The 58202-nt window shown below is 44.7% G+C and overlaps 1 pseudogene; it reads right to left on the minus strand.

The window, feature by feature from the left end:
- Positions 1-22026: 22026 nt before the first annotated feature.
- On the minus strand, positions 22027-22887 carry LOC111828424 (annotated as a pseudogene).
- Positions 22888-58202: the final 35315 nt, after the last annotated feature.

Genomic DNA, 58202 nt, shown 5'->3' on the forward strand with positions numbered 1-58202 from the left:
AGGGCATGTGTGGGAGGCACCAATCAATGTGTCTCATCGATGTTTCTCTCTCTCTCTCTCTCTCTCTCCCCCTCACTCCCTCCTTTCCACTCTCTAAAAATCAATGGAAAAAATATCCTTGGGTGAAGATTAACAAACATACAAACAAACAAACAAAAAAGAGCTGTTTCACAGAGGAAATGTACTAATTTATGCAAATACAATGATTAAAGCAGCAAAGATCAAAAAATTTCTATCCTAAACCTCTTAGGCAGGGGAAGGAGTACCTAAGCCTTCTGTGATGATTTTGTCTCTGGGTCAGATAGGTGCCTCTGTGACCTGGTACTTGCTAATGTGGTGGAATTGGAGAAGGAGACATCCCTTTGGCCAAGACGAAAAGCAGCAGAGTGGTTACACAGCGTCTGTGCACCAGGTTTCCACTTTCAGAGCTAGTCTCACTAGACACAGCACAGAAGACTTGGTTGAAGTTTAGGCAGCATCTTAGTGATAAAATGGTGAGGGCATAACCAACAGAAGGCAGGAGGAAGAAGTGGGGAAGAAGGGGGGAGAAAGGAGAGGACAAGCCCCCATTAGGCACCATCCTCATCTTAAAAACGAGGCAAGTACTGAAAGAAAAACTAGAGATTCAAGTATATCATTTGTTATCTATAATAATAAAAGTGTAATATGCTAATTAGACCGGACATCCTTCTGAATGACCTTCCGGGACGAAGCCAGGGCTGTGAGGGAAGCCCAGGTCCCAGGTGCCAGAGGGAAGCTGGTGCTGGCAGCTGGGGGACGGAAGGCCTACTCTTGCACAAATTTCATGCTTCAGGCCTCTAGTATTATAATAATACTTACGTATTGTATATCATTTATAGTTACAACGATCACCTGGAAGATCTAATGATTATCATCTATCTCTCAAGAGGTAGGAGAAAGAGATTGGATAGTCAAGGATAATAGTAGTGGGAAGCCAAGAAATTGAGAAATAAGCATAACATATAGAAGAGATGGAAGCCAGAGGAACTAAACCCCAAAATATTAGTTTATCTGTTAATGACTAGAACTGAGTGGGGAGGACCGAGGTGAAGACTGTGATTTCATCCGGAGCTTCTCTGCCTGAGTCACTGTCAAGGGCACAGGCTACTTGGTTGAGCAGAAAGCAATGAAAAGATGATGCTGTTGTGGTAGAAAGTTGTAGTCATACTCTTTTTTTTTAAAAGGTAATATTCTCAGTATTGTGTGTTTCATGAGTGTTCAGAAAATTGAGTTCAAGTTGTTTACACTTATTTTGTGCTTTAAGAGCCATAGGAACTACTTAGCAAAATTCTGAAATAGGAATTTTTAGGGGCGAAATGGGAAGGTTTAGGGAATTTTTTTGGGGGGGGGAATTTTTTTAAATTAAGGGGGTCCATGGAAAAAACACAGGGCTACAGAGTTGCAAAAGGGTATATTTCCATAAGACAAGGGAGTTGGGCGAGGCAGCGGAACTGGGAGTAGCCAAAGGTCTATATTTACAAAATAAAAGAGGAAGAAAGCCCAGAGGGAATAGGAGAACAATGGGGGCCTCACATGTCCCAAGTGAGGTTTGACCTTTGAGCTCAGGAGTTACTATAGTGACCAAATCAAAGGGGAATAGTGGCCAATTAGAAGGCATATCAAGGCACAAAAACTGTAGCCTTTATAAAGGGGAGAGGGGCAGGGGGAGAGGGAAGGGGGGGAGGGAAGGAGGGGGAGGGAAGGAGGGGGGAGGAACTCGGTGGGACTCTTTCCCCCTCCCCACGTGGGAGTCTGCTTGTTCTTCGATGAATTTCCACCTTTGCGCTACCATCTTCCGTCCATGGTTTCATTCTTCGACTCCGATGGACAAAGAGCCCATGGAAGCCATCCTGCCCAGTGTGTTCCAGTTCAAAATTCCCGTATCAATTCAAACTACTAAGCAAAGAAATATTTTGGAAGGAGGGCTGAGGGGAAGAGAGAGAAGAAAAGAATTCCAAGGTCACTTCCTTGATGCCATCAGTAGGAAAATAACACCTATCAGCTTGAAATGCCAAGAGCCTTAGCACTGCTCTAAACACTAGTTATGTTTATGGAGGAAAACATCCTATCACCTCGCATACCCAACCGGGTCCTCCCAGCTTTCTCTTGTTACCATTCTGTCTCTCCATACCTTCAGCACTAAGCAATTTAGCATTTTCATTTCTCTTCACTTGCCATCTGTATTACGTTTTTCAGACATGCGATATTATCATATCTGGGTCATTTATTGCTGTTGTAGTTAACAAGGGAGCCAATTTTTTTAAAGCGGAGCATTTGGTCTTAGCAGTAAATCAACGTTCCTCCTTTTGAGTAAGCTCACTGCCTGAGAGGATAAGAGTAAACCCCTGGTCCTGCTGCAGAGTGAGTACAAATAAACGCGGCCCGAGAGTGGATGACTTCTGCTCTGCTCTTTATTTTTCTTTCGGATTTGAGCTTGCATTTTCCTTCCCACTCAAGAGCTGTTGTGGCCCAGCCTGCTCATGTGAATTAAAAGCCTTCCAATGACAAAGGAGCCCTTCTTAGGGTTAGAGAATCTTGTCAAGCTCAGATGCACTTTATAAGGGACATGTCTCCAATCACTGTCAAATCGTCTCCTTTTGAATTGCCGCCCCTCCCCAGCCAACCTTCTCTTTCCAGGATTTCCTCCCAGCACCGCCTGGTTTCACACCATTCCAGGACTGCATTCATCTGCAAAGGTGCTGGCCCAGGGGCTGGGAAGTGAGGGTGAGGAGAGTGTGTGCCTCAGATGTAGGAAGCCAGGCGGTAAACACCTGTTTCTCTCCTCTCGTGCCCAGAAACTGAGCAGCACAGACAGTAAGCCCTCACATTGTTGCTGTGGCATTGAACTGTGGTAGCAAATGACAGTTGTGACTTTATTGAAGAAAGCCAAACAGCCGGCAAGGCCTGGTGGTGTGCTCCTAATTTGTGCAAAGATAGCTTTGTAGTTCGTTCACAATGGGTTCTGGCCAGCAGTGACTGGAGCCAAACCAAAAAAAAAAAAACAACAAAAAAAAAACAACCCCCCCCAAAAAACCCCACAAAACACACACACACACACACACACACACACACAAACGCCCTTCTTTTGAAAATGTGGCTTCCTTCTCCCCATTGAAGTCAATGTCAAAATTTGCTTTTGTGAGAGCCAAAGGGTTGAGCCCAACAGCTTTAAAAAAGGAACACACACACACACAGACACACACACACACACACACACACACACACACACACGCACAAAAGCAGTTTTCCAGGCCCAGCACACTTTCTCATGAATTCTGAACGCCTACTGCCTTCTCCTGGCTGGACAGTGTGCAGAATCAACTTGGAACCTCAGGACATGATTTTTGAAAATTGTCACTAGAAAGATAATCCCTTTATTTCCAAATAAAAATGTAAGAATTCTTTCTATTTGAGAAACCATCCTTGGGTCTATTTGGGACAATGTGACACCTTTCTAAGACTTTCTGAAACAAAAGGGACAGGGTGGGTACACACAGGGCCAGGGAGAGGTGAGAAGATAGTTGGCTCACCTCTTTAATTTCACAGCTTGATGAACTGCTCCTGCCTATCCTGTACTTGCATATTCCTTTAGGAAATCTCTCCTTCCTCACTCTGAGGCCTGTGGCTTGGGAGGGATTGACCCCACCTCCTGCTCTAGGTAGACTCTAGTTGGCTTGAACAGAACAGTTTTCTCACTTACCTACTCATCTCCTCCACTGGTTCCCAGATAAGCCAAGGTTGTGGGTTCAATCCTCCATCATGGCACATGCAAGAATCAACCAATGAATGCATAAATGAGTGGAAAAACAAATCGATATTTCTCTCTCTCTTCCTCTTTCTCCCAAAAATCAATTTAAAAAGGAAGGAAGGAAGGAAGGAAGGAAGGAAGGAAGGAAGGAAGGAAGGAAGGAAGGAAAGAAGGAAGGGAGGAAGGAAGGAAGACAAGGAGCATTGAGACCCTCTGAGAAAGACAAGCATCCTACTCTTCCACAGGTACTACCTGAAAAGATGCTCAAGGTTCCTCTGAAAGTGTGGAGGAGATCTGAGGTCTGGAGTTGCTGCAGCCATGTTGCGACCACAAGTGGAGAGCCTGGAGCTGCCTGTGAGGAAGACGGGATGGGAAGGCAGGACAATATGGTGTCTGAGGGTAAAGTCCCCTGGTCCTTGTTGGGAATGCTAGGTCCAGCCTCACCTGAGGCCAGCATCATTTGTGGACATTTGCACTGTGTAAGCTAAGAAACCCACTTTATTGACTAAGCCAGATCAAATTGGGTTGTCTGTTGCTTATGATAGAATAGTCGCAAATAATATGTTCCTTGTTAAGAACCTTCTATCTCTCCCAATTGTCTATACAAATGAGCTTAAATTTCTTAGCATTTGAAATAGTCCACAAGTAGAACATAGTCAGCCTTTTTATTCTGGTCAAACTTGTCTTATAAGAGTTCCCACTTGTCCCTTCTCTCTGCCATTTTTCTTTAAAGATCACTGCCCTTAAATTTAACATCTTCCTTGATCTTCTCAAACTATACTTCTCTCTTGAACTCTGTTTCCCCTTCCATTTCCAATTATTGTTTGAACTGCTGTATTTTCTTTGCCCTTTTCATAGGCTGTCTATGTTGTTAATCATTTTAATGTATGTTTAGCTTATCTTTGTGAGAGTAGGTTTACAGTTCTCCACTCAATGGCTATCTCTGAGCACTTAGGACTATCCCTTACACATAGTAGGTATTAGAGTATGTGCAGTGTAGTTTAAAATAGTCATTTTTTAAATTTCCATCAGCATGAATGGTAATGTCTAAGTAAAGTTAAAGATTCAAATACTACTAGACACAAGCAATAAAACCAGAGGAGTCTGGCTAAATAATTTTCACTTGAGAACGTAATGGGTTTTTTTGAAAAAAAAAAAAAAAAACAACACAAAACAAAAACATTTATATGATACAAACTGGACTATAACCTAACTCTTAACTCTTTAAATCACCGGGCTCATGGAAACACATGAGGTAAGCTGATTTGACTAGTACTTCTCTATTATGAAAGCCCACTGGAGTTTGCTCAAGTACAGGCAGGTATCAAGTGGCCATATAACATAGCCCTGTCACTCAAGAGCTGCCCCTAGTCTGCTGGGAAGGTGTGCCTGGCAGTCCCCATTCCCAGTTCTATGCAAAGCCTCTGAGCGGGCCATGCAGGAGGCCCCAGACCAGACGCCTGCAGAGCCGCTACGGGGGATGCTGCTCACTTCATCATTCCCTGCACCTCTTCCCACCTATGATCTCTCTGGCTGCATGGAGGCTGTTTACAAAGAGAAGTAAAGGCCCATATTCCGCTTGGCCTCCGCATGGGTTTTATTGGAACTCTTTAAAGCTTTATGACATTCTGGGGCGTATTTCCCTGGCATTCCAGCATGACCCAGAGTACAGTGGAAACAGACGGCCTTTAGCATTTCATAGCCTGCACATTTCATGACATCATTCTGTGAGATGAAGGGAAAGCTATAAGGAAAATCCAATTTGGCCTGCTCTCGCCACAGTTGCCTTAATTAGCCTCCACTTTTAATGTAATGAAAGGAATAAGCCTGAAGATGGCTGGCCAGGAAAATTATGAGCCTTCAGGTACACTTGGTTACTGTAATTTTTCTGCTGGCAGAAAATGTTGTTAAACTATAGATTTGCTCTCCATCTTGAGAACTCAGACTAGAAGAAGAAAGCCACGTACATACATCAATTTTTAAAAAGGCACTAAGGTACGCTATCTGGGAGCATCACCATCTTGGCATCTATCCTTCCCAGAAAGCATAAGCACTTGCTCTCTGTATTGGTCCTCCCCTCTTTTTTGCCGTGAGCCATATAATTTTGTGAAACATAAATACGTAATATTGAGCTGGGTTGGGTCTGCCCTTCACCATAAATCTACATTGTCTTCATTGACATTCCTCAGGAATAATCTTTAGGCAAAGATCTATTTGGAACCTCAGCTAAGCTAAGGCACATTTTCTCCCGAATGTGGGTGTTAGTCTTCCGAGTAAATAGATGCTTCAGAAGCAGCCGAGTCTCCATTTGGTGTATCTGAGTAGGAGTTTGATATTTGCCTGGAGAAATATTGAATTCCTAGAGCACAAAGAGATGATTCAGGAATTTTCTTACAAGTCAGTTAAGCTTTAAATCAATTATTTGCATATTCATGAGCAGATATTTTTCTTTAGTGCACTCTAAGCATAAAGAAAATGAGCATCAAGCATCCAACTCTACCTTTTCTATAGACATATGATACCCAAGAATCAAGTGATCTGTTTTTTTAAAAAAGTAGATTAGACAGGAAGTCCTCAGGGCAACTAACTACCCAGACCTTTAATATCTGTGGAGTTAGAAGAGTCACAGCCCTCCTAGTGTCGGATCTGCTGTGAGCTGTAGATCTGAATCATATGCTGTAAACCACTTGCCGGTTTGGGGGCCTTGCCAGTCATTTGCATCCGCTCCCAAAGCAACTGCATTGCTCTCTTCCTCACGTCAGATGCACAGGAACTCTGGGACTTGTTAAAAGCATTTGTCTAGAAAAAAGGCAACTTCTCTTCTCTTTCACCCCCTGCCCTCATAAAGACCATGAATGCTGCCAATGGAGATGAAGAAAAATGGAAAAGATTTAACAAAGGGGTGGTATTTATGATCATTCTTTCTTGAGTATCCATGTTACTGTGGTTGTGGGGCTTAGGCAAGCCACTCCACCTATCTGGGTCTTATTCTTCCTTCTTTTTTTTTCATTCCTTCATCCCTTTATTTATTCAACAATTATTTATAAACTACCTACTATGTGTTAGGCACTGGTCTGCTAAACAAAACCTCTCACTCACGGAGCTTATGTTCTGAAGGGATAGGACCGAAGAAGATAGACAATAAGCCACAATACCTGGTTGTTTTTAGTTAGTTTGCTGGGACCAATAAAACAAATTTATTATGATTCTACCAAAAAAGACTTTATATTTAATTATTTTAAAGTTGGGCTCTGCCTTTTAATTAAGCTTTATAAAATGTGCTGAAGGGCGTATTCTAGTGTTTTCCTTAGGGCAGCATTCGGGATAAACTGGAGGCAGAAGAGGAAAAGAGGCAGGGCCTCCTCCGCTTACTAACTGCATTCATTGCAGAATTCACTTCGCCTCTTAAACCTCAGTGTGGAAACAGCGCTTTCTCTAATCAACTTCTGGGTTAATCTAAGAACCAGCCTGGATGAGCTCTGGGACAGAGCACTGTGAAATACAAAGGCTGATACTGGGGATGCTGATTAAGGTGCAGTTATGTCAGTGACAAGAAGCAAGTTGTGTGTGTGGAGGAGGGCGGGGGGGGGGAGGGCTCGTTAGTGTAAGGTCATTTCTTCCTGAAAATTTTTTTTTCAGATTTGAAGGGGGTCCAGATGCAGCTTGACATGGCATCATTGACAGTTACGGAACATGTGTTAGACACTTGCCTAAACATAAACCTAAACCATAGATTGTTGACATTGTTCCCTCTGGGCTCATTCATTTCCTTGTGGGGCAATCACCTCCAAAATGGGCATTACCAGATCAATGAATTGGCCAATTAAGCAATTGCCTGCACCTTCACAGAAATTCTTACTCAATTTGGGCTCTAAACGTTGCATTTGCTTTGTGTTTCTTTAATCACCAATATTAATATTTAAAGATATGTAAATGATTTCCCTTAGAGGAAATTGAATAGACTATTGGTAAAATAAAACTGTGCATAGATGATATCTTTTTCTATTCTCAATCTGTTTTGGATTGAAGACAAGAAAAGACCATATTAGCAAAATAAAATTTGGCCTAAATGTGAGAACAGTTGGCTTTAAAAATATATCGTTAAATATTCACAGAATGGCAAGGAGCCAGGAAAGCACTCAGTGGAGTTTTCCATTCCACTCCTGTGTCTTGCTTGCAGAGCGTGTATTTTTTGCCTTAAAGTGCCATGCTCCAAAGCTGAGAGAGGTAGTCTGTCTTTCTTATTTCTATGTAAATAACACAGTTAAATATGAAACAAGCAGGATTTTGATTTGAAGAACAGATAAGTAGGTTAATAAATATTAAGCTAATGGAACTGTTTTTCTTCAGAGACCTTGTCCTTGTTAGGGTTGACAGTCTGGTCCTATTCCCAACGCAGCTGAAAGCTAATTGACTTTGTCATTCCCTGAGCATGGGAGTCAGGCTGGTGAAAAGACCAGGCTCAGATCTCATGCTAGGGACGGAATGAGTCTCTGTTGCTTTTGCTATACTAATAAATATGAGATTTAAAAAATTTCTTTTGACCTAAAAGAGATGTACGTTATGACATAACAATAAAAAGGGATGGTCTACTGATGTGACCAACAAAACGGCTAAATCTCAAAAGAAGACACAAAGGAGCATATACTGTATAATTCCACTTATGTGAAGTTCAAGAATAGACAAGACTAGTCTGTGGAGAGTCCAGAACAGTGGTTGCCTGTGGGAGGGGCGTACTGATTGGAAAAAAGTATGTGAGAGAACTTTCTGGCGTGATGGAACCATCTTTTATCTTGATCTAGGACCTAGATTCTAGGTGGTTGAGAGGTAGACACACATATGTGAAAAGTCGTTGACTATACTTTAAGATTTGTGCATTTTTCGACGTGTAAGTTTTATCTCACTTGTTTTTTAAAAAGAGCATAAGGTTTAGGAGCCACGTGAGCACATATCTGTAACAATAACAATGACTAATGTATTTGTAACACTTGCCATTCTACAAAAGACTTTCATATGCATTTTCTCTTGATTCTCACAAGCATCTTTGAGTAGATGAGGAAGGTGAGGTTCATCAAAGTTAAAATTTACAAGGGTGTCCATTCCCTCCCCATTCCTACCACTCAGGGACACCAGATGACCTCAGTGGGGGCGCTGATGATGGCCTTTGGCCAGGACACACTTCCATGTTGTAAGTCTGTTCCATACATTGCAGAATGTGTGCCATCCCTGGCAAATGCCCTTCCCTAAAGGTCAGTGGGCCGACCAGAAACACCTTTGCACATTTTCAGATGCCCCCAGGAGGACACTACAGACCTCGGTTGAAAGCCCTTGTGCTTACTGCGTACTTGGATAATGAGCTTGAGTGCCAGTAAATCTTAACTCCCAGAGGACCTGGAGCCCTGAGAGGGCACTTTTGTTTGGTCACTGATGCAGAATGAGGTGTTGGTCTGGGTCTCCGGTTGAACCCCTGTTCCTGCATTGGCTTGAGGCCCACTTCACAGGTCACTTTATCCATGACCCCAGCATTGCACATCCATAAATGTGGTGTTGGGGTGGGCTCAAGCTCACAATCTGTTCAATCCTCTAACCATGTTTCTTCCCTCTATTGTTTCACTAGGACCAAGTATATGGAACCCCCTTTGGTTCTGGAACACAGGAAGTTAGCCAGGATCCCTAACTCTGCCCCACCCATTGAGCAGGGGAGCCTCCATTATTGTACAACCTCTAACAGGGCCTTCTGCGCTAGATGAGACTGCTGAGGGTCACATGATAATAAGTGGCCAAGGGCTGGAGCCCAGGTCTCCTCAGATCTTGCTCTCAATCCACTATAACTTGTGTTGGCAAACTATGGCCCATTGTCCAAATCTGGCCCCCTGTCTGCCAGCTCAAGGATGTTTTTTAAACTTTTGATAGTGACATTTAAAGTGGTTACATAAACACCTATACAAAATATCCTTGATTTTGCCTCTTGGCCATAAAGTCTAAAATATTTACCACCTGTCCTTTTACAGAAAACTTTTTGTCGACCCTTGCCTTGCCATTATGCTTTATTCCGGTGTGCATTCAGTACAACTCTGACAGGGCTTATGACAAAAGCTCCCCTGCTGGCAGCAATTGTGATTCCTTTTATACAGTAAGAACTGGACAAGGGGCAGGAAAGAAATCAATCAACTTTATTAAGATATCAGGCAAGCCTATTAGGGAACAAGGAGAGTTAAACGAGGGTGTAGAGATAATCCATCACATACATTGTCCTATCATTTTAAATAAAATGGTTGTATCTGATCCTCTTCTCACCTGTGCCTCTCTTCCCATGACAGCTTGATGACCAAATTCTACACTCACCTGGTTGACATTAAGAAAATCACTCAAGCCCTAATCGGTTTGGCTCAGTGGATAGAGCATCGGCCTGCGGAATGAGGGGTCCCAGGTTCGATTCCGGTTGAAGGCATGTACCTTGGTTGCAGGCACATCCCCGGGGGGTGGGGGGTGGGGAAGAGGCAGCTGAGCAATGTTTCTGACTATCTATCCCTCTCCCTTCCTCTCTGTAAAAAAAATCAATAAAATATTTTTAAAAATCACTCAAGATATAAAACTTTAGCAATCTGCTGAATCAATTCGATTTTTGCCTTAGGGTTTGTAGGGCCACAGATCATTCCTTCATCCATCAACGGACATGAGGATATAGACACAGAGGAAAGAAGACACCCCTCTCCTGAGGAACTTACTGATAAGTAAACAGATGTTTACCCAGCAGTGGAGACAGGAGTAAGAGGAAAGGCATGGAGAACGTGAGGCCTAGTCTAGGTCTTGAAGGATGAGTTCATCTGTCAGGTGAGCAAAGGTCAGGGGAAGGGCATTCTGGGGAAGGGCATTCTAGGCAGAGAAGAGCATGAATATCTATTGTGTAGCACTTAGTGTGTGTGTGTGTGTGTGTGTGTGTGTTTGCTTTACATATAATAAATAAATAAAGGCATGGAAGCAAGATGAAACATGGAGTGTTAGAAATCAATGAGGAACCTGGTACAGCAGACACTAAAGGTGAATGTAATGGCAAGAGATGCTTCTAGAAATAATAAGGAGCCAGACTCTGAAGGCTTTTCAGGCTGTTGTATTAGGTTGGTTCCTCCAGGAAGCTGACAAGGTGAGGTAGATTAGGCATGGCCACAACTCTTTGCTACTTCTCCCCCTGAGAGGTGGAAGCTTATTCCCGACCCCTTGAATCTAGGCTGACCTTAGTGACCTACTTGACCAATAGAATGTGATGGAAGTGACATTCTGGAACTGAGACCAAGTCGCAAGAAGCCTTTTAGCTTGTTGTGCCTGGTTGTCTTGGAACACCTTCTGTCTGGGGTCTCTGAACCACCACATAAGAACTCTGAAAACCTTCAAACTTCGATGTTAGAGAGACCATGTGTAGGCCCTCCGAGTCCAGCCTTCTAGCCATCCCTGAAATCCCTGCCAAAGTGCCAGACACAGAACGAAACTGTCTGGGATACTCTGGGGTTGCCCAATTGTCAGTTGAAAACCAATGAGTACCTTAGTCAACACCACAGGATCCCTGCTCAAATTCCTGACCCAGAAAGTTGTGAGACAAAAGAAAAGGCTGTCTTTGTCACTCAGTCTTGAGGCGGTGATGTACAGCAACAGATTGCTGCATCCGTTCCCCGGGCTGCTGTGACAAAGCACCACAAACTGGTGGCTTAAACAACTTGCATTTATTGTCTCACAGTTGTAGAGCCCAGAAGGCAGAAACCAAGGTGTTGGCAGGGCCATGCTCTTCCTAAAGGCCTGTCGGGAGAACCTGTCCTCGCTGTTCTCTTAGCTTGTGGTGTTGCTGGCAATCCTTGGGACTCCTTTGCTTGTAAGGCATCTCATTCCAATCTCTGCCTCTGTCATCACATGGCAGTGTCCTGGTGTGCCTCTCCTCTTCTCAGGAGAAAACAAGTCATCGGAGTAGGGCCCACCCTAACCAAGTGTGACCATATCTTACTTACATCTCTAAAGACCTTCTTTCCCGGCAAGGTCACATATATGGGTACCTGGTGGTTGGGAATTCAACCTATCTTCTGGGGAGACACAATTTAACCTACAACAATAACACAAACACAAAGATTTGAGTACCGGGAGTTTATTGGGATAATGACTCTAGGGAGCATGGGTGAAGGAGTGGAGAAGTTAGACAGAAAAAAGAAGGAATCCAAAATAACGTTCATTGCGGAGCAGATGACGACTGTGGGCACTTGGAGTCAACCCACCGGGAATCTGGGAGATAGTCTGCAAAATACCTCACAGTCATTCTCTCCCTGTTTCCCGCTCAGGGACCAGGGAGATGGAGAATTTATCCTTGGATTCCCATCCATCATTGGCTGAGGGCTGCTCCCTAGGAGCACCAATTCCTGGCACTTATGGCCCATTGCCCACAACTAAGAGAAATCCCTCAAGTGAAGAGTAGCAGGTGTTTGAGATGGGATGCTGCGGGCATGTTCTGGAACAGCGAGTGCTGGGCTAACGAGATTGAATTTGATTCTGAGGTTATGGGGGCTGGAGGGAGTGGGGAGTTGAGTGATTTAATGCGCCAGAGCGATGTGCTCAGATTTGAATTATAAATTAACTCTGATGGGAACTGAAGAGGGCACTCCAGTTAGGAAGCCGTGTCTGTAATCCGGGGGAGAACTCGTGAACGCACAAATAAGTGCGATGGGAGGTCAGATGGAGGGGAAGGGATAGACTCAAGATGTATTTAGGAGATATAATCAACAGGTCATACAAAAGGAAGGTAAGGATACATTTGAGGAGCTTCTAAAGGAGCTATAAACACCGAGCTAAGCTAAAGGTGAAAGCTTATCTTTCATGCAGATAGAATACAGATGTGATAGCAACCGCCTCAAGGCCCTTGCACCGGCTGTCTCCTCTGCCTGCAACCTCTCCCCATCGTCTAGACCCACTCCCAAGCATGTTGCAGCTCTTTGCTAAAATGTCTTCTTCTCAAAGACACCTTCCCTGCCCTGGCAGGTGTGGCTCAGTTGGTTGGAGCATTATCCCATAAACCGAAAGGTCGTGGGTTCGATTCCTGGTCAGGGCACATGCCTAGGTTGTGGGTTCCATCTCCAATGATTGGGGTGCATACAAGAGGCAACTGGTTGATGTTTCTCTCTCACATCGATGTTTCCCTCTCTCTTTCTCCCACCCTTCCTCTCTCCCTAAATCAATAAACATATCCTTGGGTGAGGGTCACAGAGGCCTTCCCTGACCACTTCACTAAAAATTGCAAGTGAGCTCCCTCGTCACTCCCTCTGCTGCTTGATCTTTGTCTACTTGCCACATCCTGACACACATTCATTGTAATTGTGCATTTGTTTATTGTCCACCCCCCACCTCATCCCCCCCCCCGGCCCCCCGCCCTGAATACTAGCTTCACAATGGCATGTTTTGTCTGTTGTGGTTGCATCTCAGCTTCTAGAGTAACACCTGGCACAGAGAAGGAGATGGACACTTGTAGAATGAAGGGACAATTCAAAAAATTGTTGGTAAACACAAATGGACTATAGCTGCTGTTGTTTCTAGGAGGGGGGGTGGTGGTGACACAATTTTTACTCTGGGAGAAATACAATTTCTATATCATTCCCTTTCCCCTGCAAGGACTGGGGATGAAGAAGAAAGGGAGAGTTCTGGCGATGGCCCCTCGCTTGGGCAGAGTGCAGGCAGCGCTTTTAAATGAGAAGGGAAGCCTGTTGTTAGACAGGGGGTGTAGCAAGAGCAAGGGACAGTGAGGGCTCCGGTGGATTGTTGGTTTTGAGAAGGAAATAGTTCAGACGGCAGTGAGCGGGCCGTCTCGGTGGGATGGAATGGGCCGAGTGGCCACAGGCTTCTGCGGAGCAGCTGAGCCTCAGGCTCAGTTTGATGGTATTTGGAGATTCCACTGTGTAAACCCGCTCAGTCTCCTCAAAAACCTGCTACAGACACAGGCCTTATGTGAAGTTTGAGGGGAATGAGGAAAGGGCCCAAGTTTCACATCTGGGCTGACGCACGAGGGATCAGGGACAGCGAGCTGGGAACCTGAGATGATACAGAAACGGGATTCAGAGGCATCAGGAGGATGGAGGCAAGGGCACCCCTGAGAATGCAGGGCCCCGAGACTTTGTAGAAATGTGGGGAAACTCTTTGGAGTAGACAGTCACTTATCAGACCAGCCTTGTGATTGCCACGGCACACTGCATCCTCATGGCACTTCATCGTTCACAAAACATTCCGCAGACATGTTTTTCTAAATCTGCGTCCTGTACAGGGTCATTTACCCAAGACCATCTGAGTGTCAGAGCTGGAGTTGGAATCAGATCTTTGGACTAACAGTCAGGTACGTTACTACATTACGCCTGGCTCTTGAAGATTTAATATTGAATTTTCAGCTATTTGAGAAGTTCAAGTGATGCAGTAACTTGATGCTTTTGCCTGGGCACAGCCTGGAATCCTCTGTTCTGGGAGGCTGGTTGGCAGGAAGCGCCCCAGCAGTGAGTGCGCCTGGCCGCTTGTCCAGCAGGCACAGCTCCGCTGGTCTCCGCTGTTCCATCCTGCTGCATGCTGGCGGGTTTGCAGAGTTGCAAGGTCTTGGGATCTAACTAAGACAAAGGACAGAGGGCTAAGACTTTTCTCTGTCTACATGATTTCAGAAGGGGAACTTAGGGGTTGACTTCAATTTCTCGTGCCATGTTTGGGTCCTCTGTGGTTTAAAGCATGAATGGAGCATGAGTCTGGGTTTAGAAAGCTGAGGAAGCTCTATTTCCACAGCCTTTCTTTAGTTTAAGTTGTTGCTATGACATCTTAGCCAAAGCATCCTGGCTCTTTTCTCAAGGGATTGCTCTTCTGGGAAAAAAATGCAAAGATATTCCCGCTACAGATTACTCTTCCCGCTGCTTCCCTTGGGTTGAGGAGAGGAGGAGGTGTTTGTAGTTCTAGTTATAATTGAAGCAAAAATATTTTATATGGATCCCAAACTAAAATGAGGGAGAAATGCCATTTAAAATTTTCTGTTAACATATATGCTTATATTGGTGTGTGGAATGAGAAATAAACACACCTATTTTTTTAATCCAAAAAAATATCCACAAATATAAAATCCAGGGTGGCGGGTGGAGGAAATTTAATTATTTACTCAGATCCGTTACAACTGTTTTCGCCTCCTTTCTGTGCATGGCTAGTGTGCCCTGAACCATGAAGGTAGCTTGTGCAAAATTAACACTAAATCTAGTTCTGCTTAGTGAGACCGAGTAAGTGGGATTTGGGGTGATTTCTTTGCTTTTTTTCTTTGCACCTTTCTGTATGGCTCAATTTTAAAAATGATGAGTCTGTATTAAATTTCAAAACAACAAAGCTATTACGAATTAAATTGTTACCGCTTCCATCAGGGTGCGATGAGGAAGGCAGAGCCAGGGGAGGTATGAGATGTGGATCTGTTACAGGAAGTAGACCTTCCACAAAGGTGGGAGGTGCCTGGGAAGCAGAGGCTTTAAGGGAGGGTGGGGGATCGAGGAGTCAGCGTCCAGTCAGACCACGCACATCCAGTCCCCCCAGGGGAGACTGCCAAGAAGCAGCTGATGGAGAAGCTGGGTCTTCGCGTCTCCACAGCTGGCATCTGGTGATGGACCAGAAGTCAGGAGGAAGAAAGAAAGACGGAGCACAGGAGACACAGAGCAGCCTGCAGCCCTCCAGCACCCCAGGAAGGTCTGTCACTGTGTCTGTCTAACCAATGACCCTCCAAAGTTATGGCTGTTCCTTCACTTCCTCTTTCAAATTCCTCTTCTGGACAAATCTAACCGGGACCCACACAGGGAGGAGATGCAGGCAACAAGCTCCCATCCTAACAAAGTTGACAGAGGATATCACAGATACCATGACGCATCATATGTATTCTGTTCTGATCAAGAGCTTTAAATTAAATTGGGCATATGGAAGTCTATACATAACCAGTTTGCCCCTTTCTTTATCAATCTAAACCTCTGGCACAGCCTGCCGTATGCGTACATTTTGTCTTGTCACAACTTGTCCCAGTTGGAAAGAGCCTGTTATTGGACAATGGCTGTTTGCACTATGGAAATAGCAGTGTTTTCTACTCATCGTATGTAGCTGAGGAAAATCTACACTGACATACTCACGTTTCTACCACTCTTCATGTTGTAGAGACAAAATCTCATTAACTCCAGAGCTGATTTGATTCTGTTCATACATCAGCTACCCATCAGTGTCAGATCACGGGAATTTTGTTGTGAGATATACAAGGAGAGCAGCCAGAAGAAATGTCTAACTATTGCTTTATTTTTATCCCAGTGTTTAGCACAGTGATTACCCACAATAAGGAGCACTTATTGGGTTGTCTGATAAAATAACACAAAAAAGGTTGGTCTTTCAGTATCACTCATTTGTTTCATCTTTATTAAGCTTCTACTAGGTGCCACACAAGTGTGTGCATTTGGGATTAAACAACCCACACTGTGGGAAAATTTTCAATAATGATACCAGAACACAAAATAAGAGAAAACCCCAAGGATTCAGCTTGATTGTATGTAAAAATCATTCCCATGACAGTCACTTTAGAAATCACCAAGACTGTCATCTCTCTATAATATAATTAGGAATGTCATTAGTATATACCAGATTAATTTTGATCATGTTTTATTTAGTTCCTCACTTATACCTACTTTGTGCTTTGTCTACTCTTGCTTGAGAGGGCGTTGTTATTTGCTTAGAATTTTAAAAAATTTTAGGGATTCTAAGTGTTGCCATAAAGAGGGACTAGCTTTTGCTCATCACTCTGAAAAGAGTCTTATTATTTTATAATCACATAATGAGTTCTTGAAGCATTCTCTTTAAAAGGATAGATGCCATATTCAAGAAAATATGTTATTAAAATTTCATAACCTGAAAACAGCCATTTGTGGTTCTTTCAGTACTTAGGGCTCCTTCAAGATAGTACTTGCAGTTCTCCTACAGTGCATTATTTATGACGATAAAGGAAGAGTAAAGCACTCTGCGTTATTAAAAGAAATGTAGGCTGGTGCAATATGAGCAGTGTGGTAGCTTATGGATTTTGCTAAGTTCACCTTCTTTCTGGCCCCACAATATCATGGAAAGAGAGTGGGCTTTGGAGTCACCAGATTTGGGTTCAAACTCTTCTCCATCACTTTCTAGCCAAAAATCTGATGGCAGGTTATGTATTCACTCCAAGGCTCAGAACCCTTATCTATAAAGTGGGAATGATTATTTTTAGTTTGAGCCAAATGCTATTGCCACTACTCAACCATTTTTGACTTAGAAAAGTGACCGTTGTATGTGGTTCGGCCTAGTGTATCGGCAGGGGATGAAACGGCCTAGAGCAGTGGTTCTCAACCTTCCTAATGCCGCGACCCTTTAATACTGTTCCTCAGGTTGTGGTGACCCCCAACCATAAAGTTATTTTCGTTGCTACTTCATAACTGTAATTTTGCTACTGTTATGAATCGTAATGTAAATATCTGACATGCAGGATATATTTTCATTGTTACAAATTGAACATAATTAAAGCATAGTGATTAATCACAAAAACAATATGTAATTATATATGTGTTTTCCGATGGTCTTAGGCGACCCCTGTGAAAGGGTCAAAGGGTCATTCGACCCCCAAAGGGGTCGCGACCCACAGGTTGAGAACCGCTGACCTAGTGTATCGGCAGGGGATGAAACGCTACAAAAGATGGAGCCCTCGGCTGCCCACCTGCAACACAGTCAGCGCTCAGTGGATGTTCACCTGCGGGTGCTGCCTCTCACCTGGCCGGACTTCGGAGCACTTACTGGGGTGTTTGCATCTGTTTTCTTCAGGTGATAGCATCTCTGAGCTTCTGGCTCCTCTGAGCTTTACTTTGACATCTTCCTGCTCTAGTAAGGCCTCAAAGCAGAACTGCAATCATCATCTTAAGCCATTTTTTCTAAACCTATGATCCCTTTCACTCCGAAACCCAAATCACAAGTTATGGGGTGAGAATAACAGAATGTCAAACTGGTGAGAGTAGCCACAATCTATATGCTGGAACTGAGATGCCTGCCTTCAATCCTCTGATCAGTAGGGGACAGAATATAGAGATTACAATTGATATGTCGATATTGGTAACAAAAATCTCCAGCGTCTGACCTGTAAGTTTCTTTAAGTGGAGGGCGCAGAGTTGCAGTTCAATGTTTCTCTCTTTAGCAAGAGAAATGACCTTGCAAAGTTGGAAAATCTGTCCTCCAGTGGCCTCTCGGCTATTTAGTGGTCTGCCTCCTGTTTCCTGGATCCTTCGCAATGGCGGGGAGCCCAGTGCCTGCCTTGTACCCACAGGATTCAAAGCTGGTGGTTTAGTAGCCATGAGGATGGTGTGGTTTTTATGAGCCACACTGCCATCTTCTGGGGAATCGCACTCACAGCCAGCTGTTCAAGTGTTAGTGCCGATGCTCCAAATCAAAGCGAGCTCTACTTACCTCACTGGACCTATTCCAAGAGCTGAAATGATCATGTCGACGATAAAATGTGGACAATGCTGAGGCTTACAGCTGTCCTCGCTGTTTTAAAAGCACCTCCCATGAAGAGTACAGCTGACGAAACAGGAAAAGAGAAAATACATAAGAGAGGTGTCATTATTTTGGAAAGGTAGGAGTGGTGGAATGGGCGTGGAGAGGAAGCAAAGAAGACTAAAAGGACACAGTCCACAGCGATTGGCTCTGGATCATGGGTACTTTGTAAAACGACAGGCACGTATTGTCCCACAGTCTGGAGGCCGGAAGTCCGAAAGCAAGTTGGCGATAGGAGAGCGTTCTCGCTGGAGGCTCCCATCTGCTCGGTGTCTTTCAGCATCTGGTGCCACCGGCAGCCCTCAGCATCCCAATCTGCCTCTTCCACATCACATGGCATTCTCCGTGCTTCTGGGATTCCTCTCCTCCTAGAAGGACGCCAGTCCTGGTGGAGCAGAGGCCCACCCTACTCCGCCATGACCTCATCTTAGCTAATGTCACTTGCAATGACCGTATTTCCAAATAAGGTCCCATTCTGAGGTTCTGGGAAGCACACGGGCATTGGGTTCAGATCTTGGCTCGGCTACTGATTAGCGGTTTAACCTCGAGCAAACTGTTGGCTCTTTCTGAGCATTTGTTTTCTCCTCTATAAGGTCAGGACGAGAGTACCAACCCACGGGCCTTCTGTCAGGATGAAAGGAAAGGGCTTAGGCCTGTGCCTGGTGCAGGGTAAGTTCCAAGCAGGAGACAGCTATCATTTTCGCTTTCACTGTCAGAAAAAAGAAAAATGCTTAACCAATTTAAAGAGAGGAGAAAAAAGGGTCACACACTCTCTGGACCAAAACATGTCATTGATATCAAGAGAACTTTGGGAGCACAATTCTACCTAACATTCTTTTCTCTCTGTATTACATTGATCCTAGTAAGACATTCAGATTTGGCCCAGCAGACATTAGCTCGCCATGAACTGACTGTTTCTCATGCAGGTGATAACAACTGGGTCTATTTCAGTCTCGTGTGGGAGCCTTGCGAGAGAGTCATTATTATAAAATCTAAGAGTGCCTGTAGCTACCTTCCCCAGCCTGCCCCACCCCCACCCAGCACTGTGCAAGCCTGACTTTCTGGGACGCGGTTCCTTTTAACCCGACTCCTTGACACCAAGACCTTGGTGTTAGAAGGGAGCTGTGAGCTCTCCTGGGCAGGAAGTAGCCCCTCCTCAGCCTGCGTGCTCTCTCCATGAAGGTTGGGTATGGAGGGTACAGAGATGTTATCTGGGAAGGCCATGGTGTCGGCTTATTAGAAATCACCAACATGTAAGATGTATTCCTTTCCCGATACATTAGAAGCTCAAGAGGCCAGGACTTTCCCATGGGAGGAAGGAGGTGGAGAAAATTCCAGAGGCTGGCACTGTGGGGTCCATTTTTACCGCAGCGAAGGTAGTGAAAATTGAGTTACCTAAGAGCCTCTGAGCGGTAACCATTTGGCAGCTGAGAGAAAAGCCCCCAAGTCATCAACTGTGGTATTTACATGAGCAAAATGTTCCATGCGCTCCCCTAAAAATGTCCATGTGGCTCTGTGTATACATGTGTTTACAGAACGTGCAAATAAATACGGGTAGAATATGAAACACATGCGCCTGTGTTTACAAGACATGCATCCACTTATGCTAATGAAATCACTCCCGTCTGAGAACAAACGGCCATTATCTACAGAAGTGCTACGAACTTGGGAGATTGCTGGGATTTTTGTCCTCACACTTGGAGAAACTGAGTCACTAACGTTTTTTTCATAAAAGGCTCCTTCTTGTTTCTAGTAAGAAGCACATGAGCTAGAAAGAAAGTCACCCTCAGAAATCCTGTGTTCACCACAGAGGAGCTTTAAACTCACAGTTCACGCCAGTGCTCCTGAGAATGGACATCCCACGTATTCATGTATTCATCTTAGCACACTTCCCCGGGCCCCCACGACTTGGTGAGCATAAAAATCTCCGGGGAGCCTCAGATGTTCAACATGAGTATTTCTGAACCCCACCTTCAAAAAGTCTAATGAAGTACCAGGGACCTGCACTCTTAGCATGTGCCCGAGGGAGGCGGGGCGGGAACACTGCCCTCATGTCCTCAAGGTGGAATGAAGAGCAGTTAGTTGTCTCTTTTAAAAAATGGGGGGAGGGGGTGGCTCAATGCACCCTCGGAAATCCGGCTGCATTGGTAGCTCACGGATTTGAGGTCGCAGAGCCCCGGCCAGTGGGAATAGAGGTGCGAATAGAGGTGTGTGCATTGGTGCCCCTCGTCAAACAAACCCGCTGTGGACCACGCCCTTGCTGAGCAGCGCCCACCTGGTGCAATAGACCTTAATAGTCCCATGTCGCCATCGCGCAGCTTCTGCCCAGCACAGCCTCTTTCATGACCATAGCACCTTATTACAACCAGGAAATTGCCATTGGCGTGAGGCATTAACTACTACAGAGGAGCGGCCTTGCTCAGATTTCACCAGCGCCCACATGCACACCGTGATGTGCACGCGTGTAATTCTGTCACGTGTGTAGATTTGTGTAATTGCAGTCACCATCAGGCTGCAGAGCTCTCCCTCACCACAAAGGTCGATGTTACCCCTTTATAGTCACCCTCTCCTCCCCCACCTATCCCACCCAGACCCCTGGAAGCCACTGATCTGTTCTCCATTTGAGCAACATTTTAAAAAATGAAATAGAACAGAGTGAATGGAAAATAAGAGAAGAGAAAATATCAGTGCAATTCAAAGGAGAGGAGGGAACATTGATTTGGGAAACTTTTGTTTTGTAATATATGCATATGTATGTGTATATATATAGGTATAGGTCAGGGTATAGGTACTGTGTTGTGTTAGGAAATATATTTTTGCCCTAGCCAGTATGGCTCAGTGGATAAAGAGCATCAGCCCGAAGACTGAAGGGTCCCGGGTTCAATTCCGGTCAAGGGCATGTACCTCGGTTGCAGGCTCTATCCCTGGCCCTGGTGGGGGAGCAAGCAGGAGGCAACCAATCAATGTGTCTCTCTCACATCAATGTTTCTCTCTCTCTCTGTCTCTCCTCCTCCCTTCCATTCTCTCCAAAAGTCAATGGAAAAGCATCCTTGGGTGAGGATTAACAAAAAGAAATTATATTTTTTATGGAGAGTTGCAAGTAGAAAATAAAATAAAATTGAGAAATGCACTGATAACAAGACAGCCTCCAGCCTCAGCAAAACCTCCCTGCCTCCCCAGGCTCACAATCGTGGTGGCATAGAGGCCTTTGTCCTCCTCTGAGAGCTGCTACTGCCCTGCAGGCCTTTAGTTAATGACTATCTGCTTCACATTTGGATGGAAATTCACCATGTGAACCCTCAGTGTTTGGATATTCCCACTTAGACCTGCAGCTGGGGACAAAGGGAACAGAAGAGATAAAGGGGCTCAAGGGCTGTCCGAGTTCTGGCTTCCCTGGGCCCAGCCTCCCTGGGGCTTAACAGCTCACCGAAGCCAAGTGATAAGCCCCTCAGCTCTGACTCCCCAAAGGGGCAGATGATGATGTTCCCGGGACATTTTTTTTCCATCCATGAGCCATTTAATGGTGTGCTGTGCACACTCATGCAATCTCAGAAAATCCTGAAGGATTCATCACAATTTTAAATAAAAATAGTTGTTAGCATTCTTATTCACTTTAAGAGAAGTAAGCCTTTTGTTCCTTGTTTCACAAATGAAGATGGCTGAGTAGTTGTTTTTGGTGATTAGAGACCAAATCCCATGTCCTTGTCCGACTCCTCTTACTCTTCCTTGGCTTCCACCTTGGCTGGGGCTGCGGGAGCAGCAGGGGCAACAGAGGTGTCAGCAGCAGCCACGGGGGCAGCAGCCACGAATGCAGATGGATCAGCCAGGAAGGCCTTGACCTTTTCAGAAGTGGGGAGGTAATCAGTCTCCACAGACAAAACCAGGACCCACTTGTGTCCACTGATGATAGGATGGGGCACGGAGGCAGCAGCTGGGTAACACCCTGCAGGAAGCGAGAATGCAGCGTGCTCTGGGCTCTCGAGCACCTCGGGTTGTAGACGCCACCACTGGCAACACCTGCTGGGTGATCCGCTCAAGGGAGAAGGGGGAGGTGGTCTCATTGGCTCCCACTATGTCTCCAGGCTTAGCCAGCTGCATGTCTCTCAGGATTTCAGTGGTGCCACTGGAGACTGATGACGGCTGAAGCCTGGAAGAAGGTCTTCTCGGGCCTCAGATAAGTACTTCACACGCGGCAGTGGCACCAGCATGGGCGGTAGCTGGCACCTTTTTGGCAGCAGCATGCCCCTGATCTCTGTGAGGTTCTCCCTGCCGTGCAGAAATCCCACCTTCCCCTGGATCTGAGGCACCAGTTCCTCCGGAGCTGGGGTGTTTTCCAGGTGTGCTTGCGTGGCCTTGCACATCACAGTCTTGCCCATCAGCACTACAGCCTTCCAGCTCAGAGACGTGTGGATCTGCTGCATCTATTTGCTTGGAACCCCCATTGTCTGCTCCCACAATGAGTGTTTTGTATAATCATCCCCAAATCAGATGATCTTAAAAAAGAAATAGGGCTCCCAGGTAGCCCTGTCTTCCCTGGGCATCATGGCTGTGCATTTGGGATTGTCACACAAGGTTTAAAAACAATATCACTTTCACAAAGACTCCTGATAAAAGGAGGCATTAACATTCTAAATAATAGATTTCATATTAATAACAGGGGAAATATTTTATAAAAAATATATCTGGCTAGAAAGTAAATGGATGGATGCATAGATGAGATTCCCATTGATGTTTTTCTTATTCATTTTTCTAATGCCTTAGAGCAGTGGTTCTCAACCTTCTGGCCCTTTAAATACAGTTCCTCATGTTGTGACCCAACCATAAAATTATTTTCGTTGCTACTTCATAACTGTAAGGTTGCTACTGTTATGCATTGTAATATAAATATCTGATATGCAGGATGGTCTTAGGCGACCCCTGTGAAAGGTCGTTCGATCGCCAAAGAGGTCACGACCCACAGGTTGAGAACCGCTGCCTTAGAGCATCCTGACTCAAATGCACGGGTCATTGCAAAAGGGAAGTGTTTGGTGAACTTATCAAATATCTTCAGAAGCGATGCGGAGCTTCCTCCCTAGGCTGCCTCTTCGCACCCTGCAGCTGTGATGTTGACCCACTTGTCCTGCTCAAAAGCTGAGTTGGAATGTTTCAGTTTGGGAGATCGTAGTGAGTGGGTGGGTGCCTAATCCATTCTGAGGTTGCAGATAGCCCTGGAAGTGATTTCTTCATGTTCTGTTGCAACATTTGGACATGAGTTTTACATAATCGACAATATGCCATTGACCGATTTCACCAATGAGTGAAGGAGTTGGGAAAAGTCAGCTCTCGAGGCCTGAGCCATTAGCAATACAACCTGACTGTCTTATGAAGTTTGACAGCCTATTCTCGATGCTAAGAATTTTTATAGTTTGAGCCTGAAGTGATTGATTCAGGTCTTTCAAGATACTAAAAATGGGCTGCCACATGTCACTTGAACAGACATTCCGAAATCACAGAAATGATCTTTAGTACAATCACCATTCTTCACTTCAAAACCTCGGGTGAGCATTCCTTACTTTGATGGCCATTGCAGTTTATTTGGGGGAAAGCAATGTCTCATGTTTGCTACTCCATTCTTGCCACAACAAAAACTGCAACTTCTCCATTTTTTAAATACTAACTCGGGATCTCAGGAGAATGTCATCGACCATTGGCTCTCCTCTGGGGAGAGCCCTGGTGTGGTTTGACATTCAGATGCAGCCTTTTTTCTTTACCTGGTGACACCCCCTCTTGTGGGCACAGAGCTCACCCCCTGTCAGCAATGATTCATGACAGCCTGTTTAGGTCACATTACATCTTCCAGGTTCTTTCATCAAACACACACGTGTCAGCTTCCCGTAGCATGGGTTCTCGTTGGTGACCAGCAACGACAAAGTCATTGATTCTTCTTCCTCATACAAACAAGTACTAAAGCAGGGATAACCGTGTGTTGTCCTCCTGGCATTTCCCAAAGTGTCATGTCCAGGCCAAGGTATTTAAGAGCGGATGTGCCTTCTCCATCTCTTTTCATGCAGCAATGTGCTTGGAAGACCCTGTTCTACACGGCTCAGCTACAACACGGAAGGGGGCACCCGGCTGCCTCAGACTTAATAAAGGCCTGGTTTCAGGGTTCAGCTGTTGTTCCATGTAGTCCAGCCTAACTTGATTTGTAAATAGGCCGAACGTTGATTTGTCCTATGGACATGGTATTTAATCCAGCTATAAAGCAGCTGCTCATACACACATGATGGTGTTGGCCTTTCCACATTTGCTGCCATTGGATTTTATGTGATGTCCACAGAGATGTTTTATACAGGAACTTTGTGAATAAATTTTTCTCCTGGCATAACAGTAGTAAATTTGGGACTGCTTTGATCAGATTCTTGGCAGCAAAGCAATCTACTTGTTTTTCCTGAAAGGAGTGGGAGTCTGAATGACGTCTCTATGGTTTCTTCTTTGTCCTTAGCAACAACATTGCATACTGCAAAGCATTATCTTGTACTTGTCCTAGAAAAACTCAGTTGTTCAACTAGAGAGCTCAGAGTGTTTTGTATGGAAATATTGCAGAAGTTTGACAAAGTTTCTTAGAGGACTTTTCTGTTTCTTAGGTGAAATAATCATTTGTTTGATTCACACAGACTCATATTCCATATTCACAAGAGACTCCTACCCACTGCTTCAATATGGGGTGCTTTTCTGAATTGCAGGTTATGTTATTCTGCTCATTACTTTCTTCTGGCCTCAGTGAATTAAATTTAAATGGTAATCCAGTGTTCTAAGTTGGGAGTATAGCATAACTGTCTTAACCCAGGTCCACAAGAAAAGCAGAGCCTGAGGCAAGGATTAAAGTTTTGATATTTCATTTGGGAGGAGCAAGCCTAGGGCAGCGAAGGTGAGGGAAAGGGGCTCAGGGGCAAGAAAAGATGTGAATCCATGTGATGTAACACATTACCACACTGGCCGTGGCATCGCCATGAGCCAGGAAGAGAAACAGTGGGTGTTACCACTGCATGGAAGAGGCGGGATTTATCTGCCCAACTAATCCTGTCTTCTGTATCCCAGGGGTCAGTGCGTACCCCGACGGCCGGACCCCCCTCACTACTGGGTTGTGCCATCTTACCCCTTGTGGCTTCTTAGGTTCCTTTCTGTCCTCTATCAAATGAAGATAATATAAGACCTCCTTTGTGAAGTGCCCTGAAGATAAAATCTAATAATAAATTTAACCTTAGCCGCAGCATGTACTCACATAAAGGATTGCTAAAGGGAAAGGTCCTGGGAACTCCGAAATGCTCAGCTTTTGAGCAGAGAGTTCCCATTCATCTACGAAATGACAAGAACTTGTGATCAGCAACCACAAAGGGACAGCGGAGACCTCTGGGTGTGGTGAGACTTAGAACCTGGTCCCACAGTGACGGCAGCTAGTCTGACCATATTCATGAGAGTGGAGGGAAAGAATGGAATCCAAAAATGTTTCTGCAGGAACAAGCAAAAATTAAACGACTTGAGATGGAAAAGACCAATGGCCAAACACAATAGCTTATAATGGCTCCCTCAGGAAAAGGTCTATTTCAATATTGTTCCAGGAATTCAGAAAGTGCTGGAAATCATTTATTCCACCTTGTTTCTGCCTTTTCTTTCTTTCTTTTTCTTTTCTTTTTTTTTTTTTTGTAAATTAAGTTTACATCTCCATCTGTTGTCTCACTGGGGCAGAGTTACTCCTTTAAATCTGGGAGGTAAGAAAGTCAAAGTCCCAAGACTTGGCTCTCGACTTTCCACCACGTGTGAGTGGCACAGTTACAGGTTTCACTACGGAGTGGCAACCCCACCGCATTTCAGCCAAGAACCTCATGCTCAAGAAAAAAACATCTCCAGCCCTGCTGGAAACAGAGCCGGTGCTAACGCAGCCAAATTAAACCCTGAAGCCAAGACATTTAAAAGTGGTTGTTCTCATGTTACTTGTTACTTCTTTACAGGGCGCACAACCAAATACCTTAATTCTCTGCTGAGTCCCTTAAGGACACAATTTTTCAGTCAGAAAATACATCTTGAGATTTGGGCTGGGACTATGAACATTAATATGAAAGCATTGCATGAACTTCCTATAACGAGGACCTTACAATTTGGTTGAAAACATGTGAATTAACTAAGATAATAGTGAAAATGATGTTCTACGGCTGTATACGATTCTGGACAAATGAGTGATAAAGATAGCTAAGAACTGGACAAACCCGTGGAGATGTAGACTTGAGGCAAACTGTGAGAGGATGGGAAGAGCTTGGCTGAGAGAAGGGGTTAAAACAAACAGGCAGTCTAGGCCCGGGGAAAGCCACGCGTACAGGTCTAGAGGGAAAAGTGCGTGCCACAGTCAAGGAGCAGAGTGGGAAATAATCACAGAAAGTGGTTACTGAGCACTTACTGTCCACGTGGCTGTGCTAAGCCCTTCAAAGTTATTCTCATTTAGTCCTCTAGTAGCTCCACAAAGTAGGCATCCTTATCATCTCATTTTCAGAGGTAAAACTGACCTTGGAAAGTGAATGACTTGTCCAAAGTCAAAGTGTTAGCTACTGGCTGGCAGGGATTTGCACTCAGGACCAAGGTTCAGATCAAACTGTGAGGAACCTTACCTGCTAGACCTGCGTGGGGTAATGGGTGAGGCAGAAAGAATGCAAGGGGGAGTGAGCCTCGGTCCTCAGACTAATAGTCCAGTTGGGGAGAAAGTCTAGATCTCCAAGCAGTAGCACAGTGGTGTGCAGGATGGACCGGAGCCGGGAATACAGGGCCAGGGAAGGGTTCAGAAGTCAGATCCTCAGGCTGCATCCCAGAAGCTCTGGGTGGGCCCAGCAATCTGTGTTTTCTCAGGCCTCCGATTATGCTGGTGACGCTGCGGCCTGAGAACCACCTAGAGATGGCTGTGGGAAGGGAAAGGACCAACTGGCAGAATTAACAGAAAACCCTTGTCAGTGGTAAACTCCTACCAGCGCGCAGTCTGCACCTGGGTGACTGACAGGCTGTGCAGGGATAGAAGAAAGGCAGGATGACCTATGAGTCCGTTTCTATTTTGCTTGCTGGTTTATTTTGTTCATTAGACACCAGAACAGGCTGACAGTGGTCAGAGGGGAGAAGGGAGGGGGCTGGGTGAAAAAGGGGAAGGGATTAAGAAAAAAACCCTCATAGACAGACAACAGTATGGTGATTGCCAGAGGAAAGGGGAGTGGGGGAGGCAGGAGAGAGTAAGGGGGGATAAATAGTGGTGGGAGGAAACTTGCCTTGACTTGGGGTGGTGAACACACAATACAATATGCAGATGATGTGTTATAGAATTGCACCCCTGAAACCTATATAATTTAATTAACCAATAAATTCAATAAAAAAATGGGGTCTGGCCAGGCAGTTCAATTGGTTAGAGCGTCATCCTGATACACCATGGTTGTGGGTTTGATCTCCGGTCATAAATAAGTGGAACAACAAATCTCTCTCTCTCTCTCTCTCTCTCTCTCTCTCTCTCTCTCTCTCCCTCCCTCCCTCCCTTCCTCCCTCCCTTCCTCCCTCTCAAAAAGCAACAAAATTAAAAAATAAAAATAAGCAAAACGAAGGAAGGAAGGAAGGGAAGAGAAGAAAGAAGAAAGGGAAGAGGAGTCCACCTTCCCTCAGAGGTTTCACTGGGGAATGAGAATACGGTGGTCAGATTGGGACCTTTTAGGCCTGGGTTTGAGTCCTGGACCTGCTCCACTCTCCACCTCTTTAAGCCTCAGTGTCCTCCTCATGTGTAAAATGAAAACAGCAACAACAGCTGCCTCATAAGGGTCTTGTGGGCATGAAATGAGACCATGTAGGAAAACATGCTATCAAATGTTCTACAGTATAGGCTGTTATTAGTGACAGACAGAAAGAGGTAAAGGGAGGCTACGTTCATGACCTGGTTTTATGAAGTATGAACTATATGTGTGGATACAGTGATGGTACCATCGTTAACTGTGCATGTCCGTGTGGACAGTTAAGGACCTCAAGGTCAGGGATGCAAACACAGATTTAGGAATCGTCAGCAGAGAGAGGAGTGAGTGCAAGGTAGCTTTTTGTCAGGAAAAGGGAGCAAGTTTAAATAGAGGGTGCACCACAATAGACAGATATGGAATCTGGTTGGAGTTAGTATAGTATTCAAGCTACAAACTCAGTCTGCAAGAAATGTAACATTTAATTAGTTAATTTATTTGGTACAATTCAGAGGTTTTTAGTATATTCACAATTATTCACTGAACTAGTGACTATCACCCCAAAGAGAAATCTCATAGCATTAGCCATCAGTCCATTCCTTCTACCCTCAGCACCTGCCAGTGATTAATCTACTTTCTGCCTCCGTGGTCTTCCTTATTGTGGACAATTTATGTCAGTGAAAACATACATGTGGCCCTTTGTGTTTTCCAGATTTCTTCATATTGTAGCATAAATCAGTACTTTATTTCTTTCTATTGATGAACTAGAGGACCAATGCACAAAATTCATGCAAGAGTAGGCCTTCCTTCACCCCAGCTGCTGGCACTGGCTTCCTTCTGGCACCCGGGATCCAGGCTTCCCTCGCAGCCCTGGCTTCGTCTGGAAGGTTGTCCAGAAGGACGCCCGGAAGGATGTCTGGTCTAATTAGCATATTACACTTTTATTATTATAGATAACATTCCATTGTATAGAACTAACACAGTTGTTTAAGCAACCATCAATTCATGAACATTTAGATTGTTTGCACTCTTGATATTTAGAATAATGCTGCAATGAGCATTTGTGTACAAGCTTTTGAGTGGACATATGTTTTCAATTCTCTTGAGTATATATCTAGGAGTGCAATTATTCAAATCCTTTGCCTATTTTAAAAAATTGGGTTATTTGCCTTTTTACTTTTGAGTTTTAAGAGTTCTTTATATATTTTTAAAAAATTTATTGTTGACAGTATTATAGATGTCCCCCATTTCTCCCCTTGGCCCCCTCCATCCAACCCCTCCCCACCTCAGGCCTTCCCACACTATTGTCTGTGTCCATGGGTTATATACTTTTCATATAAGTTCCTTGTCTGTTATATGATTTGCAAATATTTTTTCCCATTCTGTGCATTGTCTTTTCACTTTTTTAGTACTGTCCTTTACATTACAGCACAAAGGTTTTTAATTTTTGATAAAGTCTAATTTAACTTTTTAAAAAATTGCTCATATTTGTTATGTAATAGCTAAAAAATAAAACCACTGCCTAGTTTGACGTCACAAAGGTTAGCACCTATATTTTCTACAAGTTTTCTAGTTATAGTGAGGTCTTTTATCCATTTAGAATTAGTTTTTGTATGTGGTATAGTATGGGTCCAACTTTATTCTTTTGCACGAGGATATCTGGTTGCCCAAGCCTCATTTGTTGAAAAAAGTATTCTTTCCTCATTGAATTTTCTAGCGCACTTGTCAAAAATCAATTGGCCATAAATGTAATAGCTTATTTCTGGACTTTCAGTTCTCTTCCATTGATATATATGTCTATCCTTATGCCACTATCATACTGTCATGATTATTATAGTTTCAAAGAGGAAGTGTGAGTTTTTCTAGTTTATTCTTTTCAGGCTTGTTTTGGTTATTTTGGTTTTTTTGGATTTCTATATAGATTTTAAGATCAACTTTTCAATTTCCAAGGTGGGCCGGATTGGGGGCAGCGAGAAGAATCCTGTAAGTAAAAACCAGAGGAGCCAGCGGCCACTCTTGGCGAAATAAGCTTCCACTAAAGGGCAACAGCCACGAAGACGAAACAACGCGGCACTTGGGAGTAAGAGGCAGGAGGACGGTGCCGGGACGGTTCGCGCTTTTTGCAGAAGCAGGTTTTTGTCTGGGGAACTGACAAAGTCCTTAGAAAGGCTGTAGCCTAACCTGCTTGCTGAGTGCATGAGGGCACCCAGAGCTTCCCCTGCGAGCATGCAGCTACTGGTGAGGGCAGAGTGCTCACATCTGGTTCTTCAGCTTCCGGCCCAGCTTTGCCCCCACCACATGATGCGAGGGTGGACCTGTGCTCAGCACCCGTTTCCAGCTCCTTCTCGCAGGCTCTCCTGTACCCCCTGCAGGAGTAAGAGCTCCTTTACAGACCCTCCCACACTTGGTTCTGTGGGATTCGGATTAGATGCACTCCCAGTGTCCGAAGCTGGAAGCTGGCACAAGGCATCTGTCTGCTCTTGCTGCTGGCAAACTGGGTGACTGAGGTCCGAAGCGCAGCTGCCTGGGGTTTGAGAGGCACAGAAGACACTCATTTTGGCCAGTGCAGATCTAGGACAAGAGAGGTAGTTGAGGGAAAGCTGAAACCATGAGGCCTTCTGACCCCTGAACCGGGCATCAGAGGCAATAACTGGGCAGCTTCTCCTCTCCCCTTCCCACCTTCCCCTCCTCCCTTTCTTTTCCTCCCCCTTTCTCTTCCCTCTCCTCCCTTCCCCTCCCACTTCTCTTCCCATTCCCCCCCCCCCTCCCCTGCCTCTTTTGTCCCCCCCCCACCTCCTTTTTTTTTCCAATTTGGTTGCTCTAATTTTTTTTTTATCTCATCCCATCCTTGCTACAATAAACTAACCTTTTGCTAGTTGTTAGGTATAGAACGGAACTTTGCTTTAATTTAAGATTTAAAATTTACTAATTAATTGAACAATAAAAGATTTCTGGCAATCTGTATTTCTCTTTTGGAGAACTGTTTATTAATGTCTTTTTCCTATTTATCTATTGTTTTGATGCTTTTCTTGTTAATCCTTAAGAGCTCTTTATATATTAAGGTTATTAACTCTTTGTTTATTATCTGTTGCAAAAAAAAAATCACACCTTGCTTTTTGTCTTTTCATTCAGTTTGTACTAATTTTTAAGACTTAGAAAATTTTAAGTTTTATGGGGTAGCATCTATCAATCTACTTCTTTAAAGACAATATGACTTACTTATTTTGTCCAAATTTCCTTTGAATCTTTTTTTTTAATACAATCACTTTAATCTATGTAGCATTTATCAGGGGGAAATGAGAATTTCTGGAAAGAAGAATATATGACAATGTGTATTCATTCCTGCCAAGAAATTAAGCTAGACTGACTTTTCTTTAATCAGACATATTTCAAAGTATTTTTTAATTCCCATCCCTTATCCCCGCCCCTTTAGCAACAATCAATTTGTTTTCTGTATCTAGGAGTCTGTTTCTGCTTTGTTTTGTTTATTTATTTGTTTTTTTTAGACTCCACATATAAGTGAAATCATATGGTATTTGTCCTTCTCTGTCTGACTTATTTTACTTAGCATAATATTCTCCAAATCCACTTATGTTATCACAAATAGCAAGATTTTGTTCTTTTTTATTGCTGAATATTCCATTATATAGATACCACATCTTCTTTATCCACTTATCTATTGATGGACATCTACATTGCTTCCATATCCTAGCTATTACTAATAATGTTGCAATGAACATAGGGTGCATCTATCTTTTAGAATTAGTATTTATGTTTTTTTCAGATACACATCCAGAAGTTAAATTGCTGGATCATATGGAAGCTTTATTTTTATTTTTTGAGGAATTACCATACAGTTTTCCATAGTGGCTGTACTATTTAGAATCATACCAGCAGTGCATGAGGGTTCACTTTTCTCCACATTATCACCAGCACTTGTTATTTGTTGATTTATTGATGGTAGCCACTCTTACGAGTCTGAGGTGACACCTCATTGTGGTTTTAATTAGCATTTCCCTGATGATTAGTGATGTTGAGCATCTTTTCATCTGTCTGTTGACCATTTGTATGTCCTCTTTGGAGAAATGTCTATTCAGGTCTGCTGCCCATTATTCAATTGGATTATTTGTATTTTGGATGTTAAGCTGTATGAGTTCCTTTTATATTTTGGATACTAACCTCTTATCGGATGTATCATTTGTAAGTATATTCTCCCACTCGATAGATTGTACTTATGTTTTGTTGATAGTTTCCTTTGCTGTGCAAAAACTCTTTGATATAACCCCATTGTTTTTTGTTTTTTTGCCCTTGCCTGAGGAGACATATCCAAAAAGACATTGTTAAAAGTGATGTCAAAGAGTTTTACTATCTATATTTTCTTCTAAGAGTCTTATGGTTTCAGGCCTTAAGTTTTTAATCCATTTTTAATTTATTTTTGTATGTGGTATAAGAAAGTGGTCCAATTTCATTTTTTTCATTTAACTGTACAGTTTTCTCAACACAACTTATTAAAGATATTGTCTTTACCCCATTGGATAAACTTGCTCATTTTGCCATATGTTAATTGACCATATAAGTGAGGATTTGTTTCTAGGCTCTCTATTTTATTCCGTTGCTTTGTATATGTTTTTATGACAGTACCATATTGTTTTGGTTATTGTAGCTTTGTAGCATAGTTTGATAGCAGGGAGCATGATATCTCCTAATTTGTTCTTTCTCAAGATTACTTTGGCTATTTGGGATCTTTTGTAGCTCCATATAAATTTTAGGATTAGTTGCTTTAGTTCTGAGGAGAATGCTATTAGTATTTTAATAGTAATTGTATTGAATCTGTGTATTGCTTTAGGTAGTAAGGATATTCTAACACTATTAATCCTTCCAATCCATGAATAAGAGATATCCTTTCATTTATTTGTATCTTTATCAATTCCCTTTTTCAGTATTTTATAGTTTTCAGAGCATAGGTCTTTTACCTCCTTGGTTAAGTTTATTCCTAGGTATTTTATGCTTTTGATATCATTGTAAATGGGGTTTTTAAAAAAATTTCTGCTTCTGATCATTTATTATTGGTGTATAGAGACACAACAGACTTCTGTAATATTGATTCTGTATCCTGCAACTTTACTGAATTCATTTATTAGTTCTAATAGGTTTTTGGTGGGGTCTTCAGGGTTTTTTTATATATGATTTCCTGTTGGGCAGCTTCTTGATTCCCTACCTTTCTGGTGATGACTACGATGACGCAGCAGCTTGTGGCAGGCTGTTCCTCCAAGCCTTCTGATGATCTTGTAAACATATGACTCAGCAGTAAATCCCTTTCTGCTTAAATTGCTCAGGACACTTCCATTTTCTGCTGCTGAACCATGACTGATACATTCCACTCTTCTAAGTGTGAGGCATAAATGTAGAATAAGTTATAGTAGGAAGGAGCTCTCCAACGAGCCATTTTTTTTCCCTTCTCTCTCTGAATACTCATGCACATTATTTGAAACATAAATGCTTTTCACGATGTGCTCTCATTTTGGCATTTACATTATGTCATTACCCAAACTTTCTGGAACTGTGGAATATTGGAATATAAATATTGTCATACCTCCAAACTCTACTCATCAGAAAAGAATGCCACAGGTTTCATTCAATTTGAAATGGGAGGTGCTTGCTGAAAGAACACACAAACCTAACTCAACAAGAGTTACTGGAGAGCCGAGACCGGTTTGGCTCAGTGGATAGAGCGTCAGCCTGTGGTCTGAAAGGTCGCAGGTTCGATTCCGGTCAAGGGCATGTACCTGGGTTGCGGGCACATTCCCAGCAGGAAATGTGCAGGAGGCAGCTGGTCGATGTTTCTCTCTCATCGATGTTTCTAACTCTCTATCTCTCTCCCTTCCTCTCTGTAAAAAATCAATAAAATATATTTTAAAAAAAGAGTTACTGGAGATAGATAAATTACCCAACACTAGAGCTCTTGCATTCGGATGATAAAAAGAAAAACAATAAAACTTTTAGGAAAGTTTTATTATTTTTTTTTTTATCATCCGAATGCAAGATCTCTAGTGTTGAGTAATTTTTTACTTTGTCACAGTATAGCTTGCACTCATTCACATGGCATATTTGGCCCAGAAGGTGGTCCATATTAAAGCCCCCCTACAAAGGTTTGAAATTAGCCATTTAAAGAAAAAATTATTTAAAAATTCTAGCTTATTTCAATAATACTAATAATATAAGTGACTGCTACATGTTATGCTTTTTCTATGCTCCAGTCCCTATGCTGAATGTATTTTATCTCATGTGCATTATTGGCTTGAATATTCCCCTGGGTAGATGTTATTATTTTCATTTTACACACGATAAGCTGAGATTAAGCATCTTGCTCAGGATGACACAACTAGTAATTGACAAAGCTGTCATTTGAACCCAGGCCTGTTTGACTCTGAAGCTCATAGCCCTTCCACTCTTGTCTCTCCTCCCCATACAGCACCCACCTGAGAACAGGGCGTTTAGGGTTTCACGTGGCTTTAAGACATGCAGCATGTCTGCTGCGAATTCTGATGTAACTAATGACGAAGGGTTTCTTTTTTTAATCTTATTTTCCCCTGATGAATATTTGGTCATGTAAAATTTTTATATATGTCATAATTCATGGAGTTATAGGAAAAGGAGCCAGTAACGTCTACTCATGAAAAGGTAAATTAGACCGAGTTAGGAGGACAGGAAATAGTCCTTTTGTTTTTCCCTCTTGACTACCTGAGGGTTCTGTGCCATCACCTTTGGCAAAGGCTTATAAGGATCTGACATTTGCTGGGTCTCGCTCCTGGTGAGGAACAGACTCACAGAGGGGTGGACCGTAAAGACTTAACAGTCATCAGGAAAGGCTCTGCCTCACCTCCACCCCAAAACAGGCTCTGTGCACATCCCCCAAACACCCCCATTTTCAGTGCCGGGCTAAGAAGTGCATGAAGTCCCCTTGTCTGTGCAAGAGATTTTTCCTGTTTGCTCAACGTTTATGACAAACGGGGTTGGAGGAGGGAAAGCTCTGCCACCCACAGCAAAGGACTTTGCCCACCTGGGCCTGGGATCCTAGGCTTGGCAGCTGGTGCTGAGAACTCGGGGCTGGGTGTAAATTTCAACGTTGCCCAACCCCCAAGCCAAGCAGTTACCGGGTGCAAACAACCGCTGGCTTCCCTTCCCTGGGTACCAACGTCACGGAGGGGTCAGCGGTCCCGGCTTGTTCAATGGCATCATCAGTTTTTCCTCCTGAACAGCTGCGATCAATGGCTGTTCCTGCTCGCAGGCTGCGGCTCCCAGAGCGCCCGGGGCCCCGGAAGTCCCACACCAGGACTTCGCGCTCCAAGTCAAACACAACCCACCCGCAGCCAGAAATCAGCCCGTTCAACTTTTGCCTAGTCTTCAGCCTGGACCTTCCCCCTATAATCTCTAAGCTTGTTTTTAATAAATGTTTAACTGCTGGATTAATTTCCTTGATTTCTGAGGGTAATTTTTCACAGCTCAGATAATGCCTGCTAAATGCTTGCTGGGCTGTTGGCGCCCTCAGAACCGCAAACACTGCAGACGGCTTGTGGCCTCCCCTATTCCCTGGGCTTGCATCGTCCGCGAGATTCTGTCTTGTCTCCTACCTGCCATCGGCGTGACTGCCAGCATCTCAGGACACTTGCTTCTCTCTCTTTGCCACTGGGAATTGTGTGTTCAGTCTTCACTGAACTAGTATGTCTCTGGATTCTCAGACCTCCTTTCTTGAAGAGTGGTGTTTACTTAACTCCGAAATGCTGATGGTTTTCACACTCCTGCCTTTTCTTGGGCCATTCACCTGCTTCCGACATTCTTCCTCCCCATCCGTTTATCACAGGGAGGGGGACTGCTCGCCCACATCTTTATTCCGTTTCCTTTTGAAAAGGCTTTGCGCTTCTTTGGAAAAGGAAAATGTTGTCTGCTGCCCTGGCGCCCGAACTGTCTTCCTTGTCATTTTGCCCGAGCTCACTGGGTCACCACTCGGTACTTGAGTATTAGACTTGGAGGCGCCATGTAACCCCATGATGGAGCCGCAGTTAGAAGCCCAACGGATTCCTCAGGGCACGGTTGCTCCAATGTGCCCCCGTTACTGGCATTTGTCGCCATGTGCCCGAGACAGCAGCGCCATGTGGAGGATCTCTGAAAGGCAGAAGGCTCTCGGCATATGTGGCTCTCGGCATATTTTTTCTGGTGTTTCTTTCCCCTCTCTCACTCCACAAACAGGCTCCCTTGTTTTATTTTTTGCTCTCTCTCCTTATTATGTGGCCTTTTCTAGTAACAGCAAATGATTTAAACTAGATGTCCTGTGATAAGCTTTTCCAGTCATTTCTACAAACTATTTTTAAAACACAGATTGGAGAAGATTGTTGTACATCTTACTTTTTTCATTTACACCTGTAACTTGAAGATTATCCCTCCCCCGTTTCTTTCTTTTAAAACAAGAGTGTCCGTAGGGCATTGCCATTTTCACATGCAGCGGTCGTGTTTCCACGCACACATATGTGCCCTTTTACGTGACTTAAGAGGCCCGATCTTCCATTTCAGGCTGCTGTCTTAGGTGTCAGTCACCCCCCTGCATCTGGCAGAGTGCCAGGCCACTGGACGCTCCATCAACATTTCTGGACTGGGCTGGAGTTGAATCGACACATTTTAAAGAAGTTGAATAGTAGATTGGAATAGTGAGAGGGGAGGTTTAGGAAGACTTGGTTCTGAGCATACAAAGGCCCTCGAGGTGTTAGTTTCCTGTTGTTGTTGTTGACTTCCTTTAGAACGGCCTGAATTGTTTTCAGATCTCTCATCGGAGTGCAGGAGTGTTGTCCTCCCACCAGGGAAGACGGTCGCTGGTCCTCAGGGTCAGCATGAACATGTGATTTATGTTTTCCCCCCAGGAGGACTGACGTGTGGATCTGCCTGGAAGTCTGCAGGTTGGACTAGACCATCTCTTGAGGCCTTGGCCAAGTCTGTGGTTTTATATTCCCAGGGTAAAATGGTAGAATGACCAGGTCACACCTGCTTTAAGATAAAACTCAGAAGACAGTGGAGAGATAAGGGAAGTTGACCGGGGTTTCCCTAGAAGCTTACAAAAACTTTCCCTGAAAGAAACCCCAAACCGTTAAGTAGTCACACAACTTCCCTTCTCCCTGCAGCCCAGGCACCACCCCTCTGACCGGTGACTCCATGGATTTACCGCTCGCAGGCCCTTCACAGAGAGAGCAGGAAGCGGGCTGGCCTGGCGTAGGCACTGCTTTTGCAGGGGACCATGCTACGGCCTCTGCTCAGCTTACCATTTATTATTATTATTGCCATTGTCATTATTAAGCTTTAAAATGTTTTCTAATTTCTCATTCTCAGCAATTATCCTCCAGAGCCAGGGCAGATGGCAGACAGCTGAGGAGGAATTTTCTGGCCAGGAATGAGGCTTGATTTTCTATTGTTTTCATTCTCTTCTTACTGAAAATCCCTGTAGGGTTTTCCCCAAATTCTGGTGCATGTCATAATCACCAGAGGATGTTTTAGAAATACCGGTCAGAGTGGTGGTGCCCAAGGCTGACGTTTAAAGGCACCACCTGATGTTTGCTGAGCCAATGTCCTGTGGCCAGCGGGGCCCCCTCGGCAGCAGGGGCTGTGGGCTGTAATTTCTCTTGGCAGGAAGTATGAGAAAGCATGCCGATTTGATATCCCTACAACAACACTTGAAAATAATTTGTGAAAGTCTGCTTTGCTAGGGAGAGAAAGAACTGAGAAACCTAAGAGCCAAGTAGAGAAAAAGGAAGAAAAGGAATACGGAGGAAAGAAGTTTTAGAACTTAATACTATTCCAGCTGCCTGAACTGGGTGGTCCACAGGCTTCTCCATAACGAAAGCTCCTAAACTTTGCTCGGAATCTCCTGTAGAGGCTTAAACATATGCTACAGGGTTCCTGCTCCTGAGTCTTGGGATCTAGAGATGGTGTGTGGGGAATCTGTATTTCTAAAACATCCTCTGGTGATGATGACATGCACCAGAATTTGGGGAAAACCCTACAGGAATTTTCAGTAAGAGGAGAATGAAAACATTAGAAAATCAAGCCTCATTCCTGGCCAGCAAATTCCTTCTCAGCTGCCTGCCATCTGCCCTGGCTCTGGAGGACAATTGCTGAGAATGAGAAATTAGAAAACATTTTAAAGCTTAATAATGATAATGGCAATAATAATAATAAATGGTATAACAAAAAGACAATTAGATTCTAGGAATGGAAAGGGATACAGTTATGCCGGAGAAGAAAGGAACCCAAATTCTAATTAGGAATTTTCAAAGACAGTCTTGGGACTTCCAAACCAAAAAGGAGTAACAGGGACTGGGTTTACCCTCCCACCTGAAACACCTGGAAAAGTGGACAAAATATCAAGATGGCAGGATACAAGGTCAATATAAAACCCCAGGTTTTCTCTCTCTCCCAGCTATGAACCACCAAAAGTCGCAATTTAAGAAGACAATGCTATTTACTATAGCATCAAAAATTATGAAATACTGAGGAGTAAATCTGACATAGATGAACAAGACAGGTACATTAGAAAAATACAAAACATTGCAGAGATAAATTAAAGAATCTCCAAATAAATTGACAGTTATGCTGTGTTTATGGGCCAAAATGTTAAAATTCTTGCAGGATTTTGTAGGAACTGATAAGCTGACTCTAGAATTCACATGGAAATGCAAGAATCTAGCAAAGCCATAACAACTTCTACAAAGAAGAACAGCCCTGGTCTGGGTAACTCACTTGGTTGGGTGTCATCCTATGCACAATAAGGTTGCCAGTTTGATTCCTGGTCAGGGCACATGCCTGAGTTGCAGGCTTGATCCCCAGTAGGGGTGCATACAGGAGGAAGCTGATCCATCTCTTTCTCCCTCTCTCTCTCTCTCTCTCTCTCTCTCTCTCTCTCTCTCTCTCTCCCTCTCCCTTCCTGTCTCTAAAAATCAATAAAATAAAAATATTTTAGAAAAAGAAGAAGAACAAAGTTGGAGGACTAACACTACCTGATTTCAAAACCTTATTTTAGAGCTACAATAATCAAGACATGATTTTGGTGTAAGATAAACAAACTGGTCAATGGAACAGAATTGGGAGTCTAGAAATGAGATGGATACATACACAGACAACTGATTTTTGAGAAAGGTGCAAAAGGAATTTAGTGGAGAAAGGAAGGCGCTGAACAATTTCCATATACAAAAAAAATTGAACTTCAATACATACCTTGTATCATATATAAAAATTAACTCAAAATATGTCATAGACCTAAATGTAAACCTAAATCTGTAAGCCTTCTAGACGAAAACATAGGGGAAAATTTTGTGAATTGGGCTAGGCAAAAAAATTTTTTTCCCATAGCACTCCAAAACACAATCTATTTAAAAAAAAAGTCAATAGCACTTCATCAAAATTAAGAACCTCAGCTTTTCAAAAGACACAGTTAAGAGAATAAAAAGACAAACCACAGTTTTGGAGAAAATATTTGCAAATCATATCTATATACACTGAGTGGCTAGATTATTATGACCACCTGACGTTTGTAGGCAAATTAGCTATAATTTTGCACTGAAGTTGCTAGAGGGCCAGACCATTATAAACGTCTGAATAGCACAACATATCTAAGTATCATTGCTGATCAAGTTCATTCTATCATGTTGATGGTATAACCCAATGGAGATGACTTCTTCCAATAAGACAATGCGCCATGCCACGGTGCTCGTATTGTGCAGGAGTGGTTTCAAGAACATGAGGGAGACTTTACCTTGCTTAGGTGGCCCCCACAATCACCAGATCTCAATCTAATTGAGCATTTGTGGGACGAAGTTAAAAGAGCCATCAGGCAGCTGGTTCCACAACCATCAAATCTCACAGAACTGGACAGTGCTATTCATCAGGCATGGTGTCAGATTCCTCGCATCACCTTTCAACATCTCGTGGAGTCAATGCCAAGAAGAATCACCTCAGTATTGAAGGCAAAAGGTGGCCCAACGAAGTACTGATGGGGTGGTCATAATAATCTGGCTGGTCATAATAATCTGGCCACTCAGTGTGTGTGTGTGTATATATACGAATTCATGCACTGGGCCTCTAGTATTTAATAAAAGACTTGTTTGCATAATATGTAAAGAACTTTCAAAACTCAGTAAGAAAACAATCAATCCAATTTAAAAAATGGGCAAGAGATTTGAACAGTTAACCGAGGAAGATATATGGTTGGCAAATAGGCTTATGAAAAGATGCTCAACATCATTGAGTCATTATGGAAATGCGCGTTAAGAAATCGCAATGAGATACCACCATACACCTAATAGAATGGCCAAAATTAAAATGATTAACCATATCAAGTGCTGGTTGAGATGCAGAGCAACCAGAACTTCCTTCTATGCACTGCTGCTGGGGCCTAAAATGGCACAATGGCTTTGGGAAATAATCTGGTGGTTTCTGAAAAAGTTAGCCACACACCTACCACATGACCCAGCCATTACACTCCTACATATCTTCCTAAGAGAAATGAAAGCAAATGTACATAGAGCTTGTGGCAGCCCCAAACTAGAAACAAGGTAATTATACTGTGTGAAAGAGCAAAACAAGAGTATATACTGTATGATTCCATTATATGGAATCCTAGAATATACAAACTAATCAACAGTGACAAAAACAAACCAATGGTTGCCCGAGTTGTGTGGGGTAGGAGAGGGAGAGATTTTGAAGGGTCATGAAGACATTTGGAGAGGCATTGGATATGTTGATTATTTTGATTGTGAGGGTAGTTCATACATATGCCAAAACTTAACAAATGACATATTTTAAATGCGTACAGTTTATTGTCTGTTGATTATATCTTAATATAAAGCTTCCCTTGAAAAAGGAAGATCTTGTTAGGATCCCCAACTTCCTGTGATTTCCCTAGCAGCTGAGAGAATGGGTGCAGAGCAGAATGTGGTGACAAAGCATGCTGGGCCCCTGGCTGGCCACACACACCTCTGGGAGCATCCTCCAGGACCCAGTCCCCTTCAGCACCTGCTGAAGGCAGAAAATGTTCCAAAGGATGGCTCTGGCCGTGTCTGGATCATAATTAAAGCTGCAAATAACCCCAAATAAATTAAGTCTCCCCGGCTAATGTGTCACTCCTAATGTGATCAGTAGGCTTCTGAATGAAAGCCTCAGCCTGCCTCAGAGGCAAAATTTTCCTAATGAAGTGAATTTAAACTGCTAAGTAATTGCAAACTTGGGGGCTTTATCACAAGAACAACTGTATTGTTCTTTGATTACTTGCTCAACTGGATTATTAGCTCATTATCATTACACCATTGGACTTTGATGTGATGCCCCTTGAAACATAAATAAAGAATTTTACAAGACAGATGAACCATCTTGGCCCAGGGGAGCTGTTGATAACTTAACTTTCTGAGTGTTTGGAGAATCTTAAAGGATACTTCATGAACAAATGAATAGTCTGTACCACTCATTTAAATAATTAGCAGCTTACTACCCTTGTGTTTGAAGACATCAATTTTTTTTAGCCCCAGGATCTAGGTTAGGAACTTTGAGGTCATGCTATTAAAATGATCCCTTGTTAAACAGTTTTGACCTTGAGATGCAGCCCCTGGTACCCGGGCAGACTCCTGGAGCAGAAAAGGAGAGGAAAAACACATCTGCATTCTAGACTGTTTCTCATCAGCTGTGTGATAGGGACATGCTGCCGGACCTTTCTGAGCCATGGACAGAAAGATTCGGTGGGCAAAGTATGAGCTTTGCAAGAAGGATCTACCCACTGCTACTGTGCTCAGCTACTTATTCTCAGGCAAGTCATTGAACTACTTTGGGTTTCTTCCTCCGCTCTTGAGCTTCCAGGAGTTCCAGGCATTGTTGGCTACCTCTTAGAGTTGCTATGAAGATTGAATGTGGATGTGGTCAGTTATGTGAAACATTTTATACTCATTAAAACTATTATTTTCTAATCTGAAAAATCCCTATTCAATCAGGGAATTTGAACAGTCCCTGCATTAGCTTCCTGACGCTGCCATAATAAGGTACCGCAGAGTGGGTGACTTGAAACAACAGACATTTGTTCTCTCACATTTCTGACAGCCAAGGTGTTGACAGGGCTGTGCTTCCTTCAAAGGCTCTAGGGGAGCATCTTCTTTGTCTCTTCCATCGTCCGGTGGCTCCAGGAGTTCCTCCACTTGTTGGCTGTATCACTCTAGCCCCTGCTTCTCCTTAGCATCACCGTCTCCTCTGTGTGACCCAAATCTCTCTGCCTTTCTCTTATAGGGCCCTCCTGGGTAATCATGGATGAGCTCATCTCAATATCCTTAATTACATCTGCTAAGACCCTTTTTCCAAGTAAGGGCATATTTAGAAGTTCTGGGTGAACATATCTTTGGGAAGGGGGGGTCACCATTCAACCCACTATAATTCACTTTAGCATAATTGCCCTAATATTTTGTTCTGGATGTCAACATTTGGTCTAAACTTAAATCAGTTTGACTTGTATATTGAGTAGTATAAAAACTGTGACCAGCCCTGCCTCATGTGGCTCAGCTGGTTGGGCATAGTCAGTTTGATTCCCAATTAGGGCACATGCCCTGGTTGTGGGCTCCATTCCCAGTAGGGGGCGAGCAGGAGGCAGCCAATCAGTGTTTCACTCTCACTTGTTTTTCTCCCTCACCCTCTCCCTACTCTCTCTCTCTAAAAATAAAAATTAAAAAATCTTTAAAAAAGAACTATGACCAAATATGACATTCTAATATTGTCTGAGAATATATATTTTTGATACCTCCATATAAAAATATCCTCAATAATTTGCCACTGTGAGAGTAGGGGATATATATAGGACAAAAACTTATTGTATACCATCTAGACAAAAAATAACATTTTCTACCCTTGTGTTTGAAGACATCAATTTTTTTTAGCCCCAGGATCTAGGTTATGAACTTGGAGGTCATGCTATTAAAATGATCCCTTGTTAAACAATTTTCACCTTGAGATGCAGCCCAGGGAAGGGTGGAGGGGGCTGCCAGTCTAGATGGTATACACTTGGTATAGACAAGTGTATACCATCTAGACAAAAAATAACATTTTCAAGCAGACTGTGACACCATAATAACAACAAAAATTTGGCTAACAAGGAGTTATTTTTTAAAAAAAATATATATTTTATTGATTTTTTACAGAGAGCAGTAGAGAGTGATAAAGAGTTAGAAACATTGATGAGAGAGAAACATGGATTAGCTGCCTCCTGCACACTCCCTACTAGGTATGTGCCCACAACCAAGGTACATGCCCTTGACTGGAATCGAACCTGGGACCCTTGAGTCTGCAGGCCAATGCTCTATCCACTGAGCCAAACCAGTTAGGGCAAGGAGTTGGTTTTAATTAAGACATCTGGAGGAGTAACTGTCACCACTGAGCCAAGTTTATTAGAATTGGTGTTCCTGATTTAGTGACTTTTGGATTTCTCCTTCAGCTGGCAGATGTCTGCTAGTCTAAAAAGCTACAGTAGAGGGTAGAAAGAGAAAGATGTTAGAAAGAATGTTCCTCATAGACAACAGTGGCTCATTGTACTTCCTTTACAGATAGTCAGTAAAATTATGCAACTATTGGGATGTCCCCATGTTCGCTGATCCTAATTTTAGAGATTGAGCCACTGAGGAAGTCTAAGGACATAGGATGTGTCATCAGAGCCACCACCACCACCAGATTTAATTCAGCATGAACTGGACCGCAGACGAACTAGTCTATTTTCAGACAATCTGTTATAAAGGAAGGATTAGGTCAATAGCATGAGTCATCAAGGTGGCCAGATTTCATATTACCTGCAGCCTGTGGACTAATAAGGTCAGAACAGACTCTCTCTCCCCCACCCCCTTGCTCTAGATTCGCCAAGGCATAGACAAGGGAAGTTGCTGGGTTGGTGACCACCTGACATGTTCTCTCTGTCCTTCCTGTATCCCCTGGACCACTCCCTAGTTCCAGAACATCTATTCATCAATAGTTGGCTGGCAGAAGAACCATATCTTCTCTGATGTGGTACATATACAGCCAGTCTGTGCTTTCTGAGGGCTATGGAGGTGGTAGCCTGGACCTGGGAGAGCAGATTTCTGGCTCTGATGGTTGTGCTCTTGGGACTTGTGCTATGTGTCTGTAGTTTGCATTCTCCATCCTTCTCTAGCTGCTGTAGGCCCTGGGAGGGTGACCTCTGGTTTCTAGTTGGGTGTGGCCAATGCAGAACCTCTGAAAGATAGAGTGAAGTGAAGTCAGTGCATTTTATTCATGTCACTTCAGGGTCACCACAGGCAGGCCACATACCGCAACCCAAGTTCTCAGCTCCTGACTGGCAGCCCCCTCCACCCTTCCCGCTATGTGTGGGTTTTGTAACCTTCAGGCCTAGGGGTAGTAGTGCAGTCCTCCCGGTCCCTACTCACTCTGGGGTGTTGGACCCTCTCACATATCTTACTTTGCCTCTGCCCATGGCCTTATCAACAGACCCTTTAAGAGATTCTGAAACTTCCTATTTTGAGTGTGCCATTGGTTTCCCATGGATACCTCAACTGATGCAGCTCCTTCATTTATAAAAATTACAAGATAATTCCCATCTTATGATAACTTCAGGATTAAACAGGATAACACATAAAAAGCACTCAGCATAATTATGTGCTCAGTAAATGATAGCTCCAGATCTATTTCAGAGTGGAGCAGATATTGTGCATCAATTCAAATGAATTCACTTCAGTCCTACCAATATTTATTAAGCCCCCACTAGGGGTAAGTCATGGAACCAGCCATTTCCCAGGTCACAGAGATGCATTAGCAAAGTCATCACAGCCTCCTTCTTCAGAGAACTCACAACCAACAGCTTCCTTTTTCTCTCTCCCTCCCCCCACCCCCACATTCAATCATCATTTGCCAAATATTTACTGAGAGCCTACAGTGATCAGGGTCCTATGTTAATAATATTTGAGGATAAAATGGTTACATAAAACAGAGACACCTCTGATCTTAGAGTGTGAACAGTCTGGTGGGAGGAAAGAGGCACCGATCATAACTGCATCAGTGAGTATGTTTTACAAACTGATATGAGGTTCTGAAGGAAGAAAAGTTGCTTCTGTAAAATACAAAACCTGGCCTGGACCCAGGCTTTTTGCTAATGACATGATATTGGCCATGGTACACGGAGGAGTAGGACTGAGTCAAGCAAAAGGCAGGTAGAGAAGAACGTTACACTCAGAAAAAAACCCATGTGCAAAGATCCTGTGGAGGGAAGGGCACCATTATTATGGACTAGAAAAAGGAAAGGCGCGACTGGTGGTGGAATATGGGAGAGATGAGCAGGGGCCAGACGACCCAGACTCTATAGGCCAAGGTCAACATTGTGGTCTTTATTTGAAACACACATAGAAACAAACAACGCTATTGGAATATTTTAAACATGGGGGTTTCACGATCATTTCGAGGTTTGAAAAAGTCACTTCAGCTGCAACAAAGAGAATCAGATAGATATGAGAAGAGCAGTTAGGGGGCTTTTGCCATAGTCTGGGTGAAAAGTGAGCTTGGACCGGAGGGGTACCAGAGGAACTGAAGAGAACTGGACCAATCCAAAAGACATTAAGAAGACAAAATGAACAAGAAATTTGGTGGTTGGTTACATATAGGGGATGAGGAAAGGAACTATCAAAGAAAAATCCTAGGTTTCTGTCTGATTGGTCATGTCATCATCCAAGAGATGAAAGATTTGGTTTGGTGTGGAGGGGGTGAGAAGACCATAAGTACAGTCTTGAGTTTGGCCTGCCTTTTGAGACATCTAGATGAAGAAGCAGCTGGAACTGACGACACCAAATGTTGGTGAGGATGTGAAGCAACAGGAACTCTCATACATTGCTCATGGAAATGCAAAATGGTACAACCACTCTGGAAGGCAGGTTGGTGGTTTGTTACAAAACTAAACATAGTCTTACTATACAATCCATCATTCACCCTCCTTGGTATTTACTCAAAGGAGTGGAAAATGTATATCCATAAAAACCTGCAGAAGGATGTTTATAGCAGCTTCTAAAACTAGGAAGCAACCAAGATGTCTTTCAGTAGGTGAATGGTTAAATAAAATGAGGTACTTCGAGACTATGGAATATTATTCAGCACTAAAAAGAATTATCATGTCATGAAAAGTCATGGAGGAAACTCAATGCATATTACTAAGTGAAGGAAGCCAATCTGAAATTGCTACATTCGTGCAGGATTCCAACTACATGACATGCTGGAAAAGGCAAAACTATCCATAATAATAAAAGTTTAATATGCTAATTAGACTGGATGTCCTTCTGGACCACCTTCCAGATGAAGCTGGGGCTGCAAGGGACGCCCGGGTCCTGGGTGCTGGCAGCCGGGGGAAGGAAGGCCTACTCTTGACGAATTTCATGCATTGGGCCTCTAGTGGAGACAATAAAAAGATCAGTGGTTGCATAGGGTGAGGTAGTGAGAGGGATGAATAGGCAGAGCACAGGCAATTTTTAAAGCAGTGAGACTGTTTTGTATAATATTCTAATGATGAACATAGGTCATTATATGTTTGGTTCAAACCCTAGAATATACAACACAAGAGTGAACCATAATGTAATCTATGGACTTTGAGTGTTAATATGTCAAGATGGGTTCATCCTCTGTACCAAGTGTACCAGTCTGGTGAGTGAAGTTGATAACGGGATAGCTATGCATGTGTGTGGTGGAGGGTATATAGGAAATCTCTATATCTTCCCCTCAATTTTGTTATGGATCTAAAGCTGCTATTTAAAAAGTCTTTATAAAAATGAAGCAATTGGATATAGGAGACTGGAGCTCCAAGGGGCAAACTGAGATGGAGATTGGAGTTTAGTAATCTTTAGAAAACAGTAATTAAAGCTATTGACTGGCCTTGGGAGACTACTTACTGGCAGGATCCATAAAGAACTCCAGAGAGGTCCAAGCCAGAGGGTGTGTGACAAAGAAACCAAGACAGTGTTGCAAGAAAAGGGAGCAGTCAACAATGTCTAATGTTCCTGGGAAGTCAAAAGGAGAACTGAAAAATTTCTGTTGAGCTTAGCAAAGTGAAAGTCATCAGTGACCTGGAAAGAGTTCCCTTAAAGGGCAAATAGAAGTCAAAGCTAATTTGCAGTTGGTTGAGGAAATAAAAGGGATTTTTATACTCATTGACCCTTTTTTTCATTTTCTCAAGAGATTTGACTGTGAAGTGGTAGCTGGAGAGATAAAGGGGCCAAGGGAAAAGTTTGTTTGTTCTTTTAAGATGTGAGGGATTTGAACACCTTTAACTGGTAATAAGATAGATCTATTTGAGAGGAGGTAGTTGAATAGGAGAAGACAGGTAAACAGTAGGACAGGTTTGCTGAGAAGGCAAGTGGGTGGCTCCAAAGCTTAGATGCAGGATTGGTGTTAGGAGGAGGGAGGGAAGATCGGATGAGGACAGAGATAGTGAGATTGCTAGCTAAAGCAAGAAAAGTTGAAAAGCTCCTACCTGAAGTTTTAATCAGTGAAATTGGATGTGTGGGACTGGAGGTTTGAGCATAGGTGAGTGAATCAATTGGAGAAATGTCCAACAGAGTTGAGAGCAAAGTATGGCTTTATGAACTGATAGTGAGCCCCATGTATTTGGTTGTGTGTGGCTTGCCTAGAATGTCATTGAAATGAAGCCTTATGGGACCTATGCTGGAAAGGGCTGGAACAAAGAGAGTATTGGATTAGGAAAAGGTAAAGAATGACTAGCAACCCTGAGTTCACTCCTTACTTTGTCCATGAACACTTTCACAATTATTATGGGGAGACTTGATTCTGCCTTCCTCCTGGTTCCTAAAGTATCTATGTATGGATCATCTGTCATCTGATACAATAGTTATTTGTATTTATGACATTCAACAAATATTTATTGAACTTACCATGTGCTGTCAAAGAATAAAACAAAGACCATCAGAGCCATACTGAAATACAATAATAAGAATAATGCTATCTAATAATAGAGAAACATGGTAATTAACTATAACTTCGCTACCCTTTCCATTGGTTAATCAGGGCAATATGCAAATTAACTGCCAACCAAGATGGCCGCCGGCAGCCAGGCAGCTGAAGCGAACAGGAGGCTTGCTTGCTCCAGTGACGGAGGAAGCCAAGGTTCCCCGCCTGCCGCTGCCGGCCTCTGAGCTTGCAGTCTAAGAAACAATGTAGCAAATATAGAAGCTAAACAAAACCCAGAAACCTGCTTTCAGCCAGCCGGGATCTCAGAGCTGGAGTCGCAACAAAGTTTCATATACTGAAGGTAAACAAAGCCCAGAAACCTGCTTTAGCAGCCGAGGTCTCAGAGCTGGAGCCGAGCCTCAGAGTTAAAGCCAGCTCTCAGCTCAAGTGACAGCCATAGAAGGTAAATAAATCCCAGAATAAAAAAAGAAAAAAGAAAAAAAGGAGAGGTTGAGAGCTTCAGTCACCTGCCACCCTGAAAACGGCCCTCAGCCCCTCACCCAGACTGGCCAGGCACCCCAGTGGGGACCCTCACCCTGAAGGGGGTGTGACCAGCTGCAAACAGCCATCATCCCCTCATCCAGGCTGGCCAGGCACCCAATTGGGACCCCCACCCTGATCCAGGACACCCTTCAGGAAAAACCAGCCGGCCCCCACCCGTGCACCAGGCCTCTATCCTATATAGTAAAAGGGTAATATGCTTCCCAGCACCGGGATCAGCGAAGCCACGAGGCCTCCCGGCCTGGGATCAGCGGAGCCACAAGGCCTCCCGAACCCGGGATCAGCAGAGCCGCGAGGCCTCCTAGCACCAGGATCAGCTGAGCAGTGAGGCCTCACTGCCCCGGTGTCAAGCGGAGCCGCGAGGCCTCCCAGCACTGGGATCAGCAGAGCCACGAGGCCTCCTGGCCCCTGGAGCAGCATGACAGAGGGTAGCGCCCAAACCCCCTGATCTGCCCTGCTCTGTGTGTGACAGGGGGTGGCGCCGCAACCTCCCCATCGACCCTGCCTTGAGTGTGACAGGGGGCAGTGCCCCAACCCCCCAATCGGCCCTACCCTGAGCGTGACTGAGGGTGGCATCACAACCTTCTGATCCGCCCTGTTCTGTGCATGACAGGGGGCGGCGCCCCAACCCCCCAATCAGACCTGCTCTGAGCCCGACCAGGGGCTGCGGGGCAGGCACCTAGGGATTGGGCCTGCCCTCTGCCACCCAGGAGCGGGCCTAAGCCAGCAGGTCGTTATCTCCCGAGGGGTCCCAGACTGTGAGAGGGCACAAGTGGGGCTGAGGGATACCCGCCTCCACCAGTGCACAAATTTTTGTGCACCGGGCCTCTAGTAGTAATAATAATAGCAATAAGTTGGGTTTATTTACTTGCACCATGGGAGGAAAGGCAAGCAGAAGTGCAGGCAGCTGTTGTGAACCAAGCAGGGCAGCATGGAAGAGGGAACAGGGGAGTTTCAGCTGAAATGTGGGGTTTGGTGACATGTGGTAGTGGCCTTAAATCTTCTGCCCAGGAGTTGGGTTATTTTTTCCCCTGGACAATGGGGAGCCATTGAGAAGTTTTGTAATGAGAACGTGACAAAATCTGACTGCCTTCAAGAGAAGCATTGAGGGCAGAGATAAAAGACAAAGGGACCTGCCGAAACCGGTTTGGCTCAGTGGATAGAGCGTCGGCCTGCGGACTGAAAGGTCCCAGGTTCGATTCCGGTCAAGGGCATGTACCTGGGTTGCGGGCACATCCCCAGTAGGAGATGTGCAGGAGGCAGCTGATCGATGTTTCTAACTCTCTATCTCTCTCCCTTCCTCTCTGTAAAAAAATCAATAAAATATATTAAAAAAAAAAAAAAGACAAAGGGGCCAAGACTGGTGAGAAGGGAGGAGATGGGAGAACTGGTTCAGAAGCAGAACAAAGGTGCCCGATTGGATGTGGGGCCCAGGCATGTAGCAGGGCCAAGATTACTCTGAGATTTTGGGTCTGTGTGATCAGACAAGCAGCAATGTCATCTTGCCCAAATACTGTCCTCAGAGTTCCAGATTTATTCCAAATGGTGCCTAAGTGTAGGGGCCTCTGAGTATTTCAGTACCTATGGATTCAATCATTATAATTCTTCCACTTGAAGCCTTTATGAAGTCAAAACCCTGGTAGCTCAGTGTTTGGTTAGAGCATCATCCTGATATATCAAGGTTTCAGGTTTGGTGCCCAGTCAGGGCACATATAGGAATAAACCAATGAGTGCATAAATAAGTAGAATAACAAGTGTTTCATCAGGAGTGGGACGTCCTGGACTACTTGAAACTGAAGACTTGACACCTTTAACACAGCGAGGAATCTCAGGTACCCAGGTACTATTAGCTTCACAGACAATTTTGCCGCTGCCTTCAAGGGAATAACCCTGGTTGCATTTAAATTCAACCTCTGCTTTGTAGTAATATTTTTTTCGAAATCCTGACACCAGCTCTCCATCAGGGAGTGACGGGTAGTCACATCTGATCACTTTACACTCAGGAGGGTCACTGCTCCATTTGTTTGGCCCAGAACAAATCAGTTTGCTCTTTCCAACAAGTGAATATTCATCTGGTCCACCGGAAGGCTTACAGCTGTAAGTGACTACTTCATTATATTCAAATGTATCCTTGTGGCTATTGCTGAACGTTCCATTTTCTATTTGTTGAGGTGGTTGACACAAAATCTTTTCACACTGCGGGGGGTCACCACTCCAAGCCACATTATTCCCATCTCCAGCGAGTTCACAACGTAGGACTCGTGTTCCAACTAAGTGATAGCCCACATTACAGGAATAGTGAGCCTGTGCACCAAACTGAAAGGTTCCTTCTAGGCGGCCATTTATGGGCTCTGCTAGCTGTGGACATGATTTTCTTGTACAAGCCTCCCGGAGAGGAGGTGCCCATGTGCCATCAGGCTGACAAACAGTAGTGGTGGGATGAACAAGAGGGACAATAAGCCTGTATCCTAGGCGACACTCATATTCTACTGCGAACCCAGCACTTACAGGGGGCACAGGATTACCCTTGGCCTTCATAGAGACATATGTTGGTATCTTATCACAGGCATCGGTGGATGCGGGTAACCAGAGCGCGAGCGTCACCAAAAGATTCCCAACGAAGTGGCTCCAAGAAGAGAAGGGACGGCGACGAGGTGCCCTCCGAGGCCCGCAAGAAGCCGTCATTTTCCGGGAGGTGAGCGGGCAGCCGTTGACCAGCACCTGACCCAGCAACCCGGAGATTCCAGAAGCCTTGAGGGGGGAACCCCAATGGGCATGGCCTGGACCACGCCCGAGCGTAAGTGACGCTAGGGGGCGGGGCCTCGGGCCAGGGCGGAGCCTTCGCCCAGGAGGGAAAGGGGCGTCTACTCTCAATTTCTGTATTTATCGTGGGCGGATACAAATACTGCAGGCCAGACCCCACCTGCAGTAGCAGCGGCCTACAGAACAACAGCCAAACTCCTTACTCGCATGCCCAACCCCTCTGCAGCCTCAGGCTTGCTGACTGTTCTCACATTGAAACTCTCCACGTTGTCTTCCTGTGCTTTACTCACTGACTCTCCAACTCACCTTTCGGCTTTGTCGTGTTCCATTCTGGCCACCAAGCCTCCGTACCTATCTAAAGCCTAACAATGATAGCAGCAGCAGTTCTAGATTGGACATCTACTCATTCTAGGCACTGAACTTTAATTCACGATTTCACTGAATCTGTGCAATAGGTAAAGTGCTACTATTTGTGATTATTTACATCTTTTATAAACTACAGCAGCTCTAGTGTTATCCCTATAATAACAATATTGGCTAAGGAATAGTCACCTATCTGAGCCAGTAAGAGTCCAATACTGGATTTTGGCTGGAACCAGGGGGAAAGCCGAGCTGGTAGAACACAGGTCCGGAAATGCCCGTGGCCATGCGTGCTCCTTCGAGGGGAGAGGTGTCTGGGTGATGACACAGAGAAAAGGAAAGCTGATGATGCAGAGGCCGACTCCTGCTTCTCGCCCAGTTCCAGTCTTTGCTTATTTGAGTGGATGCTGTGACATGCCACCCCGTTCCTCGCTGTAAACAAAGAAATCGCTCTCCAGCTCCTGGGACTATTGCTTGCAGAAGAGAGCCACCTCTCCCATGCTGTGCCCCTTCCCAAAGCAGTCTGTAACCACTGGCAGGCTGGCATGGGGATACAGGTCCTGGCCCCCTTACCCCGACTCAAGACAACTCTTATCCCAGCTTCGCAGGTCCTGGCAGGACTGGCTGAGCCCTTTGTTGCCACTGCAACATCCCCCTCTGCCCCATCCTGCTGCTGCACAAATCAGCCTGTTCCTAGGTTATCAGCAGGGATAAGAAAAGAAAGCTAATTCTTTAGATAGGAGAATGGGCCATTCCTGTGACAAAGGCTGGAGCAAATGGGGAAGAGGAGGGAATCATAGAAATAGAACAGGGTGTGGGAAGGAGCTGCCAGAAATCAATGGGTCCAAAGCAGGAGGGGAAGAACTTCAAACCTTTCCCATATGAAGAATAATTGAAGGAACTGGAGACATTTAGTGGAGAAGTAAAGATTTAGGAGGAATATGACAGCAGCCCTCACATATTTCACAGGCAATCAAGTAGAAGATGGATTAAATTCATTCGGCTGGGTCTCCCTCTTCTGCCTTGACCGGCTACAGTCCATTTTCACATATCTAGGTGAGGTCATAGCACTTTCCAGTCAAACACCGTCCAGTGACTTCTCACCACACTACGAAGAGAACCCAAGTGTCTTGCTATGACCTGTGAGGTCCTTCCTAATCTGGCCCTTGCCTTCCTTCCCAAGTCCATCTCCTGTGGCTCTTCCATCTCCCACCCTTCTGGTCACACTGGCTATCTTCTTGCTGTTCCTTGAATATGCCAGCCCAGCTGTACCTCGGGGCCTTCGCACCTGCTGCTTTCTTTGCTTTTTCTCCTATAAGTTCTTTTATGAGCTCTTCCTTTGCCCCATTCCTTCCGATGTCCGGTCTTTATATATATTATTGATTTCAGAGAGGAAGGGAGAGGGAGATAGAAACATCAATAATGAGAGAGAATATTGATTGGCTGCCTTCTGTATGCCCCAAACTGGGATCCAGCCTGCAACCCCGGCATTTTCCCTGACTGGGAATCGAACCGTGACCTCCTGGTTCATAGGTCGATGTTCAACCACTGAGCCATGCCAGCTGGGCTGGTGTCCAGTCTTAAATCAAAGTCATGTCCTAAGAACTCTTCCCCTAATTAGCTTGTACCTCAATGCTGTTTTGTGTTCTTTGTAGCATTCTTTGCTCCCTGAAGTGATTTTGTATCTTTGTTTATTATGTGATTCTGTTTCCTGATTATCTCTTTCACAAAGAATGTAAGCCTCATATGGACAGAGATGTGTCTGTCCCATTCACCACCATAACCTCAGCATGTGGTATGGTTTGGCACACAGCAGGTGCTCACTAACTATTTGTTGAGTGAAAGAACAAATGAGCACAAGCTTAAGAAGTACCTCTAGAGCTAATGGATGGACAATTCATAGAGCAGAACTTTTTCTTTTTTTGCAAAAAGTTCTATTTTTTCCATTTGGTCCAATGCATGGGAGAGGGCTCAGCGTGGTTAAAAGAATGGCTAATGGTTTTGGGGAGCGGCTCGGGCAAAAACCAGATACCAGGGGAATGCAGAGGGGCTCCTCAAAAGCCTCTGAGCTCCAACGGCTCCTAGTCCTGCTTGAGGGTGAACTTTTCGAAGAGATACTTGCCCAGCAAGTATCATCTGGCAAGATTTTGAAGTTCTTCCCCTCCTGCTTTGGACCCATTGACTTCTGGCAGCTCCTTCCCACACCCTGTTCTATTTCTATGATTCCCTCCTCTTCCCCATTTGCTCTAGCCTTTGCCACAGGAATTTTCCATTTGCCTATCTGAAGAATTAGCATTCTTTTCTTATCCCTGCTGATAACCTAGGAACAGGCTGATTTTTGCACCCAGGGGGCTGGCCAGCCTATGGAGGTGAGTCAGGTGGTCGTCCATCTTCTTGATGAGTTTCACCTCCTCCTCCAGGAAGTGGTTCTGCAGGAAGTCGCCGAGCTGAGGGTCTGCGGGTAGAACCCAGGGCCTGCAGATCCAAAGGGCCTGGTTCAGATTCCTCTCCAAGCCCATGGCAGCTTCTCTGTAAGCCTGAGTTTTGCCCACTCATCTTGAGGGGGCAGCAGCACATCCTGGAAGAGGATGCAGCCACCGAGTTGGCTTTGCATCTCTTAGAGATGCTCATCGCCCTCTCACTTCTGCTTCTCCATCAAGCAGAAGAAGTGGACAACGCCCTCGAGAGCCACATCATCACTATGGAAATAGAAGCCCAGAGAGAGTAGGTGTGGGGCCTGCAGGCTGGCCAGACGCTTGGCGGCAGCTTCCACCTCAGTGGAATAATTCTGAAGAATTTTGGCAATAAGAAGTTCAGTTAAAAAAAACAAACCACAAAATGGTGTTGGCTGGTCTCGGAGGCTGAGGATGGCTGAGGAGGTTCTGAAGGTGGTGACTGGAAAAGACAGGAGGGTGGTCGGAGGGTGGAAGAAGGGGCGTCCCTGGGTCTGTTCAGAGCCAGCGCCCAGGGCACTGCCACAGAGCAGTCAGCAGGCTTGGCCACGACAGCCACTTCTGCCACTTAGCAGAGAACCGGCAGGCCCATGGGAATGTGGGGTTTGGAATCAGACAGTCCAGGGTGTGAGTCTTGGCTCTGCTGCTTCCTGGCTGGCCACAGGCCTTGGACAAGTCCTTTAACCTTCAGAAACCTCAGTGCCCTCATCTGTAAAGAGCAGGAGTACGAGCCATTCACGGGGTTCTGGGTTGATTAAAGCAAGTGCTGGGCATTTAACAAGGGCCCAATAGGTCTTAACCCTACAGCTGGTTGGTTTAGCTCCTGCTGCTCCAGAGATCACAGGTTCTGTCTCCATGACCAGCATGAGGCCGCTTGGGCCACTGGAGCTAGGGCAGGGTGGCCACCATCCCTCTCTTGGCATTTCTTCCCCTGTCACACTCACTAACTGCCCTCCTGGGGAAATAAGCAGAAGTGCCCTGGGTACAGGGGGCGTGGGGGCGGTGAGTGATCATTCCGACTGTTACTTCTCAACTTCCTGCTTCTGACACACCTCGGAGCTGACCTCTGGGTTGGAGCGGTGAGGAAGTGGGTGATCCTGTTTCTACACAGGCCTTAGAGCTGTTACCAAATTGGTAACATCGCATACACGCTCAAATCTGCCCTGTTGTGTGAACTGGAGTGTGTTTGTGATGAGAGAGGAGGAGAAGTCATGGAAGCCAGCAAGGAGCAGCTGTGCAATGGGGGTGGGTGGAGGCGGGAGGGGGAAATCCCATGGGTGCAGGTGCCCGCCTTCCTCTGGCCCAGCACCTTCCTCAGTCTCTGGTTGATGCCCAGGTGATGGGTTATGCATCTCGTCCCTGAAGAGAGCTCATCACAGTCTCCCACACGGTGCAGGAGCCATAACTGCACAGGCAGATGCAGCGGAGGCTATTTATTTCCATGTCCCTTCAGCCCTTTTTGATGTCAAGGGAACTTGTTTACTGCTGTTCAGATGAAAACAGTTGACACTTTCCATATGAAGAAGGGAACACGTGCAGAGCATGGTTGACTTCAGGCTGGGCACGCTTCTTAAACACTTCACCTGCACTGCTGGTGTAATCCCACGAGGCAGCTACAGTCTTTAGCACAAATTCACAGGTGAGTGCACTGTTGCTCACGAGGTCGGTAACGAGCACACGTTCACACGGCTAGTGAGGGGCAAGGCCAGGCTCTGACCCAGGCCTTCTAGCTCTGCACACTTGACCACCATGCGTCTTGGCCTCTTCCTAAGGGGATGGTCTGCCTGGGAGGTGGGGGGCTCCCCATCCCTGTGGGTGGCAGCCATCAGTCACTGAGCTAGACAGATGTCTCTTCCGGGTGTTTCGTGTGTCCACTCAGAGCTGAGCACTCTGCCAACATCTCTCATGTCATGCTCAGGCCATCCCTGCTGCCGAGAGCAGTGGTCAGTGAACTCAATAGTCAACAGAGCCAAATATCAACAGTACAACTGAAATTTCTTTTGAGAGCCAAATTTTTTAAACTTAAACTATATGGGTAGGTACATGGTTGTTAACTTAATTAGGGTACTCCTAAGGCTTAGGAAGAGCCACACTCAAGGGGCCAAAGAGCCGCATGTGGCTCGCAAGCCGCAGTTTGCCGACCACGGGCCTAGAGCAATCACCCCATTTTATAGATGAACAAATTGAGATTGAAGAGATTGCATCATGGCTGAGGCCTCCATGCTGGGAGGGCTGGAGCTGGGAATCCAGGAGGACTGCTCAACCCCGATCCTGAGCTCCTCACTTCTTACCAGGGATGGTTTCCCAGGGATTAACTTCAGGGGGGCTGGGTCGGACTAGTTAGCTGTGATGGTCCTGGCTGGTCTAAGATCCCTAGGGACTAAACATCTGACACATAAAGGGGCAAACTCTTAAACAGAGCTGCTATAACTAGTGGCTAGGCCAAAAATATTAGTCATCACATTTCAGGTTTTATATTTAAGGAAACATTTCTCTTCTGAGGCTCCCCCACCCTTGAAAAGCTGTGCAAGGAGCAAAGAGTAAGTGGACTTTAAAGTACCTGCTCTCTCTCTGTCTCTCTGGAGGATCTGTGCAGTTATTGCTTGTGTAATCCCACGAGGCAGCTATAATCTTTAGCACAAATTCACAGGTGAGTGCACTGTTGCTCACAAGGTCGGTAACGAGCTTGTATCCCCCTCTTGGGCTACAAAGAGACAGGAACCATCTATCCTGGTGGCACCACCATGCGCCCTCATCCAGGGTCCCCATCTGACAACCCAACCGGTATCAGCACACCAGGCAGGTCCCCACCGTGGAACCAGAGGTCAGTGTTCAGGTCTGTCTCGCTGGCCTCAGCTGTGGCACTACGCACAGGGGTCAGCCTGGCTCCCTGACTCACTTTCTTTCCTTGGCTCCTGAAAGCCACACCTCTTGGCTTTCAGCTGACCGCTCCCTTCCTTGGCACTTTATCGCTTCTAGTTTCATGGCTCCAACCACCATCCATCAGCAAGGTTTTCCAATGTCTATCTCCAGTGTGGACTTCTTCGAATTCCAGACTCACAAACCTAACCATCTACTTGACATCCCCTTGGGTGTATAATAGGCATTTCAAATTTAGTGTATCCCATAATTAATCCTCTCCCCCCCCCCCCCGCATAACGCACTACCCCCTGGTCTTCTAGTTGAGGGCACTCCACCTTTCCAGGTGCTCAGGCTCCAATTAACCTGTCAGCTGGACCTCAGGCCAGAATCCAGCCAGTTCTCCCCATTCCCCCACCACCTCCCTGGATCACCATCTCTCAGCAACCTCAATGCCGGAAGCCGGTCCATCCTTGCTGCTTGACACAGTCGCTGTAGGAAAGAAACATCTGCACAGCATATATTTCAAGGGATCTGGCATATATAGCATATTGTTCTTAATATGTTTGCTCTCCTTAGTGCCATGTGTTTTAACCAAGGTCACCTCTCTGAGAAAGGTTGTTTCCCCAGGTGGGGATTTTTCCCTGAGGTTAGGGAGGGGATACAACCCCTTAATTAAGTGCCAGGCAGGTAGTTAAGCTACATAATCTTTACTCCCTGGAATGGAGATAAGAAACGCCCTAACCTTTGTAATAGAAATTGACAGGATTAAAATCAGCTGGTATAAATACGGATGTAACAAGACAATAAGCATCAGATCCTCATCAGATCCTCATCAGTTCCTAACCAGAACTCCGACCAGAACTTTGGCTGGAGATCCTGGCTAGAGGTCCTGACTAGGCTGCTGATCAACTGAAGGCTGTCTTCGTGTCATTCCTTCTTCGCCGACTCTGTCCACCTTTGGGGACCCCTGGACCTGCTGGGATTGGACTCCAATACCTCAAGAACATCCGCCTGCTCTCTTTGTCTAATTTAACAGCAGCCAGAGTATGAAGACGGGCAGATCATGCGTCTCCTCTATTGCAAGCTCTCCAGTGGTTTCCTCCCAGTGGAACTCAAACCTCACTGGGCCCTCCTAGCCTCCCCCCTAATCTCCCCCCG

The sequence above is a fragment of the Myotis lucifugus genome, unplaced genomic scaffold (genome assembly GCF_000147115.1).
Source record: "Myotis lucifugus unplaced genomic scaffold, Myoluc2.0 scaffold_360, whole genome shotgun sequence".
Lineage (NCBI taxonomy): Eukaryota > Metazoa > Chordata > Mammalia > Chiroptera > Vespertilionidae > Myotis > Myotis lucifugus.